General features: G+C 51.7%; 3 protein-coding genes across 8 annotated transcripts; all 3 read left to right on the top strand.

Annotated features, from left to right (window-relative positions):
• The first annotated feature begins 4,633 nt into the window (after positions 1-4,633).
• On the top strand, positions 4,634-8,800 carry Sbsn (suprabasin). 2 transcript variants are annotated; one of them, XM_028855357.2, is made up of 4 exons: positions 4,634-5,074; positions 7,461-7,526; positions 7,647-7,691; positions 8,640-8,800. In XM_028855357.2, exons 1-4 carry the CDS (start codon positions 4,721-4,723, stop codon positions 8,661-8,663), a joined length of 489 nt encoding a protein of 162 aa, XP_028711190.1. In that variant the 5' UTR covers positions 4,634-4,720; the 3' UTR covers positions 8,664-8,800. The 2 variants fall into 2 exon arrangements, with proteins under 2 accessions (XP_028711190.1, XP_028711189.1); XM_028855356.2 differs by having other exon boundaries at positions 4,679-6,175.
• Positions 8,801-18,174: 9,374 nt separating this feature from the next.
• Dmkn (dermokine) lies at positions 18,175-36,597 on the top strand. Of its 3 annotated transcripts, XM_028855262.2 has the most exons (20): positions 18,175-18,810; positions 19,031-19,207; positions 19,300-19,356; positions 19,548-19,592; positions 19,724-19,906; positions 20,811-20,855; positions 21,427-21,483; positions 21,665-21,715; positions 24,436-24,483; positions 26,102-26,161; positions 26,312-26,359; positions 26,755-26,802; positions 30,528-30,584; positions 31,208-31,252; positions 33,403-33,450; positions 33,564-33,614; positions 33,947-34,015; positions 35,439-35,465; positions 35,577-35,624; positions 36,283-36,597. In XM_028855262.2, exons 1-19 carry the CDS (start codon positions 18,445-18,447, stop codon positions 35,622-35,624), a joined length of 1,530 nt encoding a protein of 509 aa, XP_028711095.1. In that variant the 5' UTR covers positions 18,175-18,444; the 3' UTR covers positions 36,283-36,597. The 3 variants fall into 3 exon arrangements, with proteins under 3 accessions (XP_028711095.1, XP_037058169.1, XP_028711096.1); XM_037202274.1 differs by lacking the exon at positions 20,811-20,855; XM_028855263.2 differs by lacking the exons at positions 18,175-18,810; positions 19,031-19,207; positions 19,300-19,356; ... (9 more) ...; positions 30,528-30,584; positions 31,208-31,252 and adding an exon at positions 31,507-31,613.
• Positions 36,598-43,670: 7,073 nt separating this feature from the next.
• Positions 43,671-46,892, top strand: LOC114681668 (keratinocyte differentiation associated protein). Of its 3 annotated transcripts, none has more exons than XM_037202378.1 (6): positions 43,672-43,796; positions 45,445-45,483; positions 45,570-45,611; positions 45,769-45,813; positions 46,418-46,465; positions 46,780-46,892. In XM_037202378.1, the coding sequence occupies exons 1-6, from the start codon at positions 43,710-43,712 to the stop codon at positions 46,783-46,785; spliced, it is 267 nt and encodes an 88-aa protein (XP_037058273.1). In that variant the 5' UTR covers positions 43,672-43,709; the 3' UTR covers positions 46,786-46,892. The 3 variants fall into 3 exon arrangements, with proteins under 3 accessions (XP_037058277.1, XP_037058273.1, XP_037058272.1); XM_037202377.1 differs by having other exon boundaries at positions 46,727-46,892; XM_037202382.1 differs by lacking the exon at positions 45,570-45,611 and having other exon boundaries at positions 43,671-43,796; positions 46,727-46,892.
• Positions 46,893-57,123: the final 10,231 nt, after the last annotated feature.

Genomic DNA, 57,123 nt, shown 5'->3' with positions numbered 1-57,123 from the left:
TTCTGGCCTCCACAGGCCCCAGACACATACAGACAGACAGACATTCAGGCAAAACATCCATGCATGTAAAATAAAAAATAATAAAACATTAAGGCAACCAAACCCATTGCTACAATAGCTGGGAAGCACTGGTAAGGTCGGTGTACTTGTACGTAAGTGATGGACGCATCTGCTCTTCCTCAGTTTCTTTTATTTTATTTTCCCTTCCTCGCTGGAGTCAACCCTTGAGCATGCTAGGCAAGTTTCCTTCCACTGAGCCACACCCCCAGCCCTTCAAGTTATTTTATTTTATTTTTTCTCGCCCCATGTCTCTGTGTGGGGGTCAGAGGATAACCTGTGGGAGTTGATCCTCTCCTTCCAACTGTGGGCTCCAGGGATTGAACTCAGCTCCTCAGGCTTTCAGCAATCGCCTGTTACCCCTGAGGCAACCCTCAGCTCTCATGTATTTTCTGTTCCCCGGTCCTAAAGCAAGCCCCAAGCCATGTCTTCTTCTTACAACAGCCCATTCTTGGCCTTGTAGATTTCCTGTTTTTAGCACCTACTGATGTCCTGTTCCATGTCACTCACTGTGTATTCTGGATGTGCAGTCAGCCATCGGGGGCAGCACCTGCCACAGACTGGGCCTTCTCCCTCTTCTTTTAAAACAATATTTACTTTATGTATCTGAAGGTTTTGCTTGCATATATGTCTGTGTACTGTGTGCATTCTCAGGCCGAATCCCCTAGAATTACAGATGGTCGTGAGCCATCCTGTGGGTGCTGGGAACCGAACTCAGGTCCTCTGCAAGAGCAGTCAGTACTCTTAGCCACTGAGCCACCTCTCCAGTGCTGTGTGATATTTTGTTTGTGTTCTGAAAAAGCTTGCTTGGATTCAGAGGGCAGAGCTAGCCACTGGTTAACCATAGAGGTCTGGAGGTCTGTACAGAGAGGAGACAGGAAGTGATAAGGCGGGACAGAGAGAGGCTCTAGGCCTTTTTTGGATGAAGGAACAGTGGAGGTTGGAAGCAACTGGCGGTTGCTCTCCTGTTTCTCTGATCCTTCAGGTTTTTACCCTGATATCTGACTCCTGTTTTTTATTGATAAGATTTATTAGATTTACACTTCACTCCAGGCCCTATCTTCTTCTTGAGAACAGATCCCACCATGTCGTTGAAGAGGGCCTCAAGGTTGCTGTGATCCTCGGCCTCCTGGGTCCTGGGGTCACAGTTGCACACCACCACTCCAGTTTACAAGGCTGGGCTTTCAGGAAGTGTCCAGGAAAGAGCAAGGGGAAGTGTCCCCTCAAGCCCCAGGCCTTGCTTGCATCTTAGTGACTCACTGTCAGGCACCTTCCCCTGCAGGGCCGGTTGACACGCAGCTGTGACCAAGGGGGTGTGGGGCTTTGCTACAGGTAGGAGTCACCGTCCTAGAGAGAGGAGGGAAGGGCCCAAGCTCATGCAATGACATAACCTCTTCCGACCCCAAGTCCCTATGGGAGCTTTCCATGGGCTACACACACAGCTCCTGTGTCTAAGACCAACGCCAGAACCACATCATGTCAAGAACCAGCCGTGGGACAGGAGTCAGCAAGGCTATCTCCTGCTTGGATGGCCCTGAAGAAGTAAACTAAAAATAAATAGGAGGGAGACGGGCATGATCTGTAATTGCAGCGGACGAAGGAGGACCATGGGGTCAAGGCCAGCCAGGGCTACAGTTTGAGACCAGCATGGTCTACATAGTGAGTTCCAGGCCAGCCAGAGCTACAAAGTGAAACCCTGTCTCAAAAACTAAAACTGAATAAAGTAACATATGAAAATGTTTAGGGTATATATAACCTTGTAAACACTTGCCTAGCACATGTGAGGAAGCAGTATGTGTGGCAGGAGCCATCTAGATGCTACTAGGCCAAGTTTTCCTTGGTCTGGTAGCATATATCCTGTCTTCTCAACCCCTGTGAGGCTCAGGCAGACAGATTAAGAGATCTGTGCTAGCCTGAGTACATATAGAGGTCCTGTCTCATAAAACCAAAGCTAGAACCATATCCCCCCACCCCATGTGGGTGCAGTGGTTCGTGCCTGTAATCCTAGTACTTGGGATGCTGAGGCAGGAAGATGGCCATGAGTATGAGGTCAGCCTGGACTGCAGTATGAGGTCGTAGGTTAAACAAAACAAAACCGACACATAACTCCTCAGGATCTGACATTAGGAGTGACAGATCCTATTAATGACAAGAGAGGAAAGAGCCAGGAGCTCTTCCCCAACAATCTGCTTCAGATCAATGCTATGGGCCGAGCTGCCAAATACCAGGGAATAGATGCCTGCCCTTGGCTGGTGGCTACTTTTCTAACTGTGGCAGACCCTAGCCTGAGCTGGGGAGCCATAGGCAGTCCCTCTGCAGAGGGGCCGAGTCAGGCACTCACTGTGACATCCCTGGACAGGCAAACACTTTGTGGGAACATATATCACATATTTTTTTGAGGCACTGTGACATAAAATGTGATACCCCGAATTCTGAACTTCTTCCACTGGCATCAGAGAACCAGCACAACTGGATTGCCAGAGGCTGCTGGCACCAGTTAGGGAGAAAGATGAGATGTCCTGAATCCATTGGCAAATGGGGACAGAAAGCTGAGAAGAGGGGCTGATGGAGGGAGAGAAGGCTGGTGAAGAAAATTATTGAGTGTGCCTGCAATCCCAGCACTCAGCCATCAGGAGGATCAAGAATTCAAGGCCAGCCAGCCTTTGACATAGGATGAGTTCCAGGTCATTCTGGGCTACGTGAGACCCTGTCACAACAAAACACAGAAAAGACAGGATACCTTTTATATCTATCTTAGGGTGGACCAGGAGTCTGTTCCCCCACCACACTCTGGCTCACTTCTCTGCCTGGCCTTTGACTCTCCATCATTTAGAGATGCTTCAGGCTGGAGTGCCACACCCAAGATTGCATAGAGATCTGCCTTTGTCACTGGAGTGGAAACTGGGTAACAGATCCACTCTGCAGTGTGTCCCAATTAGCCACCCTCTGCTGTCAGAGACAGGGAAGGCAGAGACTCCAGGGTCCCTGGTTCTGGGATGTTTGGTTTTGGGTGTGGCTACTGTTTCTTTAAGGGGACCACCTCGTGGCCTGGTTTGAAGTGGAAAACACGTGCCGATTCTCAGCCACACCTGGGCACCCACACACATAACTCTGCCACCAACACTGGTGCACACCCTATGCATTCCTCCATGCCTGACCTTCCCACTGCTACCCCCTCTCTCAGCCTCACCGTTGGCATTAAAACCTAAATATCTTCACCCAGCTGTCCCTCACCCACTGGCTCTTGTCCGCCTCCCTCTAAACTACCCCCCCCCCCCCCCCCCCCCCCCCCCCCCGCTATACACACTGGGGAAGATCCAACAGCCACTGCTCGCCCTTCCTTCTAATGCTAGACTTAAACCCCAGGCCAGGCTCCAAGGCGCTTCCCTCATAACCTGAGCTAATAGGGCAATGCTTGGGGCTTCAGGTCAGGGCATTGGAGGCTCCAGGGGAGGAAGACAGGAAGAAAAAGGTCCTGGCCCCCAGCCCAGATATTTGAGACAGCTGCTGCTGTACCAGGTCTCCGAGCTTCTCCCCAGGGCTGCTTTAACCGGCTTTTCAGGTACCACTGCGTCCTCTCCCAGTTCATGGCAATCAGTCCCCCTGCCCTTGCCTACGGGCTGGGAGGAAAGAGGCCTGGATTCTGTCATGAACATGTGATCCTTGTTTCAAAGTTTGCAGCTCTCCCCATGCAGCTTTGGGGACCCAGGTACCTCTTCCCTCCAGCACCCTGTGAGATGGGCTCAGGCCTGGACTATATCCCCTTGGCTTCCAATCCATCCATGTGTTCCATCTATGAATACTTACTAAGCCCCAGTTAATGTCCCGTAAGTTGGGGCTCTAGCAGTATCCAGCACAAAGGGCCTGTTTGCTGGAAGTGTACAATCTAGAAGGTGAGACACACTATTAAAAACTAAATGCAATTTAAGATTGCAATAATTATTATAGAAAGAGAAGGATGATGTCACAGAACATAATTGTCATACCTGTAATACCACACTGTGCCTGGGGTGGTCAGGAAGGGCTTGCTTTCTGTGATGCGGCCATCTGAGCCAGATGTAGAATGGTGGAGTCAACAAGCTGACACTCTGGCTTCCAGGCACGGGCAAAGCCATCGGGCAGTAATGAGAGGGCCGTGGGAGGAACTGGAGCAGAGACGGGGTCGGGGAGGGGACCCCAAGAACAAAATCGGGTAACTCCCTCACCTCCTGGGGTTCTGTCCTCCTCTCTGACTGCCTTCCACTTCTCCAGAATTATCCAGCTGGGCAAGCTGTATGTTTAGATCTCTAAGAGGGCTGGCAAGGTGGTTAGGTATGGAGGATGCCTGAAGGTGGGTTCAAGAGCAAGGAGGATGGCCAGTGGGGGAGAAAGGCAAACAGGAGGCCTGGGCAGGGCAGAACCCTGCACTGGGGTGGAGGGCCTGAGCCGGCCAAAGACCGAAGATGCTGGGATCTTCTCTATGATTCATCCCGTCTTCCTCCTCTTCCTTTTCATTGCTCAACTCCAGATGTCTTTGGGAAACACCTCCCTGACTGGGAACTAAGTCAGAGCCTCACAGGGGCAACTGAGTCATGGTGGGTGGGGAAGAGGGAGGGAAGCAAAGGATAAATAGCGGCCTCGCTCCCCCGGCTCCTCTCTGCATCCTCCCCGCCTTCCCAACAACATGGATCTCGCCAGTTTGCTCAGGTCCTGCTGCCTCCTCCTGCTCCTGGGGGCTCTGCCTGCACGGGCAGCCCATGATGACCCCATTGAGAAGGTCATAGAAGGGTTCAGCCGAGGGCTGAGCAATGCAGAGAGAGAGGTGGGCAAGGCCCTTGAAGGCATCAATAATGGAATCACTCAAGCTGGAAGGGAAGTGGAAAAAGTTTTTGATGGACTTAGCCACATGGGGAGCCAGGCCGGCAAGGAGTTGGACCATGGCTTGGACAAGGTAGCCCATGGCATCAACAATGGCGTCGGACACGCAGGAAGGGAAGCAGAGAAGTTAACCCATGGGGTCAACCACGCCGCTGGACAGGTTGGGAAGGAGACAGACAACATCATCCATCATGGGGTCCACCACGGGGTCAACCAGGCGGGCAATGAAGCAGGGAGGTTAGGTCAGGGGGCCCACCATGCGGTTGGTCAGGGTGGGAAAGAGGCAGAGAAATTTGGTCAGGGGGCCCACCATGCGGTTGGTCAGGGTGGGAAAGAGGCAGAGAAGTTTGCTCAGGGGGCCCACCATGCGGTTGGTCAGGGTGGGAAAGAGGCAGAGAAGTTTGCTCAGGGGGCCCACCATGCGGTTGGTCAGGGTGGGAAAGAGGCAGAGAAATTTGGTCAGGGGGCCCACCATGCTCTTGGTCAGGGTGGGAAGGATAAACTAGGTCAGGGGGCCCACCATGCGGTTGGTCAGGCTGAGAAAGAGACAGGGAGGTTAGGTCAGGGGGCCCACAATGCCTTTGGTCAGCCTGGGAGAGAGGCAGAGAAATTTGGTCAGGATGGCCACCATGCCTTTGGTCAGCCTTCGAAGGAAGTGGAGAAGTTTGGTGAGGGTATTCACCATGCCTTCGGTCAGGCTGGGAGAGAGGCAGAGAAAGTCGGTCAGGGTGTCCACCATGCCTTCGGTCAGGCTGGGAGAGAGGCAGAGAAAGTCGGTCAGGGGGCCCACCAGGCCTTCGGTCAGCCTGGGAAGGAGGGAGGGAGGGTGGTACAGGGGGCCAATCAGGGACTTAGCCATGCTGCAATGGAGGCACAGCAGTTTGGCCATGGCCACGGTTACTATGCGGCAGGGCAAGCTTGGCAAGAGGGAGACAAAGTGATGCAGCCTGGAGTCAACCAGGCTGGGAAGGAGATAGAGAAGTTGGGCCAGGGTGCCCGCCATACCACTGATCAGGCTGGAAAGGAGGCCGAGAAAGTGGTTCAAGGGGTCCACACCGGGGTCAACCAGGCTGAGAAGGAGGCAGAGAAAGTCGGCCAAGGGGTCAGCTATGCTGCTGGCCAGGCCGGAAAGGAAACGGAGAAGCTTGGTCAAGGTGCCCACCATGCTGCTGGCCAGGCCTGGAAGGAAATGGACAGGTGGCAGCAAGATGTTCATAATGGGGTCAACCAAGCCAGCAAGGAGGCCAACCAGCTGCCGAATGTAGGTGAACAGAGGTGGGGAACCTGGGGAGAAGGGGGTGGTGGGAGGGTAGAGGCTAAACCCTTGGGAAGCCATAACACTGGGTTCCCTTCCTTCCACCTCCATTACTACAGAGCTGGTGGCCAGCTGGTCAGATGGACTAAACTATCTTGTCTGCAAAGCTTCACCTGAGACAAGGTGGAAGGGACTCAGTCCCATTCTCGGGGAGCTGTCCTCCTAGATGAGGGGCCCTAACCTGTCCCCTCCTGGAACCAGGAAATAGTTCTGAGCTGAGACTCTGTACAAACAGGTAGAGACTGGGGAACCCCAGAGCCCGAGGAGGCGCTTTGGCGACAGGCTCTGTGGTGTTGCCTCCTTGTAACGAGCCTCTGAGCTGGTTGGGATGAGGGTGCTGACTCCGACATTCAGAGAAGGAGACTAAGACTCAGAGAGGCCAAGGTCTCATGACAAATGCCCATGATAAGGTGGTTGTCTTCCTTTGCCTTCCAGACTGGGTGGCGGGAACTCTCTTACCCATTTGTAGAGGGCACAGATGCTGGAGGTCATGCGAGCAGCAACAGAGCAGGCCGAGGAGGACTGGGGACCAGCACCAGGCCGACCTTTGTGCGGCCCAGTTCTCAGTTCTCCACACTCCAGGAGCAGTCATTGAGATCAGCAAGCTGGGACACCTTCCTGAGGATGGGTCCAGGTCCCAGAGCCCAGAGTCACATCTGCTGCTCGGAGGGAGCCATGGAGGGCTGGGCTGGGGAAGAGGGCACTGGAGAGAGTCCTGGGTGAAGAACAAGACCCTGAGTGGGACACCCAAGTGGAGGCTGGAGAGGGGCAAGAGCAGTTGAGGGTGGGGTGCAACGGGGGAGGCTATGCTGAGTGGCAGGCACACTGCAATCAAGAGTGGGGATGAGCTGAATTAGGCTGGAGGCAAGACTGTAGGAAAGGGATTGAAAATCAGGCTGAGGGTGAACGGTGGTGTTTGTGTGGGTCCTTTGAGTGCCCCTTCTCCAAGATGGAAACATTTCCCTAACACTGAATTTAAGGAGAGCTTGGGTGAGGCATGTCAACAAGAGGCAGACATCTTTCTTGGAGCCCTGTCCACCTCTCCCAATCGGCTTAGCAGCTGGGGCTCTGGGTTGTCTTTCAGGACAGTGAGTGAGGAACCCAGAAGGTCAGCCTGGGCGCCCACCCCAGACCCAGACGTCTTAGAAGGGGGCTGGTTTCTGGGGAAAAGGAATGAGGGAGACCCTCACGGGTCAAGGGGTGGTAGTGACGATCTGGGTTTTGTCTTTAGGGCACTCATCAAGGCGGGTACACAGGCCAACACGGAGGGGCCGCAACCACTACAGTAGCATCTGGGGTGAGTCTCTGGGTGTAATGTGGGTTTGGAGCCGCGAGAGGGGAGTGGAGGCTACTTGGGGCTCTCCCAAGGACAGTGGTTGATTGAAGGTCGGTGACTGGCTTTGTCCTTGAATTCCAGGCCTCGGTCAACAAGCCATTTATCAACTTCCCAGCTCTATGGAGGGTGAGTGCCCACACGATCCCCACTCCCCACCCTTCAACCTGGAATTCCCTCTGTATCGTTTTCTTGCAGTCAGCATCCCTTGGGACAGACTCAGCCTCTGTAGAGACCATCCAACCTGTTCTCCTAGCTCTGCTCTGGCCTTTCGTCACCCACTTGCAGCTTTTGGGTACTTTCCAGTCCCAACAAACAAACATAAGCTGACAGAAATCACCTCCAGGGCACTGGAGCATCTGGGAGCCAGGGAGGGTGGGGATGCTGAAACCATTCCACACGTGCCCATCTGGCTCCCCATCATCTCTCCTCCCATTCCCAGTGACTAGTGACTAGTGCCTCTCCTTCGCACTAGCCCTCCTGTGAATGCCTTTGCTACCCTGCCCTGTTGCTTTGCATGGGTGAGCTGAGGAGTGGTAATTTGGCTTGGCAGGTAGCTTCCTTCTAGGTTGAGAGTATAGAGGTTCCTGTGGGATTCTGGTCCTTAGTCTAGGTCCACAGACTTGCTTTGTCTTTTTTTAAAAAAACATTTAAAATTGTGTGTGTGTGTGTGTGTGTGTGTGTGTGTGTGTGTGTGTGTGTGTGTACGTACACTGTGTGTTGGATCCCTCAGAGCTGGAGTTACAGGTGTTTGTGAGCTGCCTGATGTGGGTGCTGGGATCCAAACTCTGGTCTTCATGATTGAGCAGAAACTGCTATTAATTGCTTCCTGAGCTTAGGGCCCAGGGTGAGGGTGACAGTCCTAACTTGGAGTGGCGGAAGATCCTCTGAGGTGAAACACACAGGACTTCTGTAGAGTACCTTCCCCTGCAGCCCATCTCCCTGGGAGAGCTGGCTCCCCATTATTCCAAGATAAACAGCCGGTCTCCCTATCACGTCTCCAGAGTGGAACAGGGGCCAGATCTCAGTCCCCTTGTGGCCACACAACTTTATTTACCCCCCTCTCCTCTCTTCCAGAGCATCGCCGCCATCATGCCCTAAACTGATGCCCAGGCACGTTGTTCCTGCTGTCAGCTGAAATAGCCTGGAGGAGCTGGGGGTCGGGGCGAGCTGCCGGGTGTCCTTAAGGGGGCTGCTTTGAGCTTTGTGAATAAACACGAACACACTGTCCTTTCTCATCATGGTTGGCTGTGCTCCCGAGAGAGAGAGAGAGAGAGAGAGAGAGAGAGAGAGAGAGAGAGAGAGAGAGGAGCAGGGGTGGGCTGGGGGGCTTGCACTGTCTCTCGTCACTTGGTGTAAGGAGCTGGAAATTTGCCATACAGGATGGAAAGTGCCGGGGACTTCAGGCTGACTGGCTTGAAGAGAGCAGTTCCCAGAGTCGAGGCACACTTGGCGGTGTTTGTGCTCAGCACTGGGAAAGGCAGCTGGGAAGGAATCAGCCGCCGGTGGGGTGTGTGGTGTGGTACGCAGGAAGAGACAATGGTGGCCTGTGTCCTTTGCGCAATAAAGACATGCTGGGTGCTTTCCAGGCATGATCTCACCGAACCCTCCCACCGCCCAATTAGGTAGAAGTTCTGTTCTCCCCAGGTAGGAAGGAGTCTTGTGGAGGCTTGCACTGTGGGAAAACACATGGGCAGTTAGTGGAGGGAAGGAAGAGCCTTGGCGCTGCAAACCCCCTCTGGTTTGGCTGGAGAGGGGGAGGCGGTGGACTGCGGCGAGATGACTGGACAGGTGGAAGATGGAAGCCCAGGTGGGCGGTTCTCGGACAGACGGACAAGCCTCTTCAGTGGCGTGGGAAGAGACGCAGAAGTCCCAGGGTTCAGGAGCTGCTCAGGCACAGAGGGGTAACAAGCAGCCAGCAGGCGCCAACCACAAGGGCTGTGCAAAGCCTCCTCGTGCCCGTTTGTCTCACACGCTAGCACAGATGTCTGTATTACCCTGGTCGGTGCACGGAGATTCCTCAGGGCAAGGGCACACTAGGAGTCATTCACCAGAAGCTATAGGCCTGCATCTGGGTACCACTGAACTCCACATGGGATGCTCCCTCACATTTTCATGGTCTCCCCGTGGCTTCCCAAATCCCAGCCAGGGCACCAGGAGAGCTGCAGTGTCCGGGAAGCTGCCTGTAGGATTTCCTTCTCCAGTGCCAAGCAGGCAGGGGTGTCTACAGGCAAAGACTGCAGTCTGTTTCCAGTTCCCCAATTCCAGCCTTTGAACTAAGACAGGGCCCTTGCCCTGGGGAATTCGGCTTTGCTGGGGAGACCATGAAAAGCCTAGGCTAGACTGTAGCTTAGACACAGAGTGCTTGCCAACAGGGGACACCCCCTTAAAACACACACATACACAAAACAAAACAAACCATCAAACAACCCCCCCAAAACAAAACAACAAAAAATGACACCCTAGGGCACAGAGGAGCCTCTATTTGCACAATAAAAGCAACATTCCAGATATTTCTAATTTACTGCCCTCTACCCCTCTTATTTTGTAGAGGTGGTACACTCCTTTAATCTCAGTACTTTAGAGGCAGAGGCAGGTGGATCTCTGAGTTTGAGGCCAGCCTGGTCTAATAGAGTGAGTTCCAGGCCAGCCAGGGAGACCCCATCTTAATTTTTTTAAAGAGTACTATAATTTCATAACATCTGAAACACTCTGAAAATGTTTTAGACAAAACAAAAAATAAAAAGCTTTTACAACAGAGAGTTGTGATTTCTCCGCTCAGATCCCCCATTATCATCTTGAACTTGCTTGAACACTCATCTGTCCGTCTAGCCTCAGACCAACCTTTTAAAAAACATGTATTTATTTATTTACTTTGCATGTGTATGTGTGTGGGCCTGCACATGCCACAGTACATGTGTGGAGGTCAGAGGACAACTCGTGAGAGTCTGCTTCTCATTCCACTATGTAGGCTTCAGACTTGAACTCAGCTCCTCAGGCTTGGCTGCAGTCTCTTTCAGGTGCTGAGACATCTTGCTTATTATTATTATTATTTCATTAGTATTAGTATTATTGTTTTGTTTTCAAGACAGAGTTTCTCTGTGTAGCTTTTGGAGCCTGGCCTGGATCTTGCTCTGTAGACCAGGCTGGACTCAAACTCAGAGATCCACCTGCCTCTGCCTCCCAAGTGCTGAGATTAAAGGATAACTGTTGTTGATATCATCGTTACTATTACTATTACCATTATTATTTTAATAGCCTCTCCCATTTAGACCAGATTGGCCTCAAACTCTCAATCCTTGCCAGGGGTAGTGGTGCACACTTATCATCCCAGTGCTGATAAGGGGACAGGGGCAGGAGGATCCGGGCGAGCCCAAGGCCAGTTGGGCTCATGCTTGTCTCAAATCCACAAGGCTCATGGTGGTAACAGCAAAACAAAAAACACTCTCGGTCACTCTGCTTCTGCGTCCTGACTGCCAGAATCACAGGCATGTGCCGTCTGTCATCAGCATGTTCTTCTTTCAGAGCATTCAAAATATATTGTGGACATCTGTGGGCTGCACTTTGGTACCTAGAACCATGTCAGACACTTGGTGACACTGTGTTGGACTCACAGTGATGGACCAGTCCCTTCTGGGAGGTGTCCTGCTGCTTTTACCAAGTAAAAGCTTGCATTGGCTGTTTTTACCAAGTAAAAGCTTGCATTGGCTGTTTTTTAAATTGCACTTAGTATTTATGTATTTATGCATTTATGTATTTGTGTGTATGTGTGTGTGCGCGCGCGTGCGTGCGTGCCTCCAGTGTGTAGAAGAAATCAGAGGATGACTTTGTAAGAGATGATTCCCTGGGATTTTACTCAGGTTTGGCTTCCCTTATCCACTGAGCCATCTTGCCAGTCCGTGCATCGACTATTTCCTTTTTTAAAAAAAGTTTACTTATTTTATGTGCATCAGTGTTTTATCTGTATGTATATCTATCTGTGTGAGGGTGTCAGGTGCTCTGGAACTGGAGTTATAGACAGTTGTGAGCTGCCATGTGGGTGCTGGGAATTGAACCTGGGTCCTCTGCAAGAGCAGCCAGTGCTCCTGACCACTGAGCCACCTCTCCAGCCCTTGCGCCAGCTACTTCTTATGCACATTTTCTCACGTGGTTTGATGGCAGAGTAGCCCTGAGGTTACCGAAGGGACTGGCAGATGATCCCTGGTGACTCACAGGCCCCTCTCTTTCCTGGGAGGGGGCGGAGTTTGCTGCCCTCTGCTGGAATGTTTCCTCCTCATCCTTCGGGTCACAGCCGCCTTGCCTGTCCTACCTGATGACTGGTCTCCAGTTGCCATCCTCTCTGGATCTTGTCCTTCATGCTGCCCGTGGCAATTCGTAATTATAGCACAAATGTTCCTCGTTTAACACGCATCTCCCCTTTGAGTTCCAGTGGTGAGGTCAAGGCCAGACCTAAATGTCTGCCCCATGAGCTAACTGGGGCCTGGCCATGGGATGAGAGTAAGGGAGAGACACTATGCTGGGAAGGGTGGGTCTCGGGAGACAGAGGATGGGCCAGTTTCTTCATGTGCCTAAGAATGGGGTGAGGAATTTGGGTGGGACCTCACTACTCACCGACTCCTTTATGGGTCCTTATTGGGTCTGTGCTAAGCATGTGCTAAGACATGATTCATTGTGTCTTCACAAGTACCTGGAGCCAGATACCCTCATTATCCCCCTCACAGAGGATGGAGAAGAGGCTCGGAGGGAGAGATCTGCCTAAGGCCACCCACGGGGCCCTTCCTAAGGCCACCCAGGGGGCCTTTCCGTGTGTGCTGTCAGGCCATTTGAGAGGTGGCTTGCCTTCCTGTGACCCGAAGCAAGGAAAGACGGTGCTTTAGAATAAGCCCTCTTTATAAACAAAGTTCTGACTTGGCCCTTTTAAGGACAGGTGTGTGTGTGTGTGTGTGTGTGTGTGTGTGTGTGTGTGGTGGGTGCCACACAACTATAAGCCAGGGTGTGGTGGCACCTGTCTGGCATCATAGCAGAAGGGATTATAGAGCTAAGGCAAGAAGAAAGATCATGAATTTGAGGCTAGCCTGTACTGCATACTGAGTTCCAGGCCAGCCTGGGCTATGTTTTAATACCATGTCTCAAAATAGTAAATCAGGGCTGGTGAGGGGGATCAGCAGGTAAAGGCGCTTGTTGCCAAATCTGACGACGTAAGTTCAATCCCCAGGACCCACGTGGTGGAAGCAGAGAAAAAACAACCTCCACAAAGTGCCCTCTGACCTCCTCATGTACACACACACACACACACACACACACACACACACACACACACACTAAATGCTTTAACAAAACAAGACAAAGCAAAAACAAATCAAAACAAAAATTTAAAAATCATCAAGAACACAGCCAGGGCTACACACAGAGAAACCCTGTTCTCGGAAAACAAACAACCAAACATCACCAAGAACGATAACAATAACCAAGAAAGCATCCCGACGAGTACCGAGCCCCGCTGCCTCAGGAGACCTTCTCCGGGGCCCCGGGAGCACTGTTTCAAGTCCTTCCGGTGTCCGCTGCAGCCGAGCCTCGACTCTCCCTGTCTTTACAGAAGAGGAAGCCGCGTCTAAAGAAGGGTTATGACCTGGTGAGTACCGAGGGCTCCAGGAGAGGAACAGGATGCGGCAGTCTCAGGCTGAGACCAGGAACCCATAGCACAGGGTAAGGACCTGTGCGAACCCAAGGCCAGCCAGCCTCTGTCAGCCTCCCTTCTTTTCCTGAGGACTCCCCAAAGCAGCTGTCCCCACACCAAAGTCCTCACAACAATCCCAAGTCTTCCTCCCTCTCTGACCCTAGCTTCTCCCACTTCCTGCCTGCTCCAGCCCAGTGGTCTTTAAGCAGTCACCAGGCTCCTGCCCCAGGGCCTCTGCATGCTGTCCTGCTTGAGGGTTATCTACCTCTGGTGGTTTGTTTTCCTCCTGAAGATGTCAGTCTACCGGGTGATCTGAAAGACCTCTCCTTGATTACCCTGAATGCTGAAAATACCAGCTAGGTTTTCTCAGTTGCCCCCCCTCAATGGCAGCTTTCTTTACAGCTCTGACCACCACCTGATAAGTTTCAGTGCGTGAGGTAGTAAAGAGAAGAGAGAGAGAGAGAGAGAAAGAGTCTAAAACAGGCCCAGACAGGATGCTATTAGGATGCTAGAACAAGGCTGCACGCTGATGCTGAGGGACCAAGTCGGAGTCAGGTCTGGGCCACACTGTGACCTGAGGCTCCTACTTCCACCCCTGTGGAAAAAAAAAAAAAAGGTTTGTTAGGCCAGAGAGATGGCTCAGGGTTTAAGAGCACTTGTTGCTCTTGCAGAGGACCCGGGTTCAGTTTCCAGCACCCACATGGCGGCTCACAACCATCTGCAATTCCTGTTCTAGGGTAATTTGACACACACACACACACACACACACACACACACACACACACACACGGTCCACAGGCAAAATACTAATACACACAAAATAGTAATTAACATCTTTGTTTATTTATTTGTTTGTGTATGATATGTATGTGTGTACATGTATGTTCACTTGTGTACTTGTATGTGTGGGTTTCATTAACATGCCAGAGCCTTGAGTCTTGGCCCCTGCCGTCCACCTTTTTGTTTGCAGATGTGTACTCTAAGCCAGCTGGCTCAAGAGCTTCTGGGCGTCAGATCCCCTGGAACCGGAGTTACAGACGGCTGTGAGCTGCCGTCACTCCAGCCACCCTCAATTTTTTGAGATAGGGAGTTGCACAGGCTGGTCTTGAACTCAGGATTCTTCTGCCTCAGCAGTTGGAGTGATGGGGTCAGAGATGTGCACCACCACACACAGCTCATTAAAATTAACAAAAAATACCTTGAAAATTTCATACACATATGTACTGTATAAACTGACAACATGACGGCTCCCTGGTGTGGCCGAGGGGAAGGGTTTTATTGTTGATGTGAGGGAGAGAACAGCCAGAGGCATCTGGAAGAGTCCAGGGCAGAGAGAAAGCGGAGTAGACCGAACATGGCCAGCAGACTGGACCTGGTCGGGAGAGAAGCGGAAGCTGGGCGGGGTTGGGGTGGGAGATGGAGACCAAGAGAAAAAGAGTGTGGGCAAGAAAGAGAGGGTGAGAGAGAGGACACAGGGAGGCCATAGCTGAGATAGCAGGAGTACAGGGAGAAATGAGTGCGGGGGAGGGAAGTCCGCGAGCTTCGGAGGGGTGTGAGGGAAGAACTAGGTACTTGAGATACTGAGGGAGCCTGGAGGCCAGCATGCAATTTGGTCTGTTAATAGGCACCTCAGATCACCCTTGGAAGAGGAACAGCTCCTTGGGTAGAGGTGTCCCTTCACAAGTTCATGAGGAATGCTGCCTTTTGTCTAATGGCCAGAATTTGGGGAAACGGAGTTTCCTTTGGACCTGACATACACAATATATTTTGATTGTTTCCACCCCACTACCTCCCTTCAATTCCCCCCAGGACCCACCAGCCATCTCCCTCTTTTTTGTTATTGTTGCTATTCATAGCCCCTGAATCCAGCAGTGCTGACCATGGGCAAGTGGTTATGATGGAACCATCTGCTGGGGAGTGGGCAGCCTAGCAGTGGCCACATTCCCAAGAGAAGTGACTAGCTCTCCTTCAGAAGCAGTCAACTGCCAATAGCGCCTCGGCTAGGGGTGGATCCTCAGGAGTCCTCTGCCACCGGTGCGGGAATGTTGGCTCCCTTGGTTGATAGAGGTGACCTATCTATGGCTGAACACCCACAGTGGCTCCTTCTCAGCATATTGACCAGTTAGGAGTCTCTATGGTAACCACTGCCCACTGAAAAAAGGAGCTTCTCCAATCAAGGTCGAGAGCATTAAAAATCTATGAGTATATACATAAAGACTGAGAAAGTAGTTTGACCACATGACCACTTAGTGAATCAACACCAGTACGTCTCCCTCCAGGGTCTATGGTCTCTCGAGCCACGGGCTTTTGCCAGATTTACAGGACCAAACAGAAATCCCTCCTGTGGAGCAGGTCTCAGATCCGATCAGAAAGCGATTGGTTACCCTCACAGCCATTGTGCCACTAATGCCCCGGAGGGTGTAACTTTCATGGCGGTGTGGTACTGCAGAGTGCAGGGCCCAACCCTGGAGAAGACCATTTTCTCCTCCAGCAGTGAGCATGACACCTTGCAGCACTGTGAGAGCCAGCCAGCAGGGAGAGAGTTTCCGGATCAGAGAAATCAGAGACCCATTTCTTGTTGTCCTGTAACCAGGGTGCAGGTGCCACAGAGTCCTGAAGAGGGCGCTGGGTCCCCTGGAGGGGAGTTACAGCCAGTTGTGAGCCACTCGATGTAGGCACAGGGAACTGAACTCAGGTCCTCTGGAAGAGCAGCAAGCTCTCTTAATTACCGAGCCACCTCTCCAGCTAACTTTCCTTTATAACAAAGAAGACCCAGGAGCTGTAGCCAGCTACAAAACAGTGCTATTCTTTGCTTTACTCTGTGTTTTTCTGGTAATTTCTACCTAGGACAGATGATCCTTGTTTCTTATTTTTATGAGTGATATAAAGTATTCTGTTATTATTATTATTATTATTATTATTATTATTATTATTATTATTATTATTTTGTTTGTATGTTTCTCTGTGTGTGCATGCCCCATGGTGCATGTATGGAAGTCAGAAGACAACTTTGAATCCTCCATATAAGGTCAGGTGATCAAACTCGGATGGCTAGCCTTGGTGGCAAGTGCCTTTACCTGCTGAGCCATCTGGCCAACCCGTAAAATATTTTCTTATGATATTATTTGTTGTTGTTGTTGTTGTTGTTGTTGTTTGTTTGAGATAGGGTCTTGCTATACAGCCTGAACCGGCCTTGAATTCACGGTTCTCCTGACTCAACTTTCCAAGTGTTGGGGTGTGTGCCGCCATGCCAGGCTCCTATGGTAGTCTTCAGTAAGAAAGTAAGCTGGTCTATAGAAAGCAAGCATTGATGGAGATGGGACAGGGCAGTTGTGCAGGAGCAGGCACCGGAAACCTGGCCAGGGGGACCATAAGAGAGCTTTTGACTCAGTGAGCTCTCTGTCCTGACTTCCTCCTCGGCCCAACCTGTGAGTGGGATCAGTGGGCTCAGGGACTAGAGGCTCTGGCACTCATCCTGGGGATCCAGACTTCCCCCTGCATCCCTTCTTCCCACATAACTGCAGAGCAAAATCAAAATCAATTCCATCTAGACAAGCAAGGGTCGGTGTGACACACTGGAGTGACAGACACGGCTTAGGAGCGCAGGCGCCGCCAAAGGCAGGTCTGGGCTTGGTTCTTGGTTCGGCTGCAGGCCCTCAGTGTTCTCTGAGCAGTAGTGTCTACGTCTCTAAATGGGGCAATAAAAAGAGCCATCTTTCAGGGCTGGATGATTCTTACCATACAGAAGCCGGCATAGAAATCTGGGCACATAGAAAGCTTTTGACAAACCGGAGCTGTGATTATTATTATAGTGTTAGTACTATTGTAACTAAATGTCAGCGGCGGAATAGCAGGGAGGCAGGAGCGGAGGACAGTCAGGAATGGTGTTTATACACAGAGAAGTGTTGAATGTTACAAGTTGGGGTGCGGATGTTGGGGTGGGGAGAGACTGACTGAGAGACATTGAGAAAGGCAGATGGAAACCAGCCCCTCCTAACTAGGTGATGAAGCCCAGTGATACAAGACGGTTCCAAGTGGGAGGGTCCGGGGCCCCTGGGAACAGAGAAGCGGTCACACTTGTCAAACAGGGACGAGATGTGGGGAGGACGCTCGGGTTCCCCACTGGAACCGTGACCGAGGGTGAGGGCCAGAGGGTGATCCCGTGCCGACCCCTGCTCCCTCTCCACGGCTTCCCTGGCCCCTGGGGGGGTTACGGGCGGTGAGTAGGCAGTACAGTGGCTGAGAGCTCTTACAGACACGCATGGCCCTCCATCCAGGTAAACAGGATGGGTGTCTGGGTCAGCTTCTCCCTCCCTTGGTCTTTCCCGCCCACTCTTCCCCTGGGGTGGCTGACCCGCCCAGCTCCCTGCTCCACTCCCAGGGCCCCTGAGCTCTCAATGACAGATGCCCAAACCCTTCCTTGCAGGGCCACTCACAGAGGTGTCCCATTCCTTCAACACCAGGGTCCCCAGAACCTCAGAACTTAACTGCAGTCCCGAAGTTCCCGGTGTCTCCCGAACCCTGGAAGTGTGTAAGGACATTCACCTGCAGGTGGAGGCGTGCCGGGGGAGAGGTGAGAGCAGGGAATGCCCACTGAACTTCAGAAGAGACCAAGAAAGGCCACCTCTCTCCTGTTTTCATGCCCCTGAGCACGCTGGCTTCCCCAGGATGGCTCCTCTATTATTGTGGCTCCCTCTCCTTACATCCTTGGGGGTCTCACCTGCTTGTGAGTCCTGTTTCCTAAGTACCCCCGCCCTGACACCTCCAGAAGACATCAACACCCATCTCCTCGGATGCTCCTGTCCCCACCCTGTGCCCCAAATTCCTGAGGTTAGGCAACTGGAACACTTTTTGCATCCGTCTCACCTAGCCTCCCCCCTCCCTGATGTCCGGCTCTCTCTGTTTCAACACAGGCTCTCGCTCACAATTAAGCTTCATTACCTTATCGGAGGATAGGCCCTGAGTCACTGGAGGAGGGATCCTGGACTGCCCAGCCCTGCTACCTTCTCGGAACCTACAGTATAAGGGGCAGTGGCAAGAAGGAAGCCTCTGGAAAGCAGGGGAGCTGGGAACAGAGAGAGGAGGCTGTGGGTCCTGAGGGAGGTGGAGTCAGAAGCAGAGAGAGCAAGGCAGGAGGTCCCATAGTCCAGAGGAAGAGAGAAGGAACAAGAAACAGATTGGGCTGTAAAGATCCTGAGGGGAGAGATGAAGCTCCGGGGGTCCCTGGCCTGCCTGCTGCTGGCCCTCTGTCTGGGAAGCGGGGCAGCTAGCCCACTGCAGAGCGGAGGCGAGGGCACGGGTTCAAGTGCCGCACAAGGGGTGGGCGATGCCATCGGAGAGGCTGTGGGCGAGGGGGCGAAGGAAGCAGCCAGCTCTGGGATCCAGAACGCCCTTGGCCAGGGGCGCGGCGAGGAAGGTGGCTATGCACTGAGGGGGGCCAGAGGGGACGCTTTCGACCACAGGCTCGGGGAGGCAGCTCGATCTCTGGGGAATGCTGGGGACGAGGTCCGCAGACAGGCTGAGGATGTCGTTCGACGTGGGATGGATGCTGCCCACAACTCCGGGTCTTGGGTGAGTGGCTGGGAAGCTGGGTGTGCTGGTCGTGGCAAGAACTCGAGAAATGGGTCCAGGGTGAAGAGATGGTTCCTGGGTGGCTGTCTGGGACCGTTGCTTTGGTTGTCATGCATCTCCTCTCCTCTTCCTCCCCCCACCCCAGGATGGTGCCGGCTCCCTCTCTCTCTTATGATTGCCAGAGATGGGCACACTAAGGATGGGTGTATTGTCCTTTCAGGGGACGTCTGGAGGCCATGGAATGTTTGGCTCTCAAGGTGGTGCTGGCGGCCATGGCAATCCCGGTGGTCAAGGGACCCCCTGGGCCTCAGAAGGCAATTTTGGAACCAACTCTCAGGGTGGCTCTGTGGGTCAGGGTGGTGATGGCAGGTCCTTCAACTATGAGACCAATGCTCAGGTAAAGTCACCACCCAGATCCATCCCTCAGCCCTGCCCTCCCCACCCTACCTTGTAGTCTGGATCCTAAACTGGGTTTCGCCCTCCCTGCAGGGAGCTGTGGCTCAGCCTGGCTATGGGTCGGTGAGAGGCAACAACCAAAACTCAGGGGTAAGGTAGACGGGAAGGGTGGCCGGGTGTGTGCGACAGAGCAGGGGAGGGAAGGGATGGAGGTCACCATCCAGGGAAGAGGGAGAGCACTGGAAGGGGGCAAGGAAGCCGAGACCCAGGCAGCAGAGCGGCCGGGCCTGTGGTAGTGGCTTTGACATCTCTGCCCTTGTGGGGTCCCCTTCCATCCACAGTGTACCAACCCCCCACCATCTGGCTCCCGTGAAAGCAACTACGGGGTAAGAGGAGGCGTGGCCTGCGTTCAGGTCGGGGAAGGCTGGGATGCATTCCTTTCTAGGTGGCTGAGGGATGCGGGGACAAGGGCAAGTGTAGGGACCCTGCCCTTAGACAAGGTGCTGTTCTTCTGCAGGGAAGCAGCAGTGGTGGTGGCAATGGTGGCAGCAGTGGTGGCGGCAACGGTGGCAGCAATGGTGGCCACGGCAGCAACAGTGGCAATAGCCATGGCGGCGGCAGCCACGGCAACAGTGGCCACGGCAGCAGTCACGGCAGCAGCAGCCAAGGCAACAGCGGCAGCGGCAGTTCTGGTTCCCGGGTAAGTTTCTTCCTTGGGATGGGGTGACGGTCCTGATGGTGAGGACCCGGGCTCTGGGGTTTCTCTTACAGCTGTCACAACCCTAGAGTGGATGGCTTCAGTGACAGTGGTCATCCTGAGAGTCCTTCAGCCCTGGTTCCCCACCCTCCCAGCCCTAATTACAGGGTTCCTTATGAAGGGGCTCTGACTTCCTACACTGCCTACTCCCTTCCTGTGCGAACTGCCGTGGAGAGATAGCTCTGGCTCAGGTCTAACCTTTGCTCCTTGCTGAGTAGAACTGAGGGTGAGGAGAAGGAAGAAGACAGGCAGGCATAGGATAATATTGTTCTCTCCAGCACCTGGAAGGCTGAGGCAGGAGGATTCTGTGAGTTTGAGGCCAGCCAGGGCTACATCTCAAACAAAGCAAACAACTTGTTTGGGATGCTTGGGGAGAACGGGGGTGGGGGTGGGCTGTCGTCATGGAGACTCAACGACGGCTGTGGTGTAGACAACACTGGTCACTGCACATGTGAGGCCCCCATGTGACGGGCGAGAGAGCTAGAAGTGAGCACCCCAGAAATGAGCCCCAAGAGAGGTGCCCAAACTCGGGCCGCACAAATTTCCATAGGGATCAAAGGGGGCACATATGGAGGCTGCTGGCACGAGGTGGGCAGAGGGTGTTGGTCTAGCGTGTACAAGGTCCTGGGTTCCACCCCCAGGTCCATACAAGCCTAGTGTGGTGACTCATGGAATCCTAGCTCCCCGGGGGTGGCAGCAGGATCAGGAGTTAGGGTCATCCACGGCTACTTAAAATGAGTTCAAGGTTATTCTGGGCTACAGGAATGAATAGATGAATAAATAAGGCGCTGTTACATCACCAGTGGCTTTGTGTGCAGAGTCTGAGAGTGCCTCTCTCCCCATTCAGGAAATAGAGACGTCTAATTTTGATGAAGGCTATTCAGTCTCCAGGGTAAGGACTCTAGGGTCCCCTCTTTTTATTTTTATTTTGTAAGAAAGGGTGCATAAGGAAGGGCAGGGGTGGAACAGGCCCTAGCCTGTCCCCTAGCGGCAGCTTCTTTAAGAAATGTTTTGTGAGGTGTGTACGTGTATGTAGGTACCCGTTCATGAGTGCAGGAGCCCATGGCAGCTAGACTGATGGGCCCTGGCGCTGGAGTTACAGGCGGTCGTGAGAGTCCTGGGAACTGAACTTGGGTCCTCTGGAAGAGTATGTGTTCGTAACCTCTGAGTCATCTCTTCAGCCTCACCCACAGTGGCAGCTTCTTATAGTTGTGTGTGTGTGTGTGTGTGTGTGTGTGTGTGTGTGTGTGTGTGTGTGTGTGTGTTGGAGAACTAACAGCTCAGATTCCCCAAATCACTGCGTATTTCCAAACTCCGGGCCATACTTGGCCTTCTTTTACTGAAATTCAGTTGCCCCTAGCAACCGAAGGTGAGCGAAGAATGGAGGCTGGAGAGATGGCTGGGGAACTCTTGGGTCCCTTAGCACACACTTCTAAGACGTTATGCGGATTCTTTCCTTGCAGGGAACTGGCTCGTCCTCGGGCAGCAGAGGCGGAAGCGGTGGTGGAAACAAACCTGAGGTGGGTGGTCAGGGAGGGCATGTGGACACAGATGCTGGAAGAGGGGCCGGGGATGGGGCTTGGCTGAATATGGGGGTGTGGCTGTCTCCCAAGGGGAGCTGATTGCTGTACTGAGACCATGGGGGCTGAGATTGTAGGTCAGTGGGAGATTGAGAAAAAAAAAAATCTTTTCCTCTCACAGTGTGACAACCCAGGGGATGATGAGCGCTCGGCCGGAGGATCCAGGAGCCAGGTGAGAGTCAAACTCACTTGTCCAGTGGCAGCCTTTTGCCACTGTGGCCATGCCGTGGCCTCAGGAGCCCACTCAGCTCAGCCTCCTTACTGATGCTCACCTCCATCCCTCCATCCACCCCTTGGAGGGAACCCAAACAGAGACCCTTAAAATACCAAGTCTCTGAAGTCACAGTGGACAACCGGACAGCTTTCCTTCTCTCTCTCTCTCTCTCTCTCTCTCTCTCTCTCTCTCTCTCTCTCTCTCTCTCTCTCTCTGTGTGTGTGTGTGTGTGTGTGTGTGCCGCCAGGGATTGAACTGTGGGCCTTGTTCATACTAGGCAACCACTCTACCAATGGCCCACAGCTCTTCACTGGGGGGTTCTAGGCAGGGGCTCTACCACTGAGCTACACCCCCAGCCCCTCACTGGGGGATTCTAGGCAGGAGCTCTACCACTGAGCCATACCCCAGCCCCTCACTGGGGGATTCTAGGCAGGGGCTCTACCACTGAGTCACACCCCAGCCTCTCATTGGGGGATTCTAGGCAGGGGCTCTACTACTGAGCCACACCCCAGCCCCTCACTGGGGGATTCTAGGCAGGGGCTCCACCACTGAGCCACACCCCAGCCCCTCACTGGGGGATTCTAGGCAGGGGCTCCACCACTGAGTCACACCCCAGCCCCTCACTGGGGAATTCTAGGCAGGGGCTCCACCACTGAGCCACACCCCAGCCCCTCACTGGGGGATTCTAGGCAGGGGCTCTAATTGCTGAACCACATCCTCAACCCCTCAGTGCTGGGTTCTAGGCAGATGTTCTACCATGGAACTAGTCTTTCTTTTCTTTTCTTTTCTTTTCTTTTCTTTTCTTTTCTTTTCTCTTCTCTTCTCTTCTCTTCTCTTCTCTTCTCTTCTCTTCTTCTCTTCTCTTCTCTCCCTCCCTCCCTCCCTCCCTCCCTGCCTTCTTTCTTTTAAGACAATATCTCACTAACAGGATCAGTCCAGACTGGTCTCAAACTCACAGAAATCCTTTTGCCTTAGCCTTGTAAGTGCTGGGATTACAGACATAAATCACCAAGTCCAGCTTCTTTTTAGTTTTTACCTTGAGACAGGGGCTCACTAAGTTCCTCAGACTGGCCTTGAACTCCCTAAACAGTAGCTCAAACAGGCCTTAGACTTGGATGGCAAACTCTCAGGCATTATGCTTTGCTTTATATCCAGATGAGGCTGGGAGGAATCCAGGCGGAAACCAGTCCGACTTCATTCACTTGTTTTTGAGAAAGGCTCTCACTCGAGCCCAGGCTAACTTCACACTTTTGATCCTCCTGCCTCCGTCTCTTGAGTGCCACTATGTCCACTGTCAGCCCGTTTTAGAGACAGTCATTCCAAATGTCCCATCCCTGGCCAGTGACCAGAATCCAGCGAACTCCAGTAGAGGAGCAGAACACATACACACTTTCCTAGTTATTCTGGAAATCGGGGCACTAAGGTCAGCACCCCCAGTGATGCTGGCTGAGTAAGTGTGACATTCCCGTCCCACACCTAGAGGTCTTGTGCAAAATGCAGGTTGAGCCAGCAGATCTGGGGTGGGGCTGGGACTCACAGTTTCTCATCCGTTCCTTGGGGATGCTGTGGCTGCTGGGCTGGGCCCTGGTGGCAGCAGAGGTCGTTGAGCAAGGGGCAGGATGAGATGGGGGAAGACGGAGAGGCGGGGGAGGCTGAGCACAGGCAGCTCCCGAAGAACGTGAATATTAGGGTGCTAACTTTTATGGGTTCCCAGATTTGAAGAGCAACTCTTTCTTTGTTAACTCTTGTTTCTTTATTTATTTATCATTTATTTTTTAAATCAGTTTTAAGAACACAGGAGTCAGCTGGGTGTGGTGTCTCAAGCCTTTAGAGCCTGCACTTGGCAGGCAGAGGCAGGCAGATCTCTGTGAGTTCCAGGCCAGTCTGGTCTATGCAGAGAAACCCTGTCTTGAAAAACAAACAAACAAACAAACAGACAGACAGACAGACAAACAGACAAGAAGAAGAACAAAGGGAGTCAATAACATCACTGTTTCGATGGTCTCTGACACTGGTGTATTATTTTAAATGTCGATTATTTTCTAGTAATTAGAAGTACTTACCTATTTTTTCTGCTTTTCTTTCTTTTATGGTACTTTAGCAGAGAACAGGGAGGCCCCAGAGGTCCCAGGGGACATTAGGGCACAGGGACAGCAGCATTTGAGCATAGATACTCTGCTTGCAAATAAAACAGTAGTCACAAGTCAGTAGCAACTAACAGGGCAGGTATCCTGCATCCGGGCCAGGTCCCCAGCGAGCTCTGGGAACGAGGAGCAGACAATGGAGCTGCTGACTTTGGCTGAGCAGCATACCCACATACCGTGTGCCGCTTCAACCCACAGGCTCACCGGCTGCCGCTCCCTTTCCGCCCAGTGCAGACACCAGCCCATCTGGAGTTTCTAGTCTGTCAGTTTAGTCCAGCAGCCTGGCCAGGGGAAGATTCAGTTGACTTAGAGGCAATGGCACTTCTCACTGGGTTCTGGAGAAATAAATATTAACAGAGGGTGACGTACTATTAAGTGTAAGTGAGCAGTCACTGGCCCACAGGGGAGAGGTTGAAGTAGGATCTGGTAGAGTCACGGGAGAGAAGACGCTGTCCACACTTCCCTGTCCACCCCTGCACCTGTCTGTCCTGCCCTCTCCTCCCAGACTGACGTCTGCACTTTATGTCTCCATAGGAAAGCAGAGAAAGCAGCCGTCTCCTTGGGGGCTCCCACGACTACCAGGTGAGTCAGGGGACAGCGGGGCAGCTTAGCAGAAGGGACGGTGGGGAGTGGGACAGAATGTCAAGAGACAAAAATACCGATTTCTTCTCCCAAGCTAAACTGCTGAGTGACTACCAGCAAACCAAAATGGCCACTGGGACCTCCCTCCCTCCTTCCATTTGGGATCAGAGCCATACTGATGGCAGATGTGATATCAGTCAAAAGGAAAAAGAACAGAGACTAGGCCTGAAGGCAAGACTTACAATCCCAGTTACTAGGGAGGATGAGGCAGGAGGATCACAAATTCAAGGACTGCCTGGTCTATAGAGTGTGTTCAAGGCCATTCTAGGGCAACTTAGAGAAATCCTATTTTAAAAAGCAAAAGAGAACCAGGGCATGGCTCAGTGGTAGAACCCTTGCCTAGAATCCCCTAGTGAGGGGCTGGGGTGTGGCTCAGTGGTAGAGCCCCTGCCTAGAATCCCCCAGTGAGGGGCTGGGGTGTGGCTCATTGGTAGAGCTCCTGCCTAGAATCTCCCAGTGAGGGGCTGGGGTGTGGCTCAGTGGTAGAGCCCCTGCCTAGAATCCCCCAGTGAGGGACTTGGGTGTGACTCAGTGGTAGAGCCCCTGCCTAGAATCCCCCAGTGAGGGGCTGGGGTGTGGCTCAGTGGTAGAGCCCCTGCCTAGAATCCCCCAGTGAGGGGCTGGGGGCATAGCTCAGTGGTAGAGCACCTGCCTAGAATCCCCCAGTGAGGGGCTGGGGTGTGGCTCAGTCATAGAAGCTCCTGCTCAACATATGTGAGACTCTAGGTTCAGTTTCCAGTGATACCTGTCCGCTTAATAGAGATCAACAGAATATACATGCATATACATATATATGCACATATATACATACAGACATACATATATGTACATTTAAATGTGCTTAATAAGTAAGTATTGAGAAGAGGAAAGTTGCTGAACTTTGGGTATAAAGATAGGGGTTAAAAGTCAGGTCCACCACTCATCATCTAGGCTTTTTCAGGCAAGTCAATTGACCTCTCTGAGTCTGGCTCCCTAGCATAAGAAGGGACAGTGAACCCTGACCTGCCCATCTTCCTTAGCTACTGTTGACTTCTCTGTATCATAATCAAACTGAAGTAATGCAGGGTCTAGACGGCAGGCCAGTCTAGAGGCCCTGTTGGCCACTTCTGGAGAAATGAAGTCATTGCAAATCCATCCCACGCTGTGCTAGGTGCTAGGAGCCCAGTGGGACCACACATTACCTCTCATCATTTTCACTGGCCTTTGTTGGGGCAGGGCAGAAGGAAGTGGAGGCAAAAATGTGACCATTAGACATGGTGGCGGATCACTGTAACCACTGTAGACCTGGGAGGTTGACACAGGAAGATCACTGCCAAGTTTGGGGCCAGCCTGGGCTACAAAGTGTGTGCATGTCTCGAGAGATCGGGTCAGCTGTGTGGTTGGAGTCATTCGTCTTTTTGAGCTGGGAGTTCAGGAGTGCGAGAGAGAAGAGAAAAGGCTATGGCGAGAAGGAGAGACGCAGGGCCATTGGTGGAGATGGGTGGGCCTGGGCTAGACTGGCAGGCACTCGTGTGATGGTGAACATGAGCCTTGAACATGGCTTCCTTCCCCTCCCCAGGAGCATGGGTCCAATGGGAATGGTGAATACAATGAAGCCGTCAGTGGACTCAAAGCTGTGGTGAGTGGAGCCCTTACTCCACTTCGGGCCGGGACTGGGGTGTCGGGCATCCTTGTGTCTTGTTCCTTCCTGACACCCCCATCTCCTGCCTCTGCCTCTTGCTCACAAAGTGGACTCCTAACTTCCTGCTGTTTCTCATCCATTCCTTAGAACTCCGACCCGTCTTCCTTGCCCTTCAACTTTGACAGTTTCTGGGAGGTAAGCTGCTTGCCCCCCCCCCAGGAGAAGCACCCCCACTTCCTCAGTCCTTCACGTCCCAAGAGAAAGCCATGGTCTTGACCTTTTCTTTAAAGTGTTTAAATTTTACTTTCATTTTATACCTATGAGTGCTTCACCTCCATATATGTCTGAGTACCGCATGTGTATCTGGCAGCCGCAGAGGCCAGAAGAGGGCATTAGATTTCTTGGAACTGGAATTGGAGATGGCTGTGAACCACCATGCGGGTGCTGGGAATAGAACTCAGATCCTTTGGAAGAGCATCCAGTGCTCTTAACCTTTTCTGGCCTGAAAAACAAAACAAAAGAAAACAAAACAAAAAGCCAGACATTGCTTCATGATCTGATTTGGACATTTCTTTTTGTTTTTTCTGCAGAATTTTAAATCCAAGTTGGGTTTCATTAACTGGGATGCCATAAACAAGGTAAGGACCGGAAGGCCGTGCCCTGATGGTTTGAGAGCAGAGGACCAGAGAGAGAAGAGCTAGACATCTTCACGATGAGGCAGGAGAATAGTAATCATGATCATTTGCCAAATGATCAAACCAAATGCATCTATGTGGGGAGCCAATGGAGACTTGGAAAGATAGGGTGAATTAGGAAATCGTTGGGTCCTGGCAATGAGCAGAGGAGATGACTGTCTTTAATATCTTAATGTGAAGAACCAGGTGACTTCTCAGCCTCAGTCTCCCCTTTAGACCTGTGAGGTACAGGTTTGTCATCTCTGCAACTGGGAAGACAAAGCAACAGGATTGGCAAATTGAAGGCCACCCTGGACTCAAAGAGTGAGTTCACAGCTTGCTTGGGCAATTTAAGAGATGATATCTCAAATTTAAAGTCCATCAGTGAAGGTCTGTCTTGAAACTCAGTGGTAGAGCCCCTGCCTAGAATCCCCCAGTGAGGGCCTGGGGGTGTGGCTCAGTGGTGGAGCTGCTTACCTAGCACTGGTGAAACTCTGGGTTCAATACCAGCTCTACACAAAAGGGATTAGGCAGACTGAGTAGGCATGATCCTAGGGAATTCACTGAATGGGGAGTCACGTGGACCTACAAGGTCATATGTAGATTGAAAAACCAAGAGAGACAAGGAGAATGGACAGGAAGCTCCTGAGTACCAGATGTGTGACAGGTCTTGGGAGTGACCCTGCTCACATATAATCCTCACAGCTGGAGCAGTGAGACCCTTCCTTCTTCTCCCATCCTACCCTTCCCTTTCACAGTGGATGCACTTAGACAGGACAGTTTGACATCATGATAGCTTGATGGGAAATGAGAGGGATGAAAGAAAAAGAAAAATCTAAATTCCCCAGGCAGAAACCGTGACAATGGATGGCAAATAGTGCCCGTTTAGACCACTTTTTAAAATGTTTACCTTTCTTAAAAATTTAAAATTTTCTTATTTGTGTGTCTCTTTCTGTGTGTTGGGGAGTGGTACCCATGGAGGCCAGAAGAGGGCATTGGATTCCTTGGAGCTGGAGTTACAGGCAGTTGTGAGCTGCCTGATGTGGGTGCTGGGAACTGAATTCTGACCTCTGCAAGAACAAGTACTCTTAAATCCTGAGCCGTCTCTCCAGCCCTAATTTTAGTTCAAAGAATTCATTTTTTTTTCAGTGCTTGGAATTGAACCTAGGGCCAAAAGAGAGCTAAACACAGTGCTCTACCATTGAGCCACACCCCCAGCCCCTCACTGGGGGATTCTAGGCAGGGGCTCTACCACTGAGCCACACCCCCAAGTCCTCCCTGAGGGATTCTAGGCAGGGCTCTACCACTGAGCCACACCCCAGCCCCTCACTGGGGGATTCTAGGCAGGGGCTCCACCACTGAGCCACACCCCCAACCCCTCACTGGGGGATTCTAGGCAGGGGCTCCACCACTGAGCCACACCCCAGCCCCTCACTAGGTTATTGTATGCAGGTGCTCTACCACTGAGCCACACTCCCAGGCCCTCACTGGGGGATTCTAGGCAGGGGCTCTACCACTGAGCCACACCCCCAGCCCCTCACTGGGGGATTCTAGACAGGGCTTTACCACTGAGCCATACCCCAGCCCCTCACTGGGGGGTTCTAGGCAGGGGCTCCACCACTGAGCCACACCCCAGCCCCTCACTAGGTTATTGTATGCAGGTGCTCTACCACTGAGCCACACTCCCAGGCCCTCACTGGGGGATTCTAGGCAGGGGCTCTACCACTGAGCCACACCCCCAGCCCCTCACTGGGGGATTCTAGACAGGGCTTTACCACTGAGCCATACCCCAGCCCCTCACTGGGGGGTTCTAGGCAGGGGCTCCACCACTGAGCCACACCCCAGCCCCTCACTAGGTTATTGTATGCAGGTGCTCTACCACTGAGCCACACTCCCAGGCCCTCACTGGGGGATTCTAGGCAGGGGCTCTACCACTGAGCCACACCCCAGCCCCTCACTGGGGGATTCTAGGCAGGGGCTCTACCACTGAGCCACACCCCAGCTCCTCACTGGGGGATTCTAGGCAGGGGCTCTACCACTGAGCCACCTCTCTAGCATTCTTTTTCACTTTTTATTTTGAGACAAAGTTCCATTAAGTTGTGAAAGCAGTCCTTAAACTCATGATCCTCCTGCCTCAGCCTCCTGAGTAGCTAGAATGACAGGCCTGAGATGCCAGGCTCAGGAGAGTTGGAGGGTGTTAAGAAACAACAGTACACACCCAAGAGATGGGGTGGCCTTATCATGAGTCACCAAGACACATTTAAAAAATATATCTATAAATTACTTGCCAAAGTTTAAAAATTGGGTGACTTCACCTAGTGCCTTAGGTGCCTGGCTTATCTTGAATGATTTGGCCTCTCTGGGACGCCCCTTCATGGGACAGAGTGGTCCTACTTTATGCTGTGGACCCTTGTTCTCTAGAAGCTACTCTGAGCCTGTCTGTCAAGCTTTCCAGCCACCTGATTGGCCCTTTGAGCTGCTGAAATTTTAATCCTTATCCTAAAACATCCTTCCCAAGACTTGGGGTCTCTGTGGGAGAGTGGGCCGTGGTGAAATGGGAACAGAATTGTCCAAAGCTCAGGAAAACCTGCTTGACTTTTGAGGGATGAGGTGAAGGTAGGAGAGATGCGTGTTTTCCAGTGGCAATAAGTTTCTGGTTTAAATGGACAAAATAGATTCTCTTTTATTTTTGTGCTTTATTATTTAACTTTGAGACAGAGCCTCCCAATGTAGCTCAGGCTAGCCTTGAACTCACTCGGTAGCCCAGGTTTACCTCAAACCTGAGCGTTTCCTGACTCAGCCTCCTGAGTGCTGGGCTTCCAGGCACAAATAGCATGCCTGGAAAGAGAGGTCTGTTTTTTAAGAAAACAGTTTCCGGTGGGGCAAGCCTCGTTGCTGTGGTCCTTGGGGACTAAGGATCCCCTAGGAGGCCAGGACACAGGCTGACACGTCACCAAGCATTTTTGCCCATCTGGGGAATGCTAGCTAGGTGGGATTCACAGGGACTGACCTCTCAGCAGGCCAGTCTGGAAGAAGGGGGAGGCGGAGCTGGGCAGGAGAGGGCACCCAGCTCTAGTCTTCCCCAGTGGGAAGGAGAGGAGGGAGCTGAGCACTTCAGCCAGTGGGGTGAGGGAGAGGACCTGGGGTTTGTGTGGAGTGAGGACAGTCTTAGATGATCCATGCAGAACCTGAGGGCAGGGTTCCCTCGCAGCCCCGGCCCCTGTCCACTGCCCCCCCAGAGATCCCGACCCCTCTAGCTTCCTCTTAGAACCCATTTCTCTGCTCAGGACAAAGGGAGCTTTCGCAAACCATGACCACCAGACGAGGAGCTGCCAGCTGGATGGGAGTCCCACCATGCCCTCACCCCGACTCTCACCCTGGCCCCTGGAAATAAACCATAGCTCTCCCACACTGCCGGTCTCTGCTCCTTTCTTCGCCTCCAGTGTTGTCCTGGGAGGGGGCAGGGAGATGTGCTGGTGACTGTGGTAGCCCTGGGTCCTGAGGGGCTCGTGAGGGACAGAGCTGGGCGTGGGCAGGCACACAGCACGGACAACTAGCCAGTCTCTCTCTCTCCATTTCCAGGTTCTGGGGTCCCTAGGGACTCCCAGCATGCCTTTCACACATTAGTTCCGAGGCAGGAGTGGGGGTCAGGGCTCCCTGCTAACCTGTTCCCCATCTTTTGTTCACAGGGCCGCCTCCCGTCCCCCAGCACGCGAGCCTTACTCTACTTCCGCAGACTCTGGGAGGTAGGAGAAGTCCTGCTTTCCAAAGACCTGGGGAACTTGACCATCATGCCCCTACCATGTGTCCCGCACAGCAGCTGTAGCCACCTACCACAAACATCGTTCCTCGTTTGGGGGTGTTTGTTTCATTTCTGCAATCCTGGGGATCCAACTGGAGCTTTGCATGTGCTGAGCAAGCCCGGTTACTAAGCGACACCCCCCAGCTCCTCCCTCACTTTTTTTCAACTGTTATTGTATGTTTCTGAGGGGGGGATCTCACCATGTAGCCCTAGCTGGCTTTGAACTCGCTAGCTGGCCCAGGCTGGCCTTGAATTCACTGTGTGACCTGGGCTAGCTTGGCACCCAAATCCTCATGTCTTGGCGTTCGGAGTGCAGGGGTTCTGGGTGTGTACCCCGCACCTGACGACTCTTCTCATCTCTGAGATAGGCCATCTCATTATATTTTATCCCCAACACTATCTCAGATTCAAGCACCCTCAGCTTCCCAAATGCTTATCTTCACCCAAGCCCAAGCCACACCTGGCCCTCCCTGCGGCCACCTGGCACCGGCCCAGTGTGCTTGCTGTCTTTTCCTCCTCTCAGTTCTGACACCACGGACACTCTCTCATCCATTCTTCTCCTTCCAGAATTTCAAACGCAAAACTCCCTACTTCAACTGGAAACAGATTGAGGTAAGGGGGTTGACAGAACTTCTCATTTTGGGGTGAGGCAACTTAGCTGTGTGGACTCAGGGTGGGCAGTCCGTGACAGATGGCTTACTGACATCCCTGCCCGCCCGGGTTTCCTCCTGCCCCTGGTGAGGGAGGAGAACGTCCCTTCCCACTTTTTTTGGTTTGTGCAATCCCGAGTTGGGTGGAGCAGGAGAGAAGCTATGAGTCAGGAGTGAGGTGGGAGGGGTCTCCGTAGGATAAAATCCCAGGGCCAGAGGCTTGGGCCTCATTACACCAGAGCAGAACCATGAAGCCAGGCACTGTCTCGGTTCTGCTGCTTATGCTGCTGGGCGTGGCCTGGCGCGGAGACAGCCACAGCTGGGTGGGTACCAGGGAAAGTGGGTGGAGGGGAGACCCCAAGATGGGGAGGAAGAAAGGACTTGGGGTCAACTCTCAAGCGACGGCAGAGGGGTACAGGGGAGGACGCTGAGGGGAATCAGGCGTTCAGGTGGGTGCGGGAGGCCTGAACAGCTGGGTCTTGGGGAGAATGAGCAGGTCCACTGTGTCATCTAGAAAGCCACACGGCAATGCTGAATGGCCAGTGGCCTTTGGGAACCAGAACTGAGACAAGGCTGTCTGAGTTCCTCATGCACACATGTGGGACCTGAGTTACTACAGTGTAATTTTTTTCAAGAAAAGCTAGAAATCTGATTTTAAATCATTTGCAACTATGTTTTTTTTTTTTTTTAAAAGAAGATCAAACAAAAAGTGTCTAGAGGCCTGTGAGTGACCAGTTTGTGACTTCAGTGTCAGAGCTGGTAGTGGAGCTAAGACTCAGTGTCAGGGGGCCGGGGGTGTGGCTCAGTCGTGGAGCCCCTGCCTAGAGTCCCCCAGAAAGGGGCTGGGGGTGTGACTCAGTGGTAGAGCTCCTGCCTAGAATCCCCCAGTGAGGGGCTGGGGTGTGGCTCAGTGGTGGAGCCCCTGCCTAGAATCCCCCAGTGAGGGGCTGGGGTGTGGCTCAGTGGTGGAGCCCCTGCCTAGAATCCCCCAGTGAGGGGCTGGGGTGTGGCTCAGTGGTAGAGCCCCTGTCTAGAATCCCCCAGTGAGGGTTGGGGTGTGGCTCAGTGGTGGAGCTCCTGATCCTGGGTTTGATCCTTGTTGTCTGTGTCAGATGTGAGGAGCTATGGGAATCGTACTGAAACTGCTTTAAATGCTTCCTTGCCTGTCTTCCCTTTCCTGGGCACTCACCTAATCACTGAGCTTTAGGCATCTCATGGAGAGTAACATCCAGTATAGCAGGATCAAGAGGCCTATAGGGAGATGCGGTGTCTGCCAGCACATGGCTGCCTGGAACTGAGGGACACATGTGGGTTCATCTCCTTTGTTATTCTAGCACCATCTCCACTCAGAGCTTCCAACCATGCAGCACCTGTGGGGGTGGTGTGTGTCCCACACTGTGACATCTGTGGGGTGGTGTGTGTCCCACACTGTGGCACCTGTGAGGTGGTGTGTGTCCCACACTGTGGCACCTGTGAGGTGGTGTGTGTCCCACACTGTGGTATCTGTGGGGTGGTGTGTGTCCCACACTGTGGCACCTGTGAGGTGGTGTGTGTCCCACACTGTGGTATCTGTGGAGGTGGTGTGTGTCCCACACTGTGGCATCTGTGGAGGTGGTGTGTGTCCCACACTGTGGCATCTGTGGAGGTGGTTTGTGTCCCACACTGTGGCATCTGTGGAGGTGGTGTGTGTCCCACACTGTGGTATCTGTGGGGTGGTGTGTGTCCCACACTGAGGCCCCTGTGGGGTGGTGTGTGTCCCACACTGAGTCACTTGTGGAGGTGGTGTGTGTAGGGGTGGTGTGTGTCCCACACTGTGGCATCTGTGGAGGTGGTGTGTGTCCCACACTGTGGCATCTGTGGAGGTGGTGCTGTTTCCCAACTCTCCACCATTGCTCCCAATCCTGAGTGTGGAAATCTGTGTCCTCTATCTCTCTGGGCCATCGGCATCTTCCAGTCCTACTGGACTTAGCTGGGACCATTACAGGGGTGGGGAGGGATAGGCAGAGCCCCAAGAGGAAGTAGAGCTGAGGCAGTGGCATGTCTGGGCTTTGGATGCTGGCAAGGCCTGGAGGGCCGCGGAACTGCTGACCACAGCTTCTGGCCCCTTTTTAGGACTCAGATCTATCATCGCTGCAGAAGAGGGCAGGGGGCGCTGATCAGGTGAGTCCCTGTCCACAGGCTCCCCTGGAAAGCCCTGGGTCTCTCTCTCTCAGCCCCATTCTCAAGGCTGGCTAATCTGAAATTCTCTCCGTTACTCCTCCTCCACCTCATAGTTTTCTCAGCCTGAAGCAGCAAGACAAGAGCTGTCAGCTGTCACAGCCAAGGCAAGCTATCTCCTCCCCTGACCCCTAACTTAAATGCCACCCTTCTCCTGGTCACCTACGCTTGCCTCCCCTGTCACACTTGGGGAGTTGGGATAGGGACCAGGGAGGAGGAGGAAGGACCTGACGGGGTGATAGGGACCAGGGAGGAGGAGGAAGGACCTGATGGGGTGGGCTCCAGTTGGTCCTGTGGGGTAACATGAAAGAAAGCCCACGTTACAAAGCGCGGGCTTCTAAGAAACCTGTTGTCTGGGCAAAAAAGTGTCGTGTTTATTACATAGTGAAATGCCATCTTCCCGTCCCTCTGCACCCGCACACCCCTTTGTTCCCCCCAGAACTACTACAATAACCCGCAGGGGAATCCTACTTACAACTGGCAATACTATGCCAAGACCACTCCCAAGGTGAGTTTTGAAAAAGCTCTGTCTCTCTCTCTCTCTCTGTGTGTGTGTGTGTGTGTGTGTGTGTGTGTGTGTGTGTGTGTGTGTACACACGCACGCTTGGAGCAGGGAGAGGCCTGCCTCCTTTCTCCATCACACTGCTTTGTAAGGGGGCCCCCAGTGTATGCCCCCGCCCACTGCCCTGAGAGATGCTTGGAGGTATGTGCAGGGAAGACACCTGGCAACAAGATGCTTCCATACGGACAGATTACAGCCACCAGGCCAGACACACAGACTTGCTTCATAGTGTGGCTTTCTTGCCCTTTGTGGCGTGGAGGAAAGCAGCCTAGCACATCCTAGAAGCTAAGCTTAGGGACCCTTGGTTGGTGGGAAATTGAATTCTTTGTGCCTCAGAGGAAATTAAAAGAAAAAAAAGGTGGGGCGTGGACAACTGAGAGGTTTGTTTTGCACAGTTGCAGAGAAGGCAGTCTTAGGGGCCCACGAGCTGGCTCAGCAGGTAAAGGTGCTTGCTGCTAAGCCTCACAACCTGAGATCGATCCCCTGGACCCACACGGTGGGAGGAGAGAACTGACCTTTTCATGTTGTCCTCTGACCTCTACTTGTGCACTGTGGCCCAAATACTCTTACAAAACAGACAAATAACAAACAACAAGTCAGAAGGCATTCTTAGGGGTTAGGGGTGCGGCTCTATGGCAGAGGGCCCATCTAGCAGAGGAAAGGCCCTGGGCTCCGTTCCTAGCATTGCACCCAACAGCCAGCCAGCCAACCAGTCAGGAAATAAGCCAGGTGATATTAGAACACCAGAGAGTGATGTGGTAGACACTAATGAGGCTTGAAAAGAAAAGCCAGACCAGCAACTTCCTTCCATTTCCCAGAACACTGAGGCCCTGGCGAAAGAAACCGCTTCTAAGATTCGAGAACTCGGAGCTTGGTGGCCTATCACCCAGCTACTTGGGTTAGGGTGGGGCTGGTGGCTGAGGCAGGAGGATCACAAGTTCAAGGACTACCTGGGCTCCAGAGTTCAATCTAGCCCAGTCAACTTAGAGAGATTCTGTCTCATAAAGGTCAGAAAAAGAGCTAGGGATGTACTCAGCGGTAGGATGCTAGCCTAGTCTGTGTGAGGCATTTTACTTGGCAGGAAATGCCACCATAGGCTGACTTCCATCTACCCCATGGACAGGAGAGATCTCCTCCTATTCCTCCATTGTGTTGTGGGTTTGGGGGGCATTATTCAGTATCATCCTGGATAAAATGTATGCTCCGGGGGAAAATCCACAGACTGAGTATCCTCAACCAGCCTGAAGGACCTTGCTGATAATGTTGGCTTGTGCCCACCAGAGGGGACCTTGGGGAGCCTGAGGCCAAGGTAGAGCCTAGAGAGGGCTGCCATGGCCTCATGTCACCTTCTTTGATCTTCTCTTTCCAGGGAGGAGTCACGCCTTCATCATCCTCGGTGAGTATGGGGGGTTGAGAGGACGCAGCTGGAGACAGAGGGACCTGACTGAGGCTGCTGAGGGTGGAGGTCACAGTGTGAGGTCTACTCAGCCATTCCCTTGTCCCACAGGCTTCCCGGGCACAGCCTGGCCTGCTGAAGTGGCTGAAGTTTTGGTAGGTAAGTGTCAGAGTGAGCCGCACAAGTGGGCTGAATGTCAGGAGTAGGAGTGCCCTCTGGGGCAGCCTGAGAGCTGGGCATTTCTGTGGACTTCGGTGAACAGCAGCAGCAGCAGAGCAAAAGTCAGGTTTCCTCGGGTGGATACAGAAGAGGGGTACCCTCTTTGTGGGACCTGGAAAAATGGTCCAGGACACATGGGACTGTGTGTGAGTGAGGATGAAGGGCTGAACAGAGAGGGAACCACACAGACACAGAACCAAGGAGAAGGCTGGTCTGTGGTGCTCACAGACGGGCAAGCCTTCTAGGAGGCCAAGGTTCAGAGGCATGATGAAGTAAGGCCCCAGGCGGAAGTCTGTTCTTCTTGGTGAGGTTTTTGTTTTGCATTTTTGAGACAGGGTCTTTCTGTATAGCTTGGGGTGGCTTCGAACTACTAATTTCTCTCACCACAGCCTCCCAGGTGCTGGTGGCACAGGTGTGTACCACCATGCCTGGCCTGGAAAGGTTACTGAGCACCTCAGTGAGACCACAAAATTTGTTTCATGAGGAGACTGAAGGTGGGCAGGGTAGGAATCTTCGTGAAAGAGTTCGTCCCCATCGACGTGGGCATGGCTGTGATCTACTGTTTATTTTTCTCCTCCTTTCGTGTTTTTTCTTCTAGAAAATTTCTTCTAGCCACTGCTGACACTTCATGAACACAGGTCTTCAGGGAGCTTGATTGTACTTACCCACAGTCCTCTCTGCTGGGACAGAGCTACCTGGGTGTTGACAACCTCCACATCATCCCACCTAGGGACCTGGTTTACCTGTTCTCATCCTCCTCATTTGGCTGTGGTGTCTCGGAGACAAATCAGCCTCGTCGAATAACCAGTGTCTTCCCCTTCTCCCGTTTGTGACGGGAAGTTCCCATAATGCACTAGGAACTTCCTGCTTTCAAGCTTCTTCGTGGAAATAAAACACGACTTTGTTTTCCCAAGACTTTCTCCACGTGTTATTCTTCAATACAACCCGGCTGACCTGGGTGTGGGGGAATGGAAGGATGGGTTTCTGGCTGAGAACCTTTTTCCTGAGTGTAGAATGAGAGATGTGGTTAGCTGGAGCGAGATGAGACCTGGGCTTAGGTTCGGGTAACACGGGTCGCAGCTAGCTGACGGACGGCTTCATGCAAGTTTCTCCACCTTCCAAAACAAGTTTTGCCTAGCATACAAATACCGTGCTTACAGTAGCTGTAGGTGTTTGGTGGCCTGAGGAGGCTGTTCAAAACGCCAGACCAGTTCTGGGGGTGGGACACACAGGGACAGGGCAGGGCAGACCAGCTGTTAGGGTCCAAGAGAAGCCCCCAAGAAAGACCAACAGTCATGTATGCAATTTAGCAAGGGCGTTTATTTCCAAAACATGCTGGGGTGGCAAATAGCGACCCCAAAGGGAGTCGCAGCTCCTTTTAAGCGGAGTTGGGGGAATTCAAGGGAGGAGGGATTAATCTGGTGCTGATTGGTGGAGGAAAGATTGGTCTGGGGGCTGATTGGTTGAAGGCTGTAGGAGTTAGGGGTTTGTGGACCGGAGGGTAGGAAAAGCTGTCTTTAGCTAGCAGACGGCTGGGGGAGCATCTGCTGAGCCGGCAGAAGGCTGGGAGGCATCTGCTGATTGGTTGCCCCTGAGTTGTGGTCTTCCCGAGAACTGCTTGCTGAGCTCCAGCCAGTTCCAGTTAACCAAAACTAGGGCCTGGTCCCTGGCAGGGCTGTTAAAACCTGACTTGGCTCTGGTCTGGCTCCCCAGCCCTCTCACCAGCAAGGACTGGTGGAGACTATTCTGGGCGTGTCGTAACACGGTTGGCTGGGGACCGGCAGGTGGTGGCAGCGTGTAGGAAGCTGGGGAAGGAAGGAAGGAAGTCACTACTGTGCCGTGCAACCCCTGCTGTGCCGCTGAGGAAGGCGGGTGGTGAACCAGCGGGAGCCGCTCGGGCACTGGGCACAGGCTGAGGAGCCCCTGGGACAGGCCAGACAGCACTGTGTTTCATGGAACTGGTACAGACTGCCCAAGCGGAGGGGCCCCTGCCTCTGTCCTCCCACCCCCATATCCATGGAGGGGAGCAGGAAGTCAGAGAAAGAAGAAATCCTGCGAGTTGAGCGAGTCCTGTGCCATTTGCAAGTTCGCTAAGCGCTTGGCAACACTGCCTTCGGTTGTAGTTAGACACAAGGCCTCAAATAAGTTGTGAACCAGTGAACGAAACGTGGCCCTACGCTGATTCAGGCAAGCCACCTGATCAAGCCGGTGGAAATGCAGGCGTACTGGCTGGCTGTCTTCCCCTTAATTTGCTTCTTAGATTGAGGCTCCGGGTAGCTCTCAACTGTGTGGAGGGCCTTGCAGTACCTCGTCACAGCCACATGGGGGAAGACGAGGAGCTGTCCCTGGGAGAAGCCGGGTCCTCACTGGTGACAGGGCTTCCTGTGTGCGAATGGGAATGGGAAATGGTTGGGAACCCAGGTCTCCTGGGGCCAGTCCCCGAGGGGACCAAGGAACTAGGATCAAGATGGTTCCCGACTCTTAGGGGATGTTCCTGGTCCTTTCAAGTGTAACGGGAGGTTGTCTGGTGTGAGGGGCCCTCCAATAACGGGCAGTGGTCCCTCCCTCCCTCCTAGTGAGCCCCGAGTTTTCACTGGAGCTCTGAGGTCCCATTTTCCAAGCTCCCGATCAGCCCTAGACTGGATCTGGTGGGAGAGGCTCTCGGGGTGACAGGGTCATCTGGTATTCATCTCTCTCTCCTCCTCCCTCCCTACTTCTCCCCACAGAGTTGTTTCTTCAGCCTTTTTACTTTTCTAGTTAAATTTGTTCATTATATGTTTATTGTGTGTATACGCGCCTGGGTGTGGGTGTGCGTGGGTGTGGGTGTACGCCGGGTGCCCGTCTGCATGCAAACCCACACATGTGCCATAGTGGTGTGTAGGTCAGGGGGATAACTTGCCAGAGTCAGGCCTCTCCTTCCACTATGCGGATCCTGGGGTTCAAATTCAGACAATTGCTTCATGGCAAGCGCGTTTACCCATTGAACCAACTTTCAGGCACCACGTTTTGTTTTGAGACAGGTTCTCATCAGAGTTGCTCTTGCTGGTTGCCCAGGCGGGATGCTCCTGCCTCAGGCACCAGGTCCAGCTCAGTCTCTCCCCACCCCCGGTAGTTAACTCTTTCTTTCTCTCTGTTTGTTTCTTTGCGGGTCTCAGTTCACAGGCCTCTCCCTAGGTCATCTCCCGGCACCTGTTACCATCCGTGAGTACTTGTTTGTTCTGTTAGGTGGCATCTGCCTCCTCCCCAGGAGCAGGAATGGAAAGGCTGGCCATCTTGTCTTTCTTGACTTCCCGTGAAGTGTCTGCTCAAGAAATCTTTATGGGTTACCCAATGGGAGGAGGGATTGGAGTTCAGTCGGACCGATCCAGGAAGTCTTCCTGGGAGAAGTTTAGGCAGACAGCTTCCGAGTGGGAGGAGGAGCGGCCGTTTCCAGGAGTGTGGTAATAGTTGGCACTGGCCGGAGGTCATTCTTCCCACTCTGATTGCCCCACACCCTCTCCTGAGACCCCAGGTCCCCTTCTTTCTCCAGAGATGCCCCATCTGTCCCCAGATTCCCTGCGTATCTGGTGTTCATCCCTTTCATCACTCAACCCTGATACCCAGGAGGCTGGCTCCTACCCCAGTGCATGCCGTGATGGAGCAATCAGGGTTGGGCCTCACCTCCCACCCACATCAAGTTCTATCACAGTTGGGGTGTGTGGGGGCATGTAGTGAGACACAGGGGTTCACTGATGTTCTCAGAGAAGGAACAGGGTGGCTAGACCTAGGGATGGGGTTACAGAGTCAGTAGGACCCCATCTCTCTATGTATTCATTCAAAGCAGAGTGGGATCCTGGGAGATTTTCCCTCTTCTTCCCCACTCCATGACTGAACTGTTGTGACCTCCCTTATTGAGGACAACCTACCCCCTCCCCACTCTATTGGAGATGGGACACTTGGGGAGCACAAAGTCACCAAGGCAGTGTGGATGGAGGAAATGAGGAGCATGGACAGGGAGTCTAACATCAGTGCTTAACATAGAAATCATTTCACTCCTGAAAATTTATCAGGGAGCCGAACCTATCTTTCCAGCTGCTCAGGAGGCTGGGGAAGGAGGTCAAGGCCAGCCTGGGAAGTGTGTGTGTGTGTGTGTGTGTGTGTGTGTGTGTGTGTGTGTGTGTGTGTGTGAGAGAGAGAGAGAGAGAGAGAGAGAGAGAGAGAGAGAGAGAGAGAGGAGAGGGTTAGTTCATGCTAACGTGGGTGCTCATGTCTGAGTACCAGTCAGAAGGCAACCTCGGTATCACTCCTCAGGAGTCATCCACTTTGTTTTCGAGACAGGGTCTCTCATAGGCTTACACATGTCTGGGCTGGCTGGCTGGTGAGCCCAGGAATCCACGCCACTTTACAGCTTTTTACAAGAGTTCTAGGGATCCGACTCAGGACCTCATGCGTGCATGACAAGCAGTTCACTGGCTGCACTGTCTCTTCCGCCCCGGTCTAGGACCCTGAATGAGACCCTGTCACAAAAAATAAAAAGAGGGCCGACAAGATGGCTTGGCTGGTAGAAAGCCATCACTGAGTCCGGAAGTTTTCTTCTCACCTCAACACACACACATGCACCACATACACACTAAGTGTAAAAATTAAAAACAAAAATAGTAAAAGACAGCTGAGGATGTATGCATGTGGCTCAGTGGCAGTTTTGCCAAGCATGTATGAAGCCCTAGGTTCAACCCCCCAGTACCATAAAACAAGCATAATGTTTGGATCATCTGGAAGGTGACAAGTGAGGACAAGTCACTGGACCGACACAGCCAGCTTTTGCCTCCGCAGGGGGACAGAATTCCTTTGGCTGAACACCTGAGTGGATCGGCTTGTGTTTAGAGGTGTTGTGTCTTTACACACTACAGCTACAAACCCGGGTCCAGAGCAGAGTGTTGTCTTTGTTTGATTACCCTTTTTGTTTGTTTGTGTTCTGAGATAGGATCTTGCTATGTAGCCCAGGCTGGTCTCCAGCTCTCCAGGCCCCTATGGCCACCACACCCAGCTAGAACATTACCTTCAAAGACATACTTGATGTGGGAAGCTGGTTTTTCTGTGTGGGACATCTGGAAACTAAGGTAATTAATTGCAGGTTTATTGTAGGGCATGGTTGCCAAAGCTGGGGTTGAGCTCAGAGCCTTGAACATGCTCTACCACTGAACCAGCCACACTCAGACTCCCTCAATGGTGGACTCCAGGCATGTGCTCTACCACTGAGCTACATCCTCAGCCCCCTTTTGCTTTCTGTTTTGAGACGACATGTCAGTAAGTTGCTCAGGCTAGCCTTGAACTCACTGCCTTGATCTTTGCATCCTCCTGCCTCAGCTTTGGGAGTTCCTAGGATGACAGCCCTTCACTGTGCCTGGCTAGTTCCTTCTTTTTGTTTGCTGAGAGTGTCTGGCTGAATTTGTTTAGATTAACACATACATGCTTCAAGCTTTGGTCACAAAGCTCATCTGGCCAAGGGGGCTCCCGAGTCTGCCCTGCACTTGTTGGTCAAGGGTCTAATCTTATCAAATGCTACGGCACGGGAGGAAAGGACTGTCAGAGACCCAGCTCAAGTCTTGGAACCCCAGTGCTGTCACACTGGCCCTGCCACACACCAGCACCAGGCATGCGACCTTTGTTAAATTATTTAACCTCTGTATTTGCCGTGGCTCCCCCACCCACAGAATGTGGGTGATTAGAATGCATATCTCCCAGAACTTCTGATAATTCGATGAGATCATGCACTCAGAATACTTAGCACAAGGCCTGCCACAGAGTCAGAACTGGCAAGGTTATTGGTACCATTAGGTGGAAAGGAAAACATCTTTGAGACGTCACTATGCTACAAGAGCCCCACCATAGAGCAGAGCCCAGAGCCAGCAGGGATAATAGTGTGGTGCTGGTGTGGGCTAGTCTGTGTTTGGGTACTGTGTGAGCCAGCGCTGAAATTGGATTCCACCATTAGCGTGTCTAAATGGAGCTGATTTGCATAACATCTGTCCTCTTTTGATTCTTCACTTCTTCTAGGGCCTCTGTTCCCTCTACCCCGATGCAAAGGCTCGAATGAGCTCGGCAGGCACTGCTAATGAGTTAAACAGGATGAATCCACCCTCTCGCCCAAACCGTGTCCTCCAGAAAACCCTCTGGGAGGAACTCCACCCGCCTCACTTCATTCTCTTTCTTGTCCCCTCCAGGAGCATCAGCTGAACCCGACATCCACAGTCACACGGTCATCACACGAGGAGGGTGTTCCTCAGGCTGTGTCCTCCTGTAGCTTTATCAAGGTGGAAGAGGCTCGCAGGAGGACTTCGTGAGGCTGGAGAGGGCACTGGGGTGTGAGGGCAGCAGGGGGCTGGAGCAGCAGCCTCTGGGGTTCATGAAGATTCCTCAGGAGTAACACCTAGCCCTCCCACCTAGGCCTGCCCACAGTGTGTGTTGCCTCAGGCTGGGGTAGGGAGCCCAACCCTCAGATAAGGGTGGCTCTGCCAGGACAGCGCTGGTCTCTGTCCCAGCACCTCCCTGTGACACCGGTTGGGCCATCTGAACCTCATTGCAGAAGCTGAGTCATCGGGCTCTTCTGTCGCTTTGAGGTGGGGTGGGAAGGGGGACTGATCAGAGCAGGAGCTCAGAGGTCAGGCCAGCTCCGAGGCTCCTCGCGCTGGGTCTCTGGGACACTTGTTTCTGCTCCTTTGTGTTTCTGGTTTCCTCGTCTCCCTAAGTCATCTATGGGAGATTCCAGGAGCAACATCTGGATAATGTGCAGGGTCCAGGCCCAAGAGAGGCAGGTGCAGAGCTGGGCCACAGGATGAGTGGATGCAATTCTAATGCTCCCAATCACCATTGCATGGTGTGTAAGGCATGGTGCTGGTGGATAGAAAGGGGATTCATGCACCGTTCCTGGGCCGGGGAGATAGCTCAGTTGGTAGAATTCTTGCCTAACATGCACAAGGCCCTGGGTTTGAGTCCCAGCATCACATATATCAGATGTAGCAGTGCAAGGTTGTAATCCCAGCACTCTGGAGGTGGTGGCAGGGGGCTCAGAAGTTCAAGGTCATCCTTGGCTACATAGTGAATTTGAGGCCAGCCTGGTTAGAGAGTCTTGGAGATTATATATATATATCTCCAAAGTGTGCTCCCCCCCACACTTATATGAGACTTGATATTTCAAGAAAGAAACAAGAGAAATTAAGTTTAGGCATGTGTATTATTCAGAGACATAAGATTCCGAGAAGGCACAGGTTGGGATAATGGGAGCAACCAGGAAAGCTTCACCTATGGTGGATGTTGAATTCCAAGAACTGGAGACGAGCAAAAAGCACTTTAGGATTAAGGAACAGTTTAGGCTGGCGTGGTGATACATGTGAGTAATCTCAGCACTTGGGAGGCTGAGGAGGAGGATCAGGAGTTTAAGGTTATCCTTGTGTACTCAGTGAGCCAGCCTGCGCTACACGAGACCCTATTTCAAAAAACTGCAAGGAAAAGAAGGAACAGAGAGAGGGAGAGAGACAGATGAGAGGCTTGGACAGATGTCTGGAGGAGGAAGGGGGTGCCTGGTAAGGAGCCCACCTTAGCCAGCAGGTGAGACATATACAAAGAGAGAGAAGAGGAGAGCTGGAAGGGCAGGTGGGGTCTGCGGTGTGGAGGCCTTCCACCAGTCGGAGGGCTTTAGATGGATTGCGCAGGGTGTGGGGCATAGAGGAAAAGAGACAAATGCAGAAGGAGAGCTTGCTTGGATGCCAACTCCTGCAGGGACAGGCCCAACCTGTCTCTGTCCCATCACCCCATGCATGGCATGAACAGACCCATGGCAGCCTCACCTTGCAAGGGGAGAGTTGGGAAATCAAAGATATACTGGGAACAGTCTATGCCTCCCCCTCCCAGAGCCCCAGGGGTGGGCGACATGATCTGGGGGTGAGTCAGTCGGGTGGGAACCCCACTCATCCTCATAGCCACCTCCTTGCTAATATAAAGGGCCACCAGTCAGGCCCCGCCTCAGAGCACCCCAAGCCTGACACCATGAAGATCCCAATTCTTCCCGCTGTGGCTCTCCTCTCTCTTCTGGCATTACATGCGGCCCAGGGAGCTGCCCTGGGGGGCGCTGAGGTGAGCACACCACCTACTTTGGCCTTTCAGATCTATTACCCAGCTGCCCCTTGGTCCTTCCTGTCCATTGGTGGAGAAGGGGCTTGTATTTGTTAAATGTGCTCCAGAAGCTGGTGCTCCGGGAGCTGGATGAGAAGCTGGGTTCTGAGGGAGGGAGGGAGGGAGGGAGGGAGGGAGGGAGGAGGGAGGGAGGGAGGGAGTAGGAGACCATGGGGAAGAAGCTTATGCAAAAGGAGGGAGGGGACAGAACAGAACAATTCTGGGAAGACCTTTAGGACAGGGGTGTTTACACATCTGGAAAGAATAGTAAGTGTGGGGGGGTACTGGAAGCTGAGATGGGTCACTGGGACCCCCCTAATCCAGCCTTCCTTTCTAAACCCCTGAGTAGCTCCCAGATGACGAGAGGCTCCCTGCTGGCCTAGACTCCTTATGATTGGGTCGTCAGACAGAGAAGACCCCTGGAGTTCCTCTGCCTCTGTCTTCTCCTTAGGGAGGGAAGAATGTTCCTCCTGGATTTAAAAGTCTAAGACAAGGGGGCTTGGTCTCACTGGGTTTGAGCAAGTGGCCTCAGGGAAAGCAGGATCTGCTTAGATCTCAAATGAGCTGGGGGACTTTGGCAGGTCTATGGCATCAGACTGTGCCTAAGTGGAGAGACTGTCCATGGTGGTTGGAGCCTTACACTTTTCACAAGAAACTGGACATCTGTTTATTTATGAATTCTTACTTATTAGGAATTAGCTGGGTGAGGTGGGGCACAGTCGTGATCCCAGCACTTAGGAGGCTGAGGCAGGAGAATTAGGAGTCTGAGGTTCATTCAGGCTATCTAGTTAGACCCTGACACACACACACACACACACACACACACACACACACACACACACACGCACGCACGCATGTATGCAGGTGTTTTTTTTATTTTTAAGATTTTAGTTTTAATTAAGAGTGTCTGTGCGTATGTGCATGGCCAGTGCCTGGAGGCCAGAAGAACATCTTATTCCTGGAACTGGACTCACAGGCAGTTGTGAGGCCTCTAATGCAGGTGCTGAGAACCAACTGGGGTCATCTGCAGGAGTAGCAGGTGTTCATAACCTCTGAGCCATACTTCAGGCCCCTCCTGCCCAAGTTTAATTCAAATTTAAAACAACTCTGTCATACTGCTAAGCTCTGCGCTTTGGGACCCTGCCCAGACAGCCAAATATTTGTGAGCCCTTTCCTGGGGAGGGAGGGATAAGGGAGTCAGTAGGATGGAGGAACAGAGATCTTCAGGGAACAGAAGAGGAGACTCACTCACCCTGTGAGCGCAGGCAGCTCACCTTAGGGGCGTGGCTCCTGCTGGCACCCTGGTCTCCGCCCAGCCCCGCCAATAAGCATGGGTGTTTTGGCACACAGAAAATCAACTGCCAAACAATACTAGCTGGTTCTGTCAGCTGGGGCTCCTTCTCCACCCTTTCCACCCACTGCCAGCAACTGGGTGTACTGGACCAGAATGGGACTGGCCCTGGGGCCCCATTGAGAGACCATGGGTGGTGCCTCTTGGAGACCAGCTTACAAAAGAGAAAGAGGACAGGGAGAGGCAAGGGGGTGGGTGTCGGGGAGAGGGACTCACCATTCACAGGGTCCTCTGTCTCTTCTCTGTCACCCTCTTTAGGAAGATACGACCGTCAGTAATTATGCTGCGGGATCAGAGGTAAAGACCTGTTTTCCCACACTCTCTGGTGTCTCCCCACCTCTGTTTTCCTCCTGACTTCCCTAACACGCTGCTTTTTCGCTTAGGGCTTTAACAACCAGTTCCTGAACCTTGACAAGTTGCAGTCTGTAAGTAAGATTCTCTAGCACCCACGGCTTGCCTGCCTCCCAGAGGAGACAGCTTTCGACATTCCTGGGCCCATCTTCCTCTTTCCCAGAGGGCTGGGTGAAGCACGGGTGGCCTCTGGAACTGACCAATCTCTGACCTCTCTTTTCCTTCCCACAGGCCTTTAAGTCTGATAACTTCCTGAACTGGCATGCTATCGCTGATGTAAGTGCTTAGGTTGTATTTGGCTCCAGGTATGGTGAAGTATGCCTGAAATTCCGGCACTCCAGTGCCTGGGGTGGAAGGATGGCGAATTCAAGGCCGGCCTGGGGGACATAGCTAAGGTCCTGACTTGAAACCAATCCAAGCACAATTTATTTGAGTCCTCATGAAGAAACGGGCTTACCCACACCAAGGACTGAGTCAGAAGCACAGCCAGACTTCATGGCCTTGCCTCTGTGCTTTCTACGCAACCCCTTGCAAACAGCTTCGGTTCTTCGAGCCTCAGTGTCCTCATCTGGGATGTGGGGAATGAAGACACTGCTTATCTGAAGAGGTTGCTGGGATGCTGGGATGTCTAAGTGAAAGTGTGTTTGCACAGCAGCCAATGCCAAACACAGAAGGAAGCTTCTAGAATGTGGGCTCTTCCTGTGATTATAAACCAAAGCAATAGCACTGTGACACTTTGGTGAGCACGCTAGTGTGCAATTCTTGCTCATCCAGTGAGTTTTCACTGATCCCTACTTTTTCAGTGAGTGTTTACTGATGCCTGTTCATTCAGTGAGTTTTTACTGATGCCTGCTTACCTGACCTCACTCTCTCCTTTCAGATGTTCAAAAACGCGTTACCTTTCATTAACTGGGAATACTTCCCTAAGGTAAGAGTGGTATTCATTCACAAGTTAAGGGGAATGGGGTGAGGGAAGAGGCAGAGGACTTGGGAGGGGGTGACCGAAGGAAGGATAAACCTTTCCCCATAGTTCAGAGCCATCCCAGCTACTATATTCAGAAGACAATGGAAACTCAGACCAGGCTAAGAATTCTTTTCCACCAAAGCCCCACCCATCCTGGCTTTGTTATGGGGGCTCCAACCTCGGGGGAGGGGGTCCTCACTCTGACCATCATCCCTTGCCCTTCAGATAAAAGGACTAAGAAGTGCAGCTCCCGATTCCCAGTGATCACTCTCTTTAAGACCTAGGACCTAGGCTGAACCCACGAAGAGGAGCTAGCGTGGAATCCCACATCAATTCTACGGCAAATCTCCCCTGGCTCAGTACCTCCAATAAAGTGTTTTCCACCAATCAAGGGGCTCCTGAATCTGTGTTTCTGTCCTTATCCTACTGGGCTCTGGAGAAGAATTAAGACAGGTAGGGGGACCCTTGAGTTCTGAGAGGATTGTAAGCAGATAGATGGGAGGAAATGGGAAGGAATCCATCTTGCACAGTGAGGTAATCTCCTAAATTAAGTCTCTAGAGTTTATTCACGAGTTACCTGTCAACTCGAGGGGAAGAATGAGGCAGCTCCACCCCTCCAAGGATAACGGATGGGATGGGATCGTTGAAGAAGAAATCAGGCAGTGTCAAGTGTAAGGAATGGTGATTGGAGAGGGGGAATATGACGTCATCAGTGACCTGCACCTGCTCCATCGAATTCCCAGGCTCTTCCTAGGACGCCTGTTCAGAGAATGGTGCATTAGCCTCACCTGTGGGTGAAGTTTTTGACTCTTTGACCAAAAGACACCTGTGCAGGCCCAAGTGAAGAGGTCGGTGGCTTCAGTTTTGAGCCAGATAAGGCAGTTGCCAGATTCTTAAACAACTTGCTATTTATTCCCAAGACGACTGTGCATTAGTGGTGCTGCCTCAAGCTAAGCTGGTACGTGCATGCATAAGGCGGAGTTGGCAGGGAGACACTGTTTTATTTTTTAGCCAAGTGACTTCTAAAATCACTAATGAAAGGTAGTAACCCGCATCAACTAGAAACTAGGGGGTTTGTTCAAGTTTTACAGAACATTTAAAAAAGTCAGGGTGATTGCGTGTGTGTGTGTGTGTGTGTGTGTGTGTGTGTGTGTGTGTGTGTGTGAGAGAGAGAGAGAGAGAGAGAGAGAGAGAGAGAGAGAGAGAGAGAGAGAGAGAGTCCAGAGAATGCCCTCAGTGTTTTCCACTAGAGCTTATCTTTTGAGGCTGGATCTCTCACTGAACTTGGAGTTCATCAACCCACTAGACTCAGTGATCTCTCAGGGTCCTCCTACCTTTCCTTACCCCACCCAGTACTAGGTTACAGACATGCACAGTCAAGCCCAGCTTTCAAATGGGTCCTGAGGATCCCAACTGGCATCCCCACAATTGTGTGGCAGGCACTTTCTAGACCAGGCTGTCTCCCCGGCCCACTGGCTTTTGAAGTTTAACTTGGGCAGGGTGTGAGAGTGCAAGACTTTAGTCCCAGCATTCAGGGAGTAGAGGCAGGTGAATCTCTGTGAGTTGGAGGCTGGTCTTGTCTACAGAGTGAAGCCTTGTCTAAATAAATAAATAAATAAATAAATAAATAAATAAATAAATAAATAAATAAATAAATAAGAAAAAAGAAACATAGTGAAGCCCTATCTCAATAAATAAACAAATAAGAAAAAAGAAACATACAAACTTTCACTTGGAAGGGAGAACGACTCAGAGGGAAAGCAGTTTGTTGGTCTCTTCGTGGGGACATGGTTCCAACACGGTCAAGAGACCCCCTGTACCTCAGTGTTTTCTGGCAGCCTTAGACATGATGAAGACACATGTTTCTTAGTAAGATGCCCATGAGTTCAAACTTCCTCTCTGACCTACGACACTGTCCCTACCCACCTTCTGAGAATCTAAAGCTTTTGTGACAGTTTGGCTCAGGACCCATTTGAAATCTCGTTCCTCCCCTTCCCTCCCCTTCCCTCATCTCTCTGTCTCTCTCTGTCTCTCTCTGTCTCTCTCTGTCTCTGTCTCTCTCTCCCTCCCAATTATAAATAAAGAAAGCCTAGTGATGTGACTCTGGATCTTTCTAAGCTTGTGTGTATGTATCTGTGAAATGAGTGAAGGAATAAACAGTAATGCTGACCATTGTATTGTAGTCATGTATGAAGGTTAAAAGAAATAAACATCAAAAATTCCCTTGTACAGGGCCAGGCATACAGTAGATGTTTTGTTATTTGCTTTCTCCAGCTCCCACATTCAACCAGGGAACTACCCCAATGACGCATTCATTCACCCACACATTCACCCACCCATCCAGGCATCCATCCTTGTAGCTACGTATCCTTCCACCCACCTAGTATGCATTTGTGCATCCATTCATTTATTTAAGCATCTTTCCATACATCCATCATCCATCTATGTACCTATGCTTCTGTAACTATCCATGCATCTACCCATCGGTGCATCTAGCTGTACATGCATCAGTCCCTGCATCTGTTCATTTATCCATCCATCCATCCATGCATCCATCGATAAAACTTGGTACATGTGCATGGATGACATGAGTAACTCATGCACATGGGTGGGGAGACAGACTGACTCAAGGCTTTCTTAGGCCCTGATGAAATGGTAAAGGGAGCTTTAGTCCTTGTGCGGGGACAGACTTGGCAAGGTCTGTCTAACGGTGGAGCCAGTGCCTCACAGGAGTCAAGGCTGTGGCTTCTGGGGACCTGACTCTTCCCCTTGGGCTGTGGTCAATGATTCTTGGGCCACTGTGTCTGAGGTATCCTGTGTTCTCTTTGCTAACATTGTCTGACTCAGCCCTCTGTGACTGTGGCCATTCCCCCCTGCAAATAGTATAGAAGATGCTGTACTTCTTAATAACCTTCCTTGGTTCGTCAAGACCTCCTAACCCCAGCTTTTATAGCTTCTCTATCTTTCTCATCCCCTGGTACCTCCCCATCAAGATTCTGTCACTGAAGAATGACCTGCTGGTCCAGGTCACACAAATGTTTAAACGCTTCCTTTTGGTTAAATAGCAATCATACAAAGGAGGAAACTATAAATGGAATGATCATTAGAGGAAAAAAAAAAGATCTGCCAATACAATACACATAAAAATGAGCATTTGAAAGTATGAAGAAGGGGGATGTGTTTTAAAAACATTTATTGAGTGACTAGGTTTTAAAGGGGGGGGGAAGGGGGTCTTAAAAGGATGTCATTCAACCCAAACTCAGACACTACAGAAGTAAAAATGACCTTATTGGGGGCCTTAGGAATTGCACTTAGGAGACACTGGTTCAGACAGTCTCAGCCAGTCTTCCAAGGACAGAGACCAAGTGGGAACTCATGTGAGAAGGAATGAGGAGCTAGACAGCTGATGGGAGACAGCGAAGCGTAGCTGGGCATGATGGCACATGCTGGAAATCTCAGCACTTGAGAGAAGGAGTGAGGAGGATCAGGCCAAGACCAAGTCTCTCTGCAGAATGAGTTCACAATGAGCCTGAGCTCCATGATTTGTCTCGAACAAAGTAAACAAGAATAAAATCACCACTACCATCATCACACACAGAAAGACACAGAGTGGGGGGAGGTACAGACTTGACAGAAATATAAAACCAGAGTCCAATAACCCTTTGATATATATCTTGAGGTTCTAGGCACAATGCAGCGGTCTGATTATTGACGTCACTCCACACACCTGTGGTCAAAGATGAAGGTGACCAAAGCTGACACCCCAGGCAGCCTCAGGGATTGTGTAGGAGTCTTGCTTCCCTGACTGTAGCAAGCTTTTTCATCAGCCGCCAGTACATAACAACAAGAAAACCTACTAATTATGAAAGCCTGACCTTAGCTTAGGCTTTTTCCTAACTAGCTCTTGTAACTTAAATTAACCCATTGTATTAATCTACATTCTGCCACGTGGCGACATCGCCTCTCTCCATCTTGTACCTCCTGTTTCCTCTCCATGTCTGACTGGCGACTCCTCCTCTCTTCTTCCCAGAGTTCTTTCTCTGCCTGGAAACCCCACCAATACCTTCTGTCCAGCTATTGGCCATTCAGCTTTTTATTACACCAATCACAGCAATACATCTTCACACAGTGAACAAATATCCCACCCCCCTGAGGCCCCCTCCCCGTTCTGATAGGCTCTTCGGTGTTGCTTGTTCCTCCCCTTTTATCTTCCCAAAGACTAGGAGTTACCACACACAAGTTCTGAGTGTCACTGTGGTAAAGCAGTGCTTATAGACTATGGTCCTGTTGTACCCAGAGTCCCCCAAAGACCACCAGGAGACCAAATCTGATGCAAAAGCAAAGAGTCTTTTTATTGCAAATTAACTTGGTACTCTCTGTCTGACCCAGCAGCAGAGCAGGAGAGACCTCAAGTGGCAATGGGGCAGGGTTTTTTAGGGGGTAAAGCAGGAGGTGGGTCTTGGGGTCTACAGACTACATAGGAACAGACTCAGGAATGGTTTATGCCAGTGGCAGTCATGTTAGTTACTTTTAACTGGCCAGGGTTAGTTGGGGGTTACAGTTATCATTTTTGGGCAAGTCCCAGGCTTTGCTCTTGAGCTGCCATGGAGGCTGGCTGGCCTTGCACGTACTGACTGTGGGGGCTGACTCAGTGGCCCAGGCTCTGTCCTTGACTCATGCACATAACTCTCAGTTGGTGAGGGGTCCCAGACAGTAAACATCTGGCTGAACCTTGAGCAGTCAGAGTACGTGCAGAAAGGGAGCAACTGCAAAGACTATGTCTTTTGGTCATGGCCTTCCCAGAAACTGCTTGCTCAAGTTTCAGGAAACTGAAATTGAGGCCTGACCTCTGAGAGAAGACTGAGCAGCCTGTTATGGTGTCTGCCTGGTCCTTTCAGTCCCAGTGTCCAAAGATCCCAAGTTTGAGACCCAGTGTGAAACCAAATCTGTTACTGGATGCCTCAGGCAGAAGTCTGATTCTGGAGGATCCCAACACACCAAGCCAGGCTGCTGCCCCCATAAAACTCTACGTAAAAAATAATGGTGATGTAGGGAAGGTGATGATCAGTGTAACTGTACTGGGAAGGACTTGGGGACCAGCATCCCCAGCCTTGTCATCAACGAGCAAACAAGAGCTTTGTGGCTCTATCAGGAAGGAAGGAAAGGAGCTGGGCAGCCATGTGCAGAGTTCAGAAGTCTTGGGCAAGCGGTTGACTCTTGACTGTGACTTCAGAACGGCCACGTGGAGCTTCCTTGCAAAGGAGAAAGTGGCTACTGCCTTAGGGTAGCTCTGACTCATCATAAGATGTTTATGCACTGTATCTCTTGTTCCTGGATCCCAAGGTGACTGCAAGAGACAGTGACTCAGAGAAGAGGGCTAGTCAGAACGGCAAGAGGGGACTAGTTCTTCTAGAGCGAAGGCAGTGAGCAGAGGTGTCTGTATGGTCTTCCAGTGGGACAGGACGTTAGTGGTTTTGTGTGTGTGTGTGTGTGTGTGAGAGAGAGAGAGAGAGAGAGAGAGAGAGAGAGAGAGAGAGAGAGAGAGAGAGAGAGACAGAGAGACAGAGAGACAGAGAGAGAGACAGAGAGAGAGACAGAGAGAGAGACAGAGAGAGAACATATGTGAGTGTGGTGTGTGTGTCAGTGCAGGAGACTTGTGCATCTATTTATGGCTGCCGGAGGAGACTGTCAAGTGCCGGGCCCTATTACTCTCCCCTTTTCCTCTGAGACAGGAGTCTTAGGAACTGGAGCTAGGCCGGCAGAAAGTCAGCCAGCCCTGGTGATCCTCCTTCTATCCCACACAGTGCTGTGTCTATAGACACATACATGTAGCCAGACCCAGCTTTTTACCTGAGTGCTGGGATCTGAACTCAGGTCCTCAAGCTTATGTAGCATGTGCTGTTACCCATCTCTCCGGCTTTGGAACAGAACACTGTAAAAGCCTACTGTGACAGTCTGCTGGGGACTGGTTCAGTGCTTTGTCAACTGGACTCAATCTTGAGTCATGTGTGAAAAGGGCGCCTCAGCTGAGAAGATGCCTCCAGCAGACCTGCCCATGGAGCACTTTCTTCATTGATGATTGGTGTGGGAGAGCCCAGTCCACTGTGGGGTGCCACCCAGAGGCAGGTGCTCATGAGCTGTGTGAGCAAGCCATGAGGAGCAAGCCAGGAAGGAGCATGCCTCCATGGTCTCTGCTTCAGCTCCTGCCTCCAGGTTCCTGTCATGCTTCCCCAGCTGACGGACTGTGACCTGTAACCAAATAAACCCTGTCCTCCCCAAGTTACTTTTGATCCCGGTGTTTTTATCACAGCAACAGAAAGTAAACTAAGACAGCTGGTTGTGACATCTGTGAATCTCAGAATTGTGTTAGTTACTTACCTTGCTTCCTTCTTTGAAGTAGAGGATTACCAGCTGGAGGAGAATGATCCATTTGTGTGTGTGTGTGTGTGTGTGTGATGTGTATTTGTGTTATATATATATTTGTTTGTTTTATGCGTATGGATGCTTTGCCTGTGTGTGTGTATGTGATGTGTATTTGTGTTATGTGTATTTGTGTTATATATATATATATATTTGTTTGTTTTATGCTTATGAATGCTTTGCCTGTGTGTGTGTATGTGCACCACATGTATGCCTGGTGCCCAAAGAGTTCAGAAGAGGCTGTCAGATTCCATGGAACTGGAGTTAGGGATGGTTGTGAGCCACCATGTCGGTGCTGGGAACAGAACCGAACCTGGGTCCTCTACAAGAGCAGCCAGTGCTCTTAACAACTAAGAACTCTCCAGCCCACCCCCTTTTTGCAGTACAGGTGCTCGAACCCAGGGCCATATGCGTGCCAGGCAAACACTCTACTACTGAGCAGCATCTCAGATTTAAACACAACTCGAATGGCCAACATGACTGTGCTCAGACTTGAGAAGGATCTGAATCAAGGCTTGAGGTAGCCAAGGTGACAGGTATAGAAGAAAGCTCGGCTCCTGAGCCCGCCACACCACACCGCAGCTCCATTCACAGCAATGCTCTTAGCAAACACAGCCTCAGAGTCCCTGCTGTGCCAGGATGAGCAGCAACAGATCACCTGGGAACTTGCAAGAAATTTAATTTCTGTGGCCCCACCCCAGCTCTACTAAATTTGAAACTCAGGGTGGGGCCCAGCAATCTGTTTGAACAAGTCCTCCTGATGAGTGTGCACTGAAGCTTGAAACCGGCAAAGGAGGATTAAGAGACAGATCCAGCACAAATTCCGGATGGGAGTTACCAACTAGGAGACTTCCCCACATGGCTGTGTACCATGTGTGTGCAGTACCCGTGGAGGCCAGAAGAGGGCATCGAATGCTCTAGCACTAGAGTTACAGATGGTTGTGAGTCACCTTATGGGTTCCAGGAACTGAACCCAGGTCCTCTGCAAAAGCAGCTAGGGCTCTTAACTGCTAAGCCATCTCTCCAGCCCAGGGCCTGGTTTTTCTTTTTCTCCTTTTCTTTGCTTCCTAATTCTTATGTTAGACTGCTGATCTGTTTTCTGAATAGCACCAAGCAATCCTGAATCCAAAATTTTGTACTTCCAAAGACATACCTCTTTTTTCTTTTCTTTTCTTTCTTTTTTGGTGTGTGTGTGTGTGTGTGTGTGTGTGTGTGTGTGTGTGTGTGTGTGTGTGTGTGTGTGTTTGAGACAGGGTTCTCTGTGTAGCTCTGGCTGTCCTGAAATTCACTCTGTAGACCACACTGGCCTTGAACTTGTAGAGATCCACCTGTCTGTGCCTCTCTACAAGTTCTGTTGAGAGTGCTGGGATTAAAGGCTGCCTCTTGAGACATAAACAAAGTTTATGTCCATTTCCAAGACACAGAGAGAGCCTAATCTAATCCCTGACAAGGTTTGAGTGGACTTTGAGTAAAAGTAATAAAAGGCCAAAACATCGTAGAGGTAGTAGCACACCCTGTCTCATAATATATATATATTTTAAAAGAGGAAGAAAGAAAGGAAACCCCCAAACACTTGTTACTCAGTTCCCAGAACCCACGTGGTGGCTTCCAACCGGCTGTGGCCACTCCCAAAGGGCCCTATAGCGCCCCCTCTGGCCTCTGCAGGTACTGCACACTCCTGTGCTGCAGAGACACACACAGGCAAAACACTCATACACACAAAATAAAAATAAATCAAGCTTTAAAAACAAAAGCTTCCAGTTCACACCTCAACAGAAGCCAATTTCCTGGGACCTGTTCCCTCCGTCTCACGAGCTCCAACCCACGAATCTAAATAAATTTCTCCCTAAAACTCACTCACTGTGGTCTTTACATTTTCTTCTTCAAATTATGGGACAAAACCCAAGAGGTCACTAACTCTGGAAGTTTCTGTGTGACCATGGCACCCTCACTCCCAAATTCAAGCCCACCTGAGGCCTCTGCAGAACTCAAAGACATCCCCAAATTTCCTGTATCACAATGAGAACCCACATGGTGCCCTCCCTGCCTGGCACCCCGGTTCACTGTCCCAGCAGGTCTTGTGGAGAGTGAGGAGGCAAAGCAGGGGAATCTTGCTGAAGGCAGAAAGCCATTAGGAGAGAGACAGAGAGAAATTCCAGCTAGACTGGGGTTATCAGTCCTCACTTGGGAGCTATCACCGCAGGCCAGGCCCTGATGTTCATGCATCTTGCTGGGTGAACATCTTGCCTCTGGTGAGGCTCATTTCCAACCTCGGCTCATGATCAAATTATCCTGCTGTGGGAGTTTGCAAACGCAGGCTCTGTGATAGCGTGTAATAGCTCTACCCGTGCCTGCGGATGGGAGTAATTCCTCCCAGGTGCCCCAGCACAAGCAGAACATTTGGGGGATTAGAAGCAAAGACCTCATTTCCTGGCTGGTCTGTGACAGACCCCAGTGGAAATCAGGGTTTGCTGGCCATCAGAGGATGTAACCATCCTAGCAGGCTTGAGTGTGTTCTAAGGAGGGATGCCTGTGTCCTTCCCTTCAGCTAACTGTTGGAATGACGGTCCCCAGGAAGCTGCCCCTTCCCCCAGGAACCTCATGAAGGAAAGGCTGGTGCCTGGTGAGGCCTCGGAAGGAGCTTGTCTCCTGGAGAGAGACTTCATGGAGTTCTGACAACTTGGCAGCACACTTTGCAAGAGAGACCACACCTTGACCAGGACAGCTTAGGTTTACCTAACCCTGGGCCTCTACTTAAAACTGGCCTTCACGTCACCCCAAAGACGGGCTGGGCCGGAGGATTACACCGAGAAGGAAAGCTACACAGGAAAAACTTATGTCATAAGATTTACTGATGCACTTAAGAAACATTAAGTGACATGAAGTGAACTGAGCTGAGGGGGCGCTGCCTCACACCCAGCTCCAGACAGGTCGTGTCCTAACCGGACTTCTTAGAAACTGCAAGGCAGGGAACACAGGGCTGGTCCTAACGTAGCTAGAGGTCAGGTCCACTCAGGAGCTTTGTTTTGAGATTTGCTTGCCAGGGCTGTTCATTAAGCCTCCTTTCAGGAAGAACATACATCTGCCACAATAACAGCCACCTGAAGAGCAGTTCTGGTCTGTGTCAAAGACAACAGCGCCAGGGGTCTCTGCCCTGTGACCCTACCATTTGCCCAGTTGTGGCAAAAACAAAACCAAAAAACCAAAAAACCAAAAAAAAAAAAAAAAAAAAAAAAAAAAAAAAAAAAAAAAAAAAAAAAAAAAAAAAAAGGAAGAAAGAAAGAAAGAGAGAGAGAAAGAAAGAAAGAAAGAAACCCCGTACTTTCTGCTTCTGTAAAACCTGCTTAATTGGGGCTGGAGAGATGGCTCAGTGGTTGAGAGCACTGGCTGCTCTTGCAGAGGTCCCAGGTTCAGTTCCCAGCACCCATGTGGCAGCTCACAATTGTCTATAAATCCAGTTCCAGAGATCTGACTCCCTCTTCTGGCCTCTAAGACATACAGACAGACATACTGGCAAAACACCCATGCACATCAAATATAGTAATAGTAACAAGACATTTTTAAAATCCCTGCTTAACTGCTCAAATTGTAACTTGGGGTGGGGACTTAAAGAGCCACCTGCAGATGCCCATATAAACAACTTTCTATAGGGGCGGTTCCTCTTTGGACATTAGCCAGAACCAGCTGCATGTTATTATTAAAGAATTTTTTTCCTTGTTAATCTCTAAGTGCTTGGAATGATTTCTCATCGGGAGGGTTTAGCCTGTCATCACGAAGGAACCAGGTGGAGATGTGTGGATCGCAGCAGAAGCAGGTAGAGTTTCTTACAAAACAATGCACCTCCCAGGGAGGAAGCTCAGCAGAGCAGGGAGGAAGCTTAGAAGCTCAAGGGTAAGAGATAGAGCTGCAACTTCACACCTTGAAGGCCCCCTGGTTTGCTGGCACATCCAGAGTTCTTGCTCACTAGCTGTCCACTGCATGTAGCTCTACAAACAGCGTCACACACTCCTGGGCTTATTAGCTGTCTGAGTCTTCACCGGGGTGCGTGTTCTGGTGTCACAAAAAGCCAAAAGTCCTGCAGAGGTTTTGTTAAAATGTAATTAATGTGTGTGTGTGTGTGTGTGTGTGTGTGTGTGTGTGTGTGTGTGTTAGAGTGACATGATGCATGCTGGGGTCAAGAGGACAGCTTTGGGGAATCAGTT

This window comes from Peromyscus leucopus, chromosome 1 (genome assembly GCF_004664715.2).
Source record: "Peromyscus leucopus breed LL Stock chromosome 1, UCI_PerLeu_2.1, whole genome shotgun sequence".
Taxonomy (NCBI): domain Eukaryota; kingdom Metazoa; phylum Chordata; class Mammalia; order Rodentia; family Cricetidae; genus Peromyscus; species Peromyscus leucopus.
This window is presented reverse-complemented; position numbering and strand designations above follow the sequence as displayed.

Bases quoted from the DNA above. Each gene is read 5' to 3' on its own strand.
- LOC114681668 (XM_037202377.1), top strand. From the start codon at position 43,710: ATGAAGATCCCAATTCTTCCCGCTGTGGCTCTCCTCTCTCTTCTGGCA. The intron at 43,797-45,444 runs GTGAGCACACCA...CACCCTCTTTAG, and splicing joins CTGCCCTGGGGGGCGCTGAG to GAAGATACGACCGTCAGTAA. The intron at 45,484-45,569 runs GTAAAGACCTGT...TTTTTCGCTTAG, and splicing joins ATTATGCTGCGGGATCAGAG to GGCTTTAACAACCAGTTCCT.
- Dmkn (XM_028855262.2), top strand. From the start codon at position 18,445: ATGAAGCTCCGGGGGTCCCTGGCCTGCCTGCTGCTGGCCCTCTGTCTG. The intron at 30,585-31,207 runs GTAGGAGAAGTC...TTCTCCTTCCAG, and splicing joins ACTTCCGCAGACTCTGGGAG to AATTTCAAACGCAAAACTCC. The intron at 34,016-35,438 runs GTGAGTTTTGAA...TTCTCTTTCCAG, and splicing joins ATGCCAAGACCACTCCCAAG to GGAGGAGTCACGCCTTCATC.
- Sbsn (XM_028855356.2), top strand. From the start codon at position 4,721: ATGGATCTCGCCAGTTTGCTCAGGTCCTGCTGCCTCCTCCTGCTCCTG. The intron at 6,176-7,460 runs GTAGGTGAACAG...TTTTGTCTTTAG, and splicing joins AGGCCAACCAGCTGCCGAAT to GGCACTCATCAAGGCGGGTA. The intron at 7,692-8,639 runs GTGAGTGCCCAC...CCTCTCTTCCAG, and splicing joins ACTTCCCAGCTCTATGGAGG to AGCATCGCCGCCATCATGCC.